This window comes from Macaca fascicularis, chromosome 13, assembly GCF_037993035.2.
Source record: "Macaca fascicularis isolate 582-1 chromosome 13, T2T-MFA8v1.1".
Taxonomy (NCBI): Eukaryota; Metazoa; Chordata; class Mammalia; order Primates; family Cercopithecidae; genus Macaca; species Macaca fascicularis.
In genome coordinates, this window is record NC_088387.1 from 59,635,226 (window position 1) to 59,696,421 (window position 61,196).

General features: G+C 43.9%; 1 pseudogene; it reads right to left on the bottom strand.

Annotated features, from left to right (window-relative positions):
- Nucleotides 1-26,658: 26,658 nt before the first annotated feature.
- LOC123568540 (small nucleolar RNA U13) lies at nt 26,659-26,751 on the bottom strand (annotated as a pseudogene).
- Between the last annotated feature and the right edge of the window lie 34,445 nt (nt 26,752-61,196).

Genomic DNA, 61,196 nt, shown 5'->3' on the forward strand with positions numbered 1-61,196 from the left:
CAGAGAGCGGGAATACAGCTGCTCCTCTTGCTCCAGACCCCGAACTCTGTTCACAATTGTCGAGAAAGCTCCAGACCACTAACATGATGGTATGGGTAAGAACCTGGGTGACAGCTCTGTGGCCTGAGTGTCTGGACAGGGCAGAGAAGGATCCTGGGAGACCTCATTCCCCCTGGGTGGGTTCCTGGCATTCCTGTCATGGGCTTGAGCCAGAAAAAGTGACCATTGAAAGAGCCTCCACCTCAGACACAGGCTAGGGCAGATGGTCAGTTCAGCAACCCACCCTCCCTGGGTTCTGGGCTTCCCCCAGTACACCAGCTGGGGACAAGCAGGGTCTGAACAAAACAAGAGGAGGTCCCTGATGGTGGAACTTCTCACGGGGAGCTGAAGTAGGGCTGCTGCTGTGGTGGGGCTCACACGGAGGAGGCAAGAAGCCTTCTGCCTTGGCAAATGTAATCGCCAGGTAGCAGGGATTCTGGTAGGTGGCAGGCAGCTTGGGGCCTTCAGAGAAAGCTGGAGAGCCCCGGACAACAGCCAGGAGAAATCTGGGAATGTAGAGGAGACAGCAGTCCTTAAAGGACCCCAGATTGGGCAACAGGAGCTGAAGTTTCAAAGTGACTGAAAGTTTCTCTACCTCTTCAGTGGGAAGAGCCTAGAAGACTGCTTTGCTGACTTTGGCACTCAGACAGAACCTCCTGGATAAGAGGCAGGGAAAATACCTCTTACATAACCTCAACTTTTCGAAAGCCAGAGCATGCCACTGATACATAAGGAGATTGCTTTGATCTGAGAGTGCTCCAGAGCTAGTCTTCTTCTCACTAGGGATGAATGGAAAAACACAGTTTTTCCTCTGCTCTCATGCCACAAGCATGAGCACAGAAAACCTGGGTGACCAGATGTGTGGGGATTTCTCTCCACCAATAAGCAGGCAAGCAAGCAATTCCACATCTAATGCCAGCTGTTCAATTCTGGCACGATTTACCTGGAGATAGTGTCAGATCCCACAGGTTGAGGGTTCATCCTCACAAGACTGCCCCCCAACTTCCAAGCCCTGTTATTATAATCGCCTGACAGGTTCCTCCCACCCACTGCACAGACAAAACCAATTCACTGAGACCATGGTCCTGCAGTAAAGAAATAGCTTAATTAATGCAAGGCCAGACACAGGAAACAACTGGTGTTATCACTCTAATCAGTCTCCCTGAGGGCTCGAAGGTTAGGGTTTGTCAAAGATAGTTTGGTGGCCAGAGAACTAGAGAATGGGTGCTGCTGATTGGTTGGGGATGCAATCATAGGGGTGTGGAAAACGGTTCTTGTGCCCTGAGTCATGAGTTACAAGTCTCAGTGGGGTCAGTTGGTTTCCAGAATGTGAAAGTCTGAAAAAGATCTCAAAAGACCAATCTTAGGTTCTACTATAAGAGCAACTGAGGAAGTTGCAAACCCTGTGACCTCTGGCCACATGACTCCTGAGCAGCAAAGGATTATAGAAACTATGGCTATATTTTAGCAGAATTCAGTCCTCTCCCATAATCCTAATTAGTCTTGCCAAGGCAGTTTCAGTCCCCAAACAAGGAGGGGATATGTTTTAGGAAGGGACTATTATCATCCTTGCTTCCAAATTAAACTATAAACTAACTTTCTCCCATGGTTAGCTCAGCCTATGCCCAGGAATGAGTGAAGACAGCCAGCCTATGAGGCCAGAAGCAAGATGGAGTCAGCCATGTTAGATTTCTCTCATTGTCACCATCTTTGTAAAGGTGATTCATTATTTTGCCTGTGCTTCTTGCCAACTGGCTGTTGATCCAGGTTCCCATGCCCCTCTCCTTGGGTTCAATTAATTTGCTAGAGTGGCTCACAGAACTCAAGGAAACACATTTACTGGTTTTTTATAAAGCTGATTACAAAGGATACAAATGAAGAGATACATAAGTTGAGGTATGGAGTGTGGAGCTTCCGTGCCCTCTCGGTGTTCACCACCCTCCCAGAACCTCCTCATGCTCAGCTGTCCAGAAGCTCTCTGAACAAGAACCTTTCAGGTTATTATGGAGGCTTCATTACACAGGCACGATTAAGCCATTGGCCTTTGTTGCCTAACCCAACATTTAGCCCCTCTCTCCTCCAAATGAAGAGATGCATAAGGTGAGGAATTGTGGGGAGGGCTGAAAGTTCCATCCCTCTAATCCTGCCTTGGTCTTTTTGGTGACCAGCCCCCATCCTGAAGTTAGGTAGGGGCTGCCAGCCGTGGGTCAACTCATGAGCAAACAAAAAGACTTTGGAGTTCCCAAGGATTTTAGGAGTTGTATGTTAGGAGGCTGGAATAAGACTCTCTCCAGATAGATAGATAGATAGATAGATAGATAGATAGATAGATAGATAGATAGATAGAGAGATATATAATTTTTTTTTTTTTTTGAGACAGAGTCTCACTCTGTCGCCCAGGCTGGAGTGCAGTGGCTGGATCTCAGCTCACTGCAAGCTCCACCTCCCGGGTTCACGCTATTCTCCTGCCTCAGCCTCCCGAGTAGCTGGGACTACAGGCGCCCGCCACCTTGCCCGGCTATTTTTTTGTATTTTTTAGTAGAGACGGGGTTTCACTGTGTTAGCCAGGATGGTCTCGATCTCCTGACCTCATGGTCCACCCGTCTCGGCTTCCCAAAGTGCTGGGATTACAGGCTTGAGCCACCGCACCTGGCCGATATAATTTTTTTTAGATGGAGTCTTGCTCTGTCACCCAGGCTGGAGTGTAGTGGCACAATCTCAGCTCACTGCACCCCTCTGCGTCCCAGGTTCAAGCGATTCTCCTGCCTCAGCCTCCCGAGTAGCTGAGACTACAGGCACCTACCACCACGCCTGGCTCATTTTTGTATTTTTAGTAGAGATGGTGGGGTTCACCATGTTGGCCAGGCTGGTCTCAAACTCCTGGCCTCAAGTGATCCACCTGCCTCAGCTTCCCAAAGTGCTGGGATTACAGGCATGAGCCACTACACCCGGCCCAAATATATATTTTACAATATTATACTAGGCCTCTTCTCTTCATTAGAGAGGCTCCCCTACCCTGAGCACCTAGGGACCAGGCCTGTGCTGGTCCTTCATGCTCCCTACCACAGCCTCCTGAGGTGGGAATTAGCACCCTGGGACAACTGGAACTCCAAGATTAAGTAAACCCAAACCATTTGTCTCCACCTTGTCTTTCTGCCAATGATCTTTTGGACTCACATGTAAGTTGCCCCATGTCCCTGTTAAAAGTAATTTTGAAGCCAATCACAAAAGGCCACATATAGCATGATTCCATGTGTATGAAATGTCCAAAACAGGCAAATAGATAGAGACAAAAAGTAGATGAGTTGTTGCCTATAGCTGGGGGATGGTTGAGGGATGGGTGACCTAAAGGGTACAGGGTTTCTTTTTGAAGTGATGAAAATGTTCTAAAATTGATTATGAAGATGAATAGGCAACTTTGTGACTGTACTAAAAAACACTGAATTGTGTACTTTAGAGGGGTGAATTGTAAATTATATGTCAATAAGGCTGTTAGAAGAAAAACCCATGATTCTGGCAGATTTTGACCCATAAGATGATGTGCATTTGCCATATTACATGTGGATATACGTGGTGTCTCTGTGTCCACGCAGGTGGGAAAGGCCTCAGAGACCCATCTGGGATCTCCCCTGCCCACTCCAGCTGTGAGCATGGAAGGGAAATGAGCTATTGGGTTGTCAAGAATGTGACAGGAAGGAATCAGCAGAGGCTCTAGGTGGAGGAAGGAAGCCTTGCACCACACCTTGCACCGCAGCCCAGATTTAGGCTCCCAGAGCTATAGGCTCACACTGGGCTGGTAGTGAAATGGTGGTGCTGTGAGGCCTCCATTTCCGTAGAGAAGTCAACAGAAGATCTCTTAAAGTTGTACCTCCTCCTCTCTCAGGAGGGTGCCAGGGCCTCTGGGCGGTCTCCCTAGAGGTAAGTGCGCCTTAAGATATTAATTACCTTTGCTGTGTGGGCATGGGATGGCCACAGCTCTTGGGCTGGTAAGCTCAGGCCACTAGCAACCTATCCAGGGCTTTGAATTTTCTACAGTAAGCCATGTAATGCTGAGAGGTGAAAATGGATGGCTGACATGGTTGCCTTGCCCAGTGGTTCTCAAAGGGTGTTCCTAGGACCAGCAATATCAGCATCACTTGGGAACTGTTCAGGAATACAAATGCTCAAGCCATCCCAGACCTATCGAATTGGAAACTCCAGGGGTAGGGCCCAGGAATCTGTGTTTTAACAAGCCATCCAGGGGAGTCCGATGGACCTGAAAGTTTGAGAACCATGATACAGAATTTGAGGTCCCTGAGGCAGAGGGACACATGCTGGTTCTGGATTGCATCCCCAGCACTAGCAATGTCTGCTATAAGAGGCAGTCATGAAGATTTTGTCGAATAAGTGAACGAATGAATGGTTTAGCTTATTTGTCAAGGACTACTTCTCTCTAACCAGCTACCAACAAGAACATTTGCAAGCTGATAAAAAGAGAAGGGTGTGGGTATATCTGATCATTCACTCCAGCTTCTTGTTGGCTCCGTTTAATCTCTGAATTATTAAGCAGGACTCATGGCCCATTTCACGTTTTCTTTCTAGAGATGAGGCCCTGGCTCTTTGACAATTTGTTTTTTTCTAACCTCCAGAAACAAAAGCACTTTCCATTTGATTTCAGAATCAAGTTCTCCCACTATGTCATTCTGACCCTGGAAGGAAAAGGAGGATGCAGCTAGAAGGATGTTTTTGCATGTTCAAGTTCAAATGTACTCAAATTATTAAACATCTGGCTCTCAGGAGAACCAAGAAATACAGGCCAAGCACTTCTTAGAAATCCTGGGGAATGGACAGGTTACGCATAGCAAATAATAGGCCCATTTCCCATTCAGTCAGCCAGTGGCCAGAGGCTGGGTGGAGCTTGGTGCCTTCTCTCCTTGGTTTTGGATTATGGGCTGACTTTCAGATTCTCTGAAACTGCCACCTCCCTCAAATTCCCCAAAGCCAGGATTCCTTTGGGCTCACACCTCCCAAAACCAGCTGCTCTGTCACCCAATGCGGTGCCCTTTCTCCTGTAACCACATACATTCTAGCTGGTGAGAGACTGGCACCAGACAGACTGGGCACAGTGCCAGGACATTGAGGCGTCCTCTGTTTCAGGAGCTCCTGGCTCCCTGCCACTAGCCCCATCCCTCACGAGGTCACCACACTCAACTGACAGGCACTAATCACCCTCTGAGCCATCTCACCCACAATGGACATCCATCACCCTTTGTCCTTTAGAACCAGACTCCTGCAGCAGTCTAATAGAACAACCAGGCTAAGAAACTAACTGCCCCAGGCTGGGCGCTCTGGCTCACACCTGTAATCCCAGCACTTTTGGGAGGCTGAGGCGGGCAGATTGCTTGAGCTCAGGAGTTCGAGACCAGCATGGTCAGCATGGCAAAGCTGGGCACGGCAATATGTGCCTGTAGTCCCAGCTACTTGGGGGACTGAGGTAGGAGGACCGCTGGAGCCCCAGAAGGTGAGGCTGCAGTGAGCTGAGATTGCACCACTGCCTGGGTGACAAAGTGAGGCCCAACAACAACAACAAAAAAGAAAAAGTAACTGTCCCTTGTTTTCTGGGCTGTAGGCTCACAATGAAAAAAATGAACTATCCCTCTCCTCCTATTGGATAGCCAGGCCTCAAGTCCTAGGGCCTCAAGTCCCCTGACCAGAGAGGTGAAGGCTTTATTTTTACGAAGTGAATAAAGATCTGGTGGGATGGCTTGGAAGGAAGCTAGAGAGGGAAGCAGCTGAAGTGGAGGGAAGGATGAGGTGCGTGAGCCATCGGCCCTCTGCAGGCCTCATGACTCAGGGATCTGCACCCCAGGAGTGACACGTCCTGAAGGTCAGCGACTGTGGCACCAGAGGCAGTAGCCTGAGAACCTCTGCAAAGAAGTGTCCTAGCTTGGTTTGAAAGAGGAGGAGCCATGAGCATGAATGAGATCACAAGGGCTGTGGACAAATGGCATGAGGAGAAGCAGCCAATGCTGGACTGGAGACGGGGGCTCTTCCCTAAGACAGTGTAAGCCTGGGCATCACATGCACGCCTTGGGCCGAGTGGATGGAGAGGAGGGAGGAAATCCTAAACAATGACAGAGACTGATTTCCCACTAACCCTAGTGGGGGAGCAGATTAATTTGATTTGTCATTCCTCACACTTTGGGATTCTGAAGAATATTTCACCTCTCCAGTAGATTGTAAACTCCTAGAGACAAGGGACAGGTCTTTCACTTTTTACAGAATACCCCCTCCCTGGCACTTAACAGTGACAGGCACATCGTGGGCGATGGATTGACTCGGAGTGTATTATCATTTCTACATGGTAATTTTCTTCTCCTCATTCTCCTCCTCCTCTTCTACCGTTCATCTTCTTGCTATTCCTATCCCTACTCCTCTTCCTCTTCTACTTCTATTGCTTTTTAAATTAACTTTTTCAGGTATAATTTGCATACAATGGAATGTATCTTTTTACTGTGCAGTTCTATTACTTTTTAGACACTCACTCCATCACAGAACCCCCATCACAATCAAGTTAGAGAACATTTCCATCACCCACTGAGTTCCCTTGACTGTCTCCTTGCAGTCAATTCCTTCTCCCACCCCAAGCCTCTGGCAATTTCATATCAATAGACTCACACAGCATGTACTCTTTTCTGTATGGCTTTCTTTGCTTAGCATGAGGTTTTTGAGAAGTATCTATGTTCCTGCATGCATCAGCAGTTTGTTCATTTTTATTATTGAGTAGTAGCCCCTGTATTGAAACTGCCTTTGCAAAGACTATGACAGTGAGAGAAATATAACACAGCTGATTCCATCTTGCTTTTAGCCTTGCAGGTTGGCATCTTTGCTCATTCCTGTGCACAGGCCAAACTAACCGTGGGAGGAATTTAGTTTACAGTTTAACTTGGAAACAAAGATGATAATAGTCCCTCCCTACAACTAACCTCTGCCCCCTTGCTCAGGGACCAAAAACCAATGAAAAGCCATGAGATTAGGATTATGGGAGGAGACATGAACTCTGCTAAAATATAGGTATAATCCCTTCCCTCCCCTTCCCCTTCCTCTTCCCCGCCTCCACCTCTCCCTTTCACTCCCCTTCCCTTCCCTTCCTTTCTTTTTTGAAACCAGATGTCACTCTGTCACCCAGGCTGGAGTGCAGTGGTGCCATCACAACTCACTGCAGCCTCAACCTCCCAGACTTAAGCGATCCTCCTATCTCAGCCTCCTGAGTAGCTGGGAATACAGGTGTGCACCACCACACCCAGCTAATTTTTGTATTTTATGTAGAGGTGGCATCCCATCATGTTGCCCAGGTTGGTCTTGAACTCCTGTGCTCAAGCAATCCTCCCACCTCAGCCTCCCAGACTGCTGGGATTACAGGCATGAGCCATTGTGCCCAGCTATAGGTATAGTTTCTATAACTCCTTACTGCTCAGGAGTCACATGGCCAGAAGTCACAAGATTTGTGACTTCTTCATTTGCTCCAATAGATAACATCACTATTGTAGAACCTAAGATTGGTCTTCTGAGATGTTTTTCAGACTTTTCCATTCCGGAACCCAACTGATCCCACCTGGACTTGTGACTCATGACTCAACTGGTCCTGTGGCCCCCCACCCAGAGGCAGACTCAGTGCACAAGGACTGTTTTCCATACCCCTATGATAACATCCTCAACCAATCAGCAGCACTCATTCCCTAGTCCCTCACCCACCAAACTATTCTTTAAAAACCCTAACTTCTAAGCCCTTGGGGAGACTGATTTGAGAGATAACACCAGTCCTTCCACTAGGTGGTCTTGCATTAATTAAATCCTTTCTCTACTACAATACTATGGTCTCAGTGAATTGGTTTTGTCTGTGCAGTGGGCAGGAAGAACTTGTCAGGCAATTACAGTATGACTATACCATGGTTTGTTTATTCATTCCTCTGTTGATAGACATTTGGGTCATTTTCAGATTGGGGCCACTATAAATAATGCCATGAACATTCATGCATAAGTCTTTTCATGGGCATATGTTTCATTTCTCTTGGGTAAATACCTAGAAGTGCTAGGTTCCATGGTAAGTATATATTTAACTTAACTTTCTGAGAAACTGCCAAACTATTTTCCAAAGTGGTTATACATTTTGCATTTCTACCAGCAATGTATGAGGGTTCCAGTTGTTCCACATCCTTACCAGCAAGATTGACAGTTGGTTCTGTCAATCTTTTAATTTTAGTCATTCTAGTGGTTAGGTAGTGGTATTGTATTGTGGTTTTAATGTGCTTTCTTCTAATAAATAATGATGTTGAGCACCTTTTAGTATGTTTATTGATATATTTTCTTTTGAGATGGAGTTTCACTCTCGTTACCCAGGCTGGAGTATAGTTGTGCAATCTCAGCTCACTGCAACCTCTGCCTCCCAGGCTCAACCGATTCTCTTGCCTCAGCCTCCTGAGTAGCTGGAATTACAGGCATGCACCACTATGCTCGGCTAATTTTTGTATTTTTAGTAGAGATGGACTTTCGCCATGTTGGATAGGCTGGTCTCAAACTCCTGATCTCAGGTGATCCAGCCACCTCAGCCTCCCAAAGTGCTGGGATTACAGGCATGAGCCACCACACCCGGCCTTAAGTATTCATATATTTTATTTTGTGAAGTCTGGTCAAATCTTTTGCACACATACATACATACAAAACACACACATTTAAATGAAACAAGGTCTCACTATATTGCTGAAGCTGAACTTGAACTACTGGGCTCAAGCAATCCTCCCAACTCAGCCTCCCAAGTAGCTGGGACTATCGGCATGTACCACCATACCTGGCTCTATCCTGGTTCTTTTATTTGTTCTTACACAAGCAACTCTTGCTGTTGCATTCAAATAAGAAATGCAGAAAAACAGGCCGGGTGCGGTGGCTCAAGCCTGTAATTCCAGCACTTTGGGAGGCCGAGACGGGCGGATCACGAGGTCAGGAGATCGAGACCATCCTGGCTAACACGGTGAAACTCCATCTCTACTAAAAAATACAAAAAAAAAATAGCCTGGCGAGGTGGCGGGCGCCTGTAGTCCCAGCTACTCGGGAGGCTGAGGCAGGAGAATGGCATAAACCCGGGAGGTGGAGCTTGCAGTGAGCTGAGATACAGCCACTGCACTCTAGCCTGGGCGACAGAGCGAGACTCTGTCTCGAAAAAAAAAAAAAAAAGAAATGCAGAAAAACAAAATGGAAACAATCAAAATCCTACCAACTGACCAACTGGCAAAGGATTTTGACATTTCTCCAAAGAAGATAAATGACCAATAAGGATATGAGAAGATGCTCATTGTCAGTCATGAGGGAAATGCAAATCAAAATGACAGTGAGATGTCACGTTACATCTTCCATTAACAGGGTTGCTATTATAAAAATACAGAAAATGGTAAGTGTTGGCAATGACGGAACACTTGTAAAATGGTACAATGTAAAATGGTACAACTACTGTGGAGAACAGTTTGAGGATTAGACAAAAAATTAAACACAGAATTACTATATGATCCTGCAATTCCACTCCTAAGTATAAACCCAAAAGAACTGAAATATATGTTCACATAAAAATTGTATTCAAATGTTTATGGGAGCATTATTCATGATAGCCAAAAAGTACACACAACTCAAATGTCCATCATCTGATGAATGACTAAACAAAAATATGGCAATGTAACATTATTTGGCAATAGAAAGGAATAAAGTACTAACATGCTACAATGTGGATGAGCCTTGAAGACATTATGCTAAAAGAACTCAGACATGAAAGGTCACATATTGTATGATTCCATTTACATGAAGTGTCCAGAATAGGCAAATCTATAGAGACAGTATGTAGGTTAGTGGTTTCCAAGGATTTGGGAGAGAAGTGACTACTAATGGATATGGGGTTTCTTTTTCAGGTTATGAAAATGTTCTTTCATGATGAAAATGGAATGAGATAGTGATGATCGTTGCACAACTCTGTGAATATACTAAAAACCACTGAATTGTATACATTAAAGTGGTGAAGTTTATGTTATGTATCAACTAAAAGCACATCCTATCCACTGACCAATCATAAGCAATTAATACGAAGATAGACATTGTCTTCCATGTTGCTATAACAGAATATGACAGACTGGGTAATTTATAATGAACAGAAATTTATTGGCTCACAGTTCTGGAGGCTGGGAAATCCACGATTGAAGGGCTGGCATCTGGTGAGAGTTTTCTTGCTGCATCATCCCATAGTGGAAGGTGAGAGAGTTAGAAAGAGACAAAAAGGGATTGAACTCATCCTTCTATAGGGAATCCACTCCAATAATAATGAACCTACTCCTGTGGTAATAGCATAAATCCATTCATGAGGACAGAACCTTCATGACCTAAACACCTTTTGAAGATCCCACCCTTCGACACCTCTACATTAGGGATTAAATTTCTAACACATGAACTTTGGGGGATACATTCAAACCATAGCAGATATATTTCCAGGTCCATATTAAACAAATATGTACTTTTAGGTATATACTATTCATATTATTTGTTAGCCTGCATTGTCACATTTTTTGAATATCAACCCATGTCAATAAATACATATCTATATCATCTACATTTATGGCTATATTATTCAGTTATATAGTTAAAGCAATTATTTAGCCAATTTATCATTGTTAGATGTTTAGGCTATTTCTAATTTTCTGGTATTAATCAACAGCACCCTTGAATATTCCTTTTGGTTTACTTTTCTAATTATTCCCTTAAGATACGTTTCAAGAAAGAAGACTGCTGGATTTTTAAGATATTAAGAAATTGTCAAATTGGCCCCCAGAAGTATGTGTGATTTACCTGCCCACTCAGAAGAGTGAGGGAATGCAAGCCCCCAAATCATCTTCAACACTGGACATTTTAACTCATTTTCATCTTTGCTTCTTTATAGGTGGAAAAGTGGAACCACATTCCTGTTTGACTTGACAGCTTTTCCTGCCTGCCTTTTTCTTCCTCACCAAGATAATTGGCTGCCGTGTTGTCCCACTTTGTTTTCAAGAGCCCCCAGCCTTCCTGAGCCACCTTCTCTTTGAAGGGAGATCTGTATTTACCAAACATCTGTGTATTTATTGAATATCTGATTTATTTTATTGTATATTGAATACTTCTATATTTATTTTAAATGATTAAATATCTGTATTGTTGTACCCTAATTTACTCTTCACAATACCCTAGGAGGTAGGTATGATACCCCTTGTACAGATAAGAAAACTGTCTCAGAGATTGTTGAAGCTATAAGTGGCAGAACCAGAGTTGAAATCCAAGGCTGCCTCATTCTAAAGTCCCCACTCTTTCCATTCAGACATGGGATCATGGCTATGGCTATTTATCTTTTTCCTGACCTTTTTTGAAATCATCCTTCCTAAAGTCTAGTGTGTAGTGACTATAAACATTTCACATGTTTTTCCCTAGATATTACACATGAGCTCACTCCTCCTTCTCAGCCAGAATTCAGTTTCAAGCAACAATTCCCTTGATGCTCCCAACATCTAAGAGGGCATTGAGACCCCAAACACAGATGTCCAGTCCCTGAAGCAAGTCCATCCAGACAAGTGAGCTTTGCCTCCCAAGACAACCTGGATGACTGTCATTGGAAACCAGCTTTAGCCAAGTGCACAATCAGAGTTGAAGGTGTCATAGAAACTGAGCACACAGAATCCACAGAAAAACAATGAGATTTCTTTTAACAGTGAGTTTTCATCTAAATGGTGCCCAAAAAATGTTGGTTTTTCTGGCGCAGTTGACAATCTTCCAGAGCAACTCAATTCAAGATCAATGTGTGTGTAGTAAGAATTTGGCTCCTAAGACTAGAATTCTTGCAAGTGAAATGAGAGCTGTGATGGCTGGTTTTCAAAGCTATTGCAGAGTAGAGGACTGAGCAGTTATAAGAGAGGTAGATTCTGGTGTGATGAACAATGTGTTCTCCTATCACAGGTTAACTTGATCTTCCAACAACATGTTAAGCCAACCTGTGTAGGTATTTTAGTCCTACTTTGTAGGTTAAGAAATTGAGGGTTAGGCCGGGCGTGGTGGCTCATGCCTGTAATCCCAGTACTTTGAGAGGCCAAGGCGGGCAGATCACCTGAGGTCAAGAGTTCAAGACCAGCCTGGCCAACATGATGAAATCCCATCTTTACTAAAAATACAAAACTAGCCAGGCATAGTGGTGTGCTCCTATAGTCCCAGCCACTTTGGAGGCTGAGGCAGGAAACTCGCTTGAGCCTAGGAGGCAGAAGTTGCAATGAGCCAAGATCGCACCATTGCACTCCAGTCTGGGCAACAAGAGTAAAACTCCTCTGTCTCAAAAAGAAAAGAAAAGAGAAGGGAAGGGAGGGGAGGGGAGGGGAGGGGAGGGGAAGGGAGGGGAAGGGAGGGGAAGGGAAGGGAAGGGAAGGGAAGGGAAGAGAAATTGAGAGTTAAAGCTAAAAGTGGCTTGAGATCTCCCTGCTAGTAAGAAGTAGAGCCCAGTTAAAAGTAGCCTGAAGACCAGACGTAGTGGCTTACACCTATAATCCCAACACTTTGGGAGGCTGAGGCAGGTGGATCATGAGGTCAGGAGATCAAGAGCATCCTGGTTAACAAGGTGAAACCCCATCTCTACTAAAAATACAAAAAATTAGCCAGGCATGGTGGCGGGTGCCTGTAATCCCAGCTACTTGGGAGGCTGAGACAGGAGAATGGTGTGAACCCGGGAGGCGGAGCTTGCAGTGAGCTGAGATCGTGCCACTGCACTCCAGCCTAGGTGACAGAGCGAGACTCCGTCTCAGAAAAAAAAAAAGAAACAAAAACTAGCTTGAAATCTCCCTGCTAGTAAGAAGTAGAGCCCAGATCTCAGATCTTCCACCAACCTGGGCCTTGGCTATAGTCTCCAAGCCTGTTCTCTTCATTAACTCACTTCCTGGCCCTGGGGCCTTTAAGTTTGGAACCCTCTTCTACGTGGTCTCTTCTTAGCACATTTCACCTTGTTCTGATTATCTATTGCTGCAGAATAAACCACCCCAAGCTTAGCAACATAAAACAATCATTTTATTATGCTCCCAGATTCTGCAAGTTTGGCATTTGAACAGGGCACTCTTGGGTATCTTTTCCCTGCACCATAGTGCCTGGGGCCTCAGCTAGAAAGATGCAAACAGGTAGGGGCGAATCCAAAGGCTGGGTGCTGAAATCATCAAGAACTGCACTGTCTAGTACAGTAGCCACTAGTCACATGTGGCTATTTAAATGTGAGTTAAAGTTAAATACTATTTAAAATTTAGTTACTAGGTGGCACTGATCACATTTTAAGGCTTGCTAGTCACATGCGTCTACCATATTGGACAGTACAGACACTAAACATTTCCATCACTGTAAAAAGTTCTTTTGGAAAGCCTGCTCTGGAGGTTTCCTCACTCAAATGCCTGGCGCCTGGGCTGGCATAACTCGAAGGCTGGACTCAGCTGAGATGAGATCTTTGACTGGTTTCGGCTTCTCATACCATGGCTGCTAGAGAGAGTGTCCTAAGAGAAGCATCAGGAGAGTGAGAGTTCTAACAGATCAAAGCGGAAGCTCAAGGCTTCTTGTAATCCACCCTGGAGTCATGTGCATCCCTTCTGCACATTCTATTGGTTACATGCCAGTAGGATTGCCAGATAAAATACAAATATTGCATGAGTATATTAGGCTGTACTTGCATTCCTACAAAGAAATACAAAGAAAAGAGGTTTAACTGGCTTATGGTTCTGCAAGCTTTATAGGAAACATGGTGCCAGTATCTGCTCAGCATCTGAGGAGGCCTCAGGAAGCTTTTACTCATGGTAGAAGACGAAGCAGGAGCAGACACTTCACATGGTAAAAGCAGGAGCAAGAGAGAGTGGGAGGGGAGGTGCCACACACTTTTAAATGATCAGATGTGTCAAGAACTCACTCAGTATCTTGAAAATAGTACCAAGCCATGAGGGATTCATCCTCATGACCCAAATACCTCCCGTAAGGCCCCACCTCCAGCATTGCAGACTACAATTCATCATGAGATTTGAGCAGGAACAGACATCCAAAATATATCATTCTACCCCAGCCCCTCCCAAATCTTGTGTCCTCACATTGTAAAATACAATCATGCCTTCCCAATAGTTCCTCAAAGTCTTAACTCATTCTAGCACTAACTCAAAAGTCCAAAGTCCAAATTCTCATCTGAGAAAAGGCAAGTCCCTTCCATCTATGAACCTGTAAAATTAAAAACAAGTTATTTACTTCTAAGATACAATGGGGGCATAGGTATTGTGTAAATGCTCCCTTTCCAAAAGGGAGAAATCAGTCAAAAGAAAGTGGCTACAGGGCCCATGAGAGTCCAAAACCTAGCAGGGCAGTCATTAAATCTTAAGGCTCCAAAATAATCTCCTTTGACTCCATGTCCTGCATCCAAGGCACACTGGTGCAAAGGTTGGGCCCTCAAGGTCTTGGGCAGCTCCACCTCTGTGGCTTTACAGGGTCCAGCCCCTGAGGCTGCTCTAACAGGTTGTTGAGAGCCTGCAGCTTTTCCAGGTACAAGGTGCAAGCTGCTGGTGGATCTACCATTCTTGGATCTGGAGGGCAGTGGCCCCCTTCTCACAACTCCACTAAGCAGTGCCCCAATGGAGACTGTGTGGGGGCTCTAACCCCACACTGCCCTAGTAGATGTTCTCTGTGGGGCTCTGCCACTGCAGTAGGCTTCTGACTGGACAACCGGGCTTTTCCATACCTCCTCTGAAATCTAGGTAGAGGGTGCCAAACCTCATTCACTCTTGCACTCTGTGCACCCGTAGGCTTAACACCATGTGGAAGCCACCAAGGCTTATACAGACTTGTATTCTCCAAAGTGGCGGCATGAGAAGTATCTGGGGCCCTTTGAGCCAAGGCTGGAACTAGAGCAGCCAGGATGTGGAGAGGAGTGTCCCAAGGCTGCACAGAACAGCAGGGCCCTGGGCCTGGCCCTCAAAACCATTTAGTCCTCCTAGGCCTCAGGGCCTGTGATGGGAGGGGCTGCCTGAAGGTCTCTGAAATGCCTTCAAGGCCTTTTTCCCATTGTCTTGGCTATTAGCACTTGGCTCTTTTTCAGTCACGCACATCTCTCTAGCAAGTGGTTGCTCCACAGCCTGCTTGAATTCCCCTCCGGAAAAAGCATTTTCTTTCTCTGCCACATGATCAGGCTGCAAATTTTCTAAATTTTTATGTTCTGCCTCCCTTTTAAATATAGGTTCCAACTTTAAGTCATTTACTTGCTCCTACATTGGAGTGTAGCATAGGCTGTTAGAAGCCACCAGGCTATCTCTCGAATGCTTTGCTCCTTAGAAATTTCTTCCGCCAGATACCCTAAATCATCTCTCTTTAATTCAGACTTCCACACATTCCTAGGGCATGAAGAGAATGCAGCCAAAGTCTTTGCTAAGGCATAACCTTTGCTTCAATTCTCAATAAGTTCCTCATTTCCATCTAAGACCTTGTCAGCCTGGATTTCACTGCCCATATCACTATCAGCATTCTGGTCACAACCATTTAACCAGTCCCTAAGAAGTTCCAAACTTTTCCTTATCTTCCTGTCTTCTTCTAAGTCCTCCAAATTCTTCCAACCTCTGCCTGTTACCCAGCTCCAAAGCTGCTTTCACATTTTCAGGTATCTTTATTGCAATGCACCACTCCCAGTACCAATTGTCTGTATTAGGCCGTTCTTGCATTACTATAAAGAAATACCTGAGGCTGGGTTACTTATAAGGAAAAACGGTTTGATTGGCTCAGGGTTCTGAGGTTTTACAGGAATCATAGTTCTGGTATCTGCTTCTGGGGAGGCCTCTGGAAACTTTATTCATGGCACAAGATGAAGCAGGAGCAGGTACTTCACATGGTAAAAGCAGGAGCAAGAGAAAGTTGGGGGGAAGTGCCACACACTTTTAAATGACCAGATCTCTTGAGAACTCACTATCACAAAGACAGCACCAACAAATGAGGGATCTGCCCCCGTGACCCAAATACCTCCCACTAGGCCCCACCTCCAGCATTGTAGATTACAATTCAACATGAGACTCGGGTGGGAACAAACATCCAAACTATATTAATGAGACATATAACAAATGTCATTTGTTGTTCATCTGAAATTCAAATTCAGCTGGGCATCTTGCATTTTCATTTACTAAATCTGGTAACCTCACATGGGAGTCACTAAAGCCAGCCAGATTCAATGGGAGAATTCAATCCACCTCTTGATGAGGGAATGACAAGGTCACATTGCAGAAAGGCATGGGGGATGGGAGACATTGTGGCCATCTTTGGAAAATATAATCTGCCACATGTTGCCAAAGAGGTCCTCATAGAGTTAAGGTTAAAGACTTTCATGGCTCTCCATTACCTAAAAGATGACATTTAAGTTTCACGGCCTGAAGAAATAGAATTGCAAGAAAAGATCTGCTTTTATGTTTTTCCTTCACTTTGAGCTTTGGGAACTGTCCTCAGATAATAGCTCTAAATCCTATTGCCAATAGGCATTTGTCTCTGCCAACTCAGTAACCAAAATTAATTAATTACACATTAAGAAAAACAGCCTGTAATTCCAGCACTTTGGGAAGCCAAGGTGGGCAGATCACTTGAGGTCAGCAGTTCAAGACCAGCCTGGCCAACATGGTGAAACCCCGTCTCTAACAAAAATACAAAAATTAGCCAGCCACAATGGCGGGTACCTGTAATCCCAGCTACTCAGGAGGCTGAGGCAGGAGAATCACTGGAACCTGGCAGGCGAAGGTTTCAATGAGCCGAGATTACACCCCTACACTACAGCCCGGGCAACAGAGCGAGACTCAGTCTCAAAAAACAAACAAAAAACAAAAAAAACCAGATACTCCACAGCACCATCATAGACAATGTTTCTTCTAAAGTAAGGCCTCCTGAAGTGACAGTGTAATGGGGACACTGAATAGTCAGGGAACTTATGCTAGGGGCAAAAGGCTTCCCATCTGTGGGTCCCAAAGGTCTAGCTTAGCAAGAGAGACTCCTGTGCACAGCTCCCTATAATCCAACACAAGGACACACTGAAGGAATTAGCAATGTTTTGTGAAGACAGAGATTAATCCCTCTCACCAACACTGAGCATGTGTATACTTTATACAATAGTTGAAGTTATCAGCTTATTTGGAGATACAGGTGTTTATTAGCAGAATTTTCATGCTGCTAATAAAGATATACTTCCAGTTCATAGGCCTTCAAACTTAGACTGGGACTTGAATCATCAGCCTCCCACTTCTTAGTCCTTCGGACTCTGACCAGTCTACATACCATCCGCCACACTCCACCCTCTACCCTGTTCTTAGGTCTTTGGATTAGAACTGGGACTTATACTATTGGCTTCCCTGGTTCTCAGGCCTTTGGGCTTGGACTGGAACTATATCACCAACTCTCCTGGTCTCTGAGACAGGAAAAACCAAATTGCTTTTCCTACCCTCACACAATCACCACTCAATACAGTACTTCACTTCTAGTCACCAAAATGTGTGTCATCAGCAAATTCTCCATCAGGCACCAACTGGGTATATACAATTTAACTCAATTCTGACATTATCCACCTGGAGCTAGTGTCAGATACCACAGGTTAAGGGCTCAGTCTCACAAGAAGTCCCAGAAGAGTGCCCCCACTTCAGATGCCAGTCACAAGTTCTCCAGGTTGTGACTATACATCTAACCAACCAGCCATAAATTGGGAGTTTTCATTAATCCCTCCTCAGGTTCAATCAATTTGTTAGCATGGCTTACAAAACTCAGGGAAACTACTTACGTTTACCCATTTATTATTTATTATAAAGGACCTTAAAAAGGATACAGAAGAACAACCAAAGAGATGTGTAGGGTGAGGTATGCGGGAAGGGGCATGGAGCTTCTGTGTCCTTGTCAGCACGCCACCCTCTGCTACCTCCATGTGTCCAGCAACCGGGAAGCTCTCTGAATCCCATAGTTCAGGGATTTTTATAGCAGCTTTACCACATGATTGATTATTGACTCAGTCTCCAGTCCTTCTCCCCTTCCCAGAGGATAGGGGTTGAAGCTGAAAGTTCCAAACTTCTAATCACGGCTTGGTCTTCTGGTGACCAGCTACCATCCAGAAGCCCACCAAGAGTTACCTCATTAGAACAAAAGATCCTCCCATCACCCAGGAATTCCAAGGGATTGGGGGCTCTGTACCAGGAGCCAGGGACAGAAAACAAATATGTATTTCCTATTTTACCACAATGTCACAATCTACAGCTTACATATGGCAGATTATGGGACTTCTCAGCCTCCATGATCACTCAAACCAATCCGTCACAATATATATCTTTCTATACATCCATATATATCATATTCATTCAGGCCATGCGTGGCGGCTCACACATGTAGTCCTAGCACTTTGAGAGGCTGAGACGGGCACATCACTTAAGGTCAGGGTTCAAGACCAGCCTGGCCAACATGTTAAAACCCCCATTTCTACTAAAAATACAAAAACTAGCCGGGCATGGTGGTGAGCGCCTATGATCCCAGCTACTCGGGAGGCTGAGGCAGGAGAATTGCTTGAACCTGGGAGGTGGAGGTTGCAGTGAGCCGAGATCATGCTACTGCACTCCAACCTGGGCGACAGAGCGAGACTCTATCTCAAAAAGAAATAAATTAATTAACATATATATCATATCGGTTCTGTTTCTTTGGAGAACCCTGACTAATACACACACACACACACACACACACACACACACACACACACACGCATTGATTTATTTTCTCCGTGTATTCTATATTCCCTTTAATTAGCAATGAGCATACATTACTTTTATAATAAGAAACACATGAACATTATTTCAAAACAGAAAAAAAAGCAACAGACTACTTTTTTTTTTTTAAAGACAGGGTCTCACTCTGTCACACAGGCTGAAGTCCAATGGCACCATCTCTGACTGCTGCAAGCTCTGCCTCTGAAGTAGCTGGTACTACAGACACAAGCTATCACACCTAGCTAATTTTTGTAGAGACAGAGTTTAACCAAGTTGGCCAGGCTGGTCTCAAGCTCCTGGGCTCAAGCTATCCACCTGCCTTGGCCTCCTAAAGTGCTGGGATTATAGGTGTGAGCCACCGTGTCCTGCTGAACAACAGACTATTGATGGAATTCCAAATTAAAGAGAACACAAACTCAAGAGGTATGAGTGCCAGTCATAGCTGATTACTTACCTAGTTGCCATTTCTTCTTTCTTGTAGGCAAAAACCTGATTTGATTCAGGGTCAGTATGCACAACTGAAAAAGATTAATCATAATTAGTCCAAAGCTCATCCTCATTGTCAGTAATTGGTTGGTCTAAGGGTAGTCACATGACTTAATTCCAGCTAGTAAAACACAAGTGGGGCCAGGCGCGGTGGCTCACGCCTGTAATCCTAGCACTCTGGAAGGCCGAGGCAGGCGGATTGCCTGAGCTCAGGAGTTCGAAACCAGCCTGGGCAACACAGTGAAACCCTGTCTCTATTAAAATACAAAACATGAGCCAGGCATGGTGGCGTGCACCTGTAGTCCCAGCTACTCAGGAGACTGAGGCAGAAGAGTTGCTTGAACCTGGGAGGTGGAGGTTGCAGTGAGCCAAGATCGCACCACTGCACTCCGGCCTGGGCCACAGAGCGAGACTCTGTCTCTAAAACAAAAAACAAACAAACAAAAAAACACAAGTAGACACCTACTCATGGCTGTTAGGGAAGATTCTACTCATTCGTTAAAAATAAGAAAGAATCACAAGAGGAAAAGGTCCACTATATCCTCCTCCTTAACCGTCTTGTTAGTGTGCTGTCATATGAAGGCATTACTCAGTGCTACAGCAGCCATCTGATGACCACCGGGGAGATTTGCCAACATGCTAAGATGGCAGAAAGAAAAGTGAGAAGGCTCTTGGTCGACCTCCAGTGACACTATTGAGCCACCTAATTAACCCCAAAACTGCCCACTACTAACCAGACTTGTTAAACAAAATAACTGTGTGTGTTTGTTTGTCTGTTTTGAGACATGGTCTCACTCTGTTGCCCAAGTTGTGGTGTGATCACGGCTCACTGCAACCTCAACCTCCTGGGCTCAAGCAATCCTCCTGCCTCAGGCTCCTGAGTAGCTGGGACCATGGGCACATGCCACCATGTATGGCTAAGTTTTTTCATTTTTTATAGAGACAAGGTCTCACTTTGTTGCTCAGGCTGGTCTCAAACTCCTGGACTCAAGCAATCCTCCTGCTTCAGCCTCCCAAAGTGCTGGGATTACAGGTATGAGCCACCATGCCCAGCCCAATAACTGTATATTGTTGAAGCTATTGTAGTTGATATTATATTACCTGCTGCCAAATACATCCCCCAAAATATTCACTATCAGGAGACAAGGTTACTAACCAAGAGTTAAGGACATATTCAGATGGTTGAAGGCACAAGAAGAGTGAGGCATACTGAGTGGAACAGGATAGAGATGATATTCAACATATTTAACAGCTGGTCCCTCATGGGCACAAAATATTCTGAAAGGGGACCAGCCCAGTCAGAATGGACCCCAGTTATAAATGATGCGTCCATGCCAATGTGTCCTAGCTGAATATCAGCCCTAGGGTAGTTACAAAAGACAAAACAGGAGGCTCAATTGACCCTATGTTTGGGGATAAATTTTCTTGGACCAGATTCCACCTACAATGTGTCTCTTTCGAAAGTCCTGCCTCTGCCTTCTGAAGCCATGCCTCTATCAGCTTTACGCAGATCCGTGGCTGGCCCACTGCAAAAGACAGTGCCTGGAAGTTGATAGCTTACACCCTGAACTGATATTAATGTTTTTGCTCTGGTGGTAGTGGTTTTGAACTTTCTTTTTAAATTGAAAGAGTAATACATTATCTTGGTATAAAAATACAAACTTTAAAGAGAAGCATAAAATAAAAAGTAAGTCTCCCTTCTGTCCTGGTACTCCTAGCCTCACTCCCCAGAGTTACCTTATTAATAATTTGTTGCATACACTTGCATAAATTTTCTGTATTTACACAAACATATATATGTGTATATTTTTTTAACACACACACAGCAGCCTACTTAGACATGTTTATGTATTTTGCTATTCCTATTCACTATTTCTTTCGTTTTTTCTTTTTTTGAGATGGAGTCTCGCTCTGTCGCCCAGGCTGGAGTACAGTGGCGCAATCTCAGCTCACTGCAAGCTCTGCCCCCCGGGTTCACGCCATTCTCCTGCCTCAGCCTCCAGAGTAGCTGGGACTACACCCGGCTCATTTTTTGTATTTTTTAGTAAAGATGGGGTTTCACTGTGTTAACCAGTATGGTCTCGATCTCCTGACCTCGTGATCCACCTGCCTCGGCCTCCCAAAGTGCTGGAATTACAGGTGTGAGCCACCACACCTGGCCCCTATTCACTATTTCTTAGAACTTATTCCATATCTGCATATAAATCCACTTCTTTTTATTTATAACTGCATAGTATTTTACTGCATAGATGTAACATAATTTATTTAATGAGTCCTCTATTGATGAACATTTAGGGTGTTCGCTACTATAAACAATGCTGCAATAAACACTATCAATTAGTGTTTTAGAATGAAAATAACAGAACACCCAACTATAAGTAAACCATAAGGATTATTATCTTACATAACAAGAGATCTACAGCTAGATGGTCCCAGGATGAGTTAATTTAGTGGTCCAACAATGTCATTAAGGGACCGAGTGTTTTCCATATTTCCTTTGCCATCTTCAGAGTGTTTGATTTTTTGCCCTGGGTTTGGAAGTAAGATGGCATGTACTGTTCCAGTCATCCCATCACGGTTCAGCTCTGTTCAAAGGCAAGAAATCAATTTCTCCTTGTATATTTCTTTTTCTCAGGGAGGAAAACTTTTCCTAGAAGCCCTGCCACAGACTTCCCTTCACAAATCATTAGCTAGAACATACCCATCCATAAACCAATCACTGTTAAAGAGGGAAATAATTACTCTACTTGGCTTAGGCCAGTTAAGATTAATCCCCTGGAGCTGGGAAAGAACATGCTTCTCCTGATCACAGTGCATCCTGATACTTGAAGAAACTCAAGGTCCTATTGGCCAGAAGAAAGGATGAAATGTCTCTTGGGTAGCAACCAAGAGGGTCTTCTACAAATACCATCTCTGTATATATTTATAAGCATATGCATAGGACAAAGTCCTTGAAATAGATTTGCTGGATCAAAAGAGTATGTTCATTTTAAATGTTGATAGGCATCAATGGATGAATGGTGTATTAGGTGTACATATTAGATGAACATAGCAGTATGAAATGGTGTATTTCATATGGCTATGAAGAAATACCTGGGACTGGGTAATTTATAAAGAGAAAGAGGTTTGGCTGGGCACAGTGGCTCATGCCTGTAATCCCAGCACTTTGGGAGGCCAAGGTGGGCAGATCACCTGAGGTCAGGAGTTGGAGACCAGCCTGACCAACATGGAGAAAGCTTCTCTCTACTAAAAATACAAAATTAGCTGGGTGTGGTGGTGCATGCCTGTAATCCCAGCTACTCAGGAGGCTAAGGCAGGAGAATCACTTGAACTTGGGAGGCAAAGGTTGCGGTGAGCTGAGATCGAGCCATCATACTCCAGCCTGGGCAACAAGAGGGAAACTCCATCTCAAAACAAAAACAAAACAAAAAAAAAGAGGTTCCCAACATGGCTGGGGAGGCCTCACAATCATGGCAGAAGGTGAAGGAGGAGCAAAGACACGTCTTACATGGTGGCAGGCAAGAGAACATGTGCAGGGGAAATGCTCTTTATAAAACCATCAGATCTTGCAAGACTTATTCACTATCACAAGAACAGCATGGGAAAAATCCGCCCCCATGATTCAATTGCCTCCTACTGGGTCCCTTCCACAACATGTGGGGATCATGGGAGCTACAATTCAAGGTGAGATTTGGGTGGGGACACAGCCAAACCATATCAAATGGATAAACAAAATGTGGTATATACATAAAAGGGAATATTCAGCCTTAAAAAGAAGTGAAATTCAGACACATGCAAACATAGACAGACTGAAGATATTATACCAAGTGAAATAAGCCAGATACAAAAGGACAAATATTGTAAATTTCCACTTACATGAGTAGAATAGTTAAGTTCAAAGAGACAGAAAGTAGAATCGTGACTGCCAGTGGTTATGGGAAGAAGAAATTGAGAAGATGAAAAAGTCCTAGAGATGGATGATGGTAATAATAGCACAACAATGTGAATGTGCATAATACTATTGAACCATTTGCTTAAAATGGTGAAAATGATAAATTTTAAGTTATGTATAAATTTACCATGATTAAAAAAATAATGTTGCTAGATATTGCAAAAATGTCCCAAAGAGATTTTAACATTCAACTCTCACCCCTAGTGGATAGGGCAGTGCCTGGGTTCCCTATAATGTTTTGACTCCAGTGCAAACTCAAGGGTCCCCAATTGGTGACACAAAAGGTATTGTTGGATATAAGAGACCAGTAGTCCCTTTATTAGATCAGTAGCAGAAAAATCTGGTTTTAGAAGTAAAAGAAGACTCTCCAGGAGGGGAGGGATGAGCAGGCAGTTTTCTTTTTTATTTCTTGAGTTTCAACCATGTCTCTTTCCCTTTATTACTTCTACCCCATCATAGTGGCTCCAAGACTGTGCTGCTCCCCTCTAGCTCTGTGACTTAAGTGAGGACAATAATCTAGTCTTTTGCTTTCCCTTAAGAAAAATCATCCAAAAATTGGAAATTCAGCACAAAGATTACCACATGCTCTTTCAAAGCCACATGACTGACTATTGTGTAACAACCTTCCTAAGACTCATCTGATTTTCTAAGGGATATAACTTTATTTGACCTACTTATTATTTTTTTTAATAGAGACAAGGTCTTGCTTTGTTACCGAAGCTGAAGCACAGTGGCAAAATCATAGCTCACTGCAGTCTTGGACCCCTGGGCTCAAGTGATCCTCCCACCTTGGCCTCCCAAAGTGTTGGGATTACATGTAGGCATGAGCCACCATGCCTGGCCTCTTGACTTACTATTTACAGTTGATGAGACTAGGTTCTGAAAAGCTAGATTTAATCTATAAAATATTGATAAGTTTTGCAAAGTTTTTTTTTCTGGTGGAGAGGTAAATGATTTCTCTCTGGTAGAAAAGATAAGCCCAAAGGTTAGTTATTGCTCTGTCAGGACCTGTTTTATATCTGACTCTGCTATCTTTCTGCATTCTTCTTTTCACCGACTACATATAACCTTTGAACTGGTGTTGCCATCTTGCCGGTGTCCTCATGAGTGAGCTAAACACATCTTTGACAAGGGCTTACTTATGTTACATTCTTAACTATTTGAAAATTATATTTGACATCCATAACACAGTTGTAGCAGGCTTTCAAAAATGACTCTGCTAAATATGAAAGAATGGGAATAAACAGAAGAAATGTTAAAAGTATAAAAACAACCATCTCATCCTTCCAGCTGCCCACTCACACCCTCAGACATCTCTAAAGTTAGACCATGAAGCAGATCAGAATTTGCTTTGAAGCCATTTTGAAATCTGGGGTTTGACTTTTCCCCAGAGGATGGGCAGGACTGTCAAGGATAGCTGTGGGCATGTCCTCCCTCTTCTGGATCCCCCCTACTGCCCCCCAAACCCCCACCCCATCCCCTACTTGGATGGGACTTGGTCTCTTCCAGTGCCCAAGAGTACAACCTCACCCTTACTCTTCCACGTGACTCAGATGACAGTTGGGAAATCCTCAGCCTTAGCAAGTTGCCCTTTCTGTTAACCTTTGCATCTAAATAGCTCAAGCTGTGCATTCCTGGGGTTTTGTTCTGGTGTGAGCTCCCATTCCCATTTCCTATTCCCATTGAATTCCTGTGCCTTGCACTGACTGTTCCCTTCTCTTGGGCCTATCACTGGACCCCAGATCCCTCTTGATTTCTTGGAGCCATAACTTGCCCAAAGCAATTGTATGCAGCAGATCTCTATAAAGCTTTGGAGAGACGTTCTTTAGAGCACTGCACAGCCACCATTTTCACACTGACTGCTAGAATCCAGAAGCATCCCTGCCGTTTTGGATGTTTTGCTGGCTCTCCCTTCTCAGGCCTTCTCAGGCTACCTGCACATTAAGTCAGCTCCTCTACCTCCCTTCCTCTAAACCAAGTTTGTCCAACCCGTGGCCCAGGATGGCTTTGAATGTGGCCCAACACAAATTCGTAAACTTTCTTTTTTTTTTCTTCAAGAACCGAACAGTAGTGAAAATGTACATAAACTTTCTTAAAACATTATGTGATTTTTTGAGATTTTTTTTTAAGTTCATCAGCATCATTAGCGTTAGTGTATTTTATATGTGGCCCAAGGCAATTCTTCTTCTTCCAGTGTGGCCCAGAGAAGCCAAAAGATTGGACACCCCTGCAAACCTTTCCACAGTCCCTCCCTTCTCTTCCCTCACCCTCTTTCCAGAGCTGTCTCCAGGAATTCAATATTCGTCCCACCTTACTGGGCAGGACAATTCCAATTATCTCCCAAAGGTCTCACATCCAAATACCCTCTTTCTGCAACCCATTCTGCCCCAAAGCTGAGTCTCACCATCAGCAGCCCTAAGGGCTAGCAAAGTATTTTTCTAAACTAAGAACCATTTCCCCTCAACGTAAGACATTTATCTTAGTAAGAAGCAAAATGTTCTCCCATCACACATGAGATAACAATACAAATATATGGCAAAATGGAGGAAGAGAAGAAGATTTTTTTTTTTAAGTGTCACATAGCTCCCTGGGAAACTGGCTTTAATTTACCATATTTATACTCTCTCTCAGAGCCCCAAAAAGAACTGGATTAAGAGTTTCCCATGGCCAGACACAGTGGCTTGCACCTATAACCCCAGCACTTTGGGAGGCCAAGGCAAGCGGATCACCTGAAGTCAGGAGTTTGAGACCAGCCTGGCCAACATGGTGAAACTCCATCTCCACTAAAAACACAAAAATTAGCTGGGCGTGGTGGCACCCACCTGTAATCCCAGCTACTCGGGTGGCTGAGGCATGAGAATTGCTTGAACCCAGGAGGTGGAGGTTGCAGTGAGCTGAGATCACACCACTGCACTCCAGCCTGGGTGACAGAGTGAGGCCGTCTCCGGAAAAAAAAAAAAAAAAAAAAAAAAAAAAAAAAATTTCCCTCTAGGAAAGACGAGGTTTTCCCAAAGGCAAAGCAAACCTTTTTGAGACAGGTAATCTGTGTCCTAGTCCACTCAAGTAGTCTAAGGGCTCTTAGCTGGGGACCCTCGGGAGACGCTGTCAGAAGCTACTGCAGTATTCAGTCCTGAAGCAGCTGCACGAAACTTGCTGAGGCAGCAAAATGCCCCTGCAGTGGGTGTCAATTCATCATCCCCACTTTTCAGCCGGCAAAGAAATCCAGAAACAGTTAAGCTGCACGTTGCAATTTCTTAAAATAGAACTTCCCAGTTTTGAGTTTCATCAAGCCTTCCACTGGTTTTACAGTATTATGCATATGTCCTTCCCTCTCACATTGTTTCTCCTTTTAATTATTTTTTTCTTCCTCTTTTTTTTCTTTTTCACGCCGATGCCATAACAAGATTTGAGGGACGCACAGCTCACCCAGGAATGCGAAAACCCAGGCATGATGCTTATGAACTACAGAAGGATCACATTGTCCCAATGTTCACACTACTTTTAGGAGATTGCCCTCCGCATGGAAAAGCTAGCCTAAGAAAGCTCTGTTAACTTTGTTGCTGACTTTGATAACGGAGGCCACCAGACTGTAATTAGTCCACTTGGGTGGTTGTAACAGAATACTATAGGCTGAGTGTTTAAACAGGAATTTATTTCTCATAGCTCTGGAGGCTGGAAGTCTAAGATCAAGGTGCCAGCAAGTAGGTTTCATTCTGAAGCCTCTTCTCTTGGCGCACAGGCAGCCATCATCTTGCTGTGGGCTCACATGACCTCTTTGTGGTAGGACAGCAAACTCTCTGGTGTCTCTTCTTATAAAGACGCCAGTCTCATTATGAAGGCCCCACCGTCATGAGCTCATCTAGCCCTAATTATCTCCAAAAGAAAATACTACCGTATTGGGGGTTAGAGCTTCAACACGTGAATTTGGGGTGGGGGGTACAATTCAGTCCACAGCATAGGGTCTGTTTCCCAGTCTCAGCCTTTCAGTCAGTATCTTCAATTTCCAATCACATGATGTGAATTGACAACCAAGACCACAAGTTACGATTTAAACTCTGCAAAGTTTCCCTCTTACATTCCATTACTAGAAACAAGGAGGCATTTTACAAACTATTACCCTGGATTTTTGCAGTCCTCTTAAAATACTTTACCAGAATAGTAGATAGTACCATTCTTTTGTATTTTGAAGTTTCTGCAGCATGGTCTTCTAAAGAAAAAGAGCTTCGGGCCAGGCACAGTGATTTATGCCTATAATCCCAGCACTTTGGGAGACCAAGGCGGGCAGATCACCTGAGGTCAGGAGTTCGAGACCAGCCTGGCCAACAGGGTGAAACCCCATCTCTACTGAAAATACAAAAAAAAAAATTAGCAGGTGGGCCAGGTGTGGTGGCTCACGCCTGTAATTCCTGCACTTTGGGAGGCTGAGGCGGGCAGATCATGAGGTCAGGAGTTCAAGATCAGCCTGCCCATCATAGTGAAACCCGTCTCTACTAAAAATACAAAAAATTAGCCAGGCATGGTGGCAGGGGCCCGTAATCCCAGCTACTCAGGAGGCTGAGGCAGGAGAATTGCTTGAACTCAGGAGGCAGAGGTTGCAGTGAGCCAAGATCGCGCCACTGCACTCCAGCCCAGGCGACAGTGCAAGACTCCATCTCAAAAAAAAAAAAAAAATTAGCCAGCCATGGTGGCGGGTGCCCATAATCCCAGTTAATCAGGAGGCTGACGCAGGAGAATCACTTGAACCCAGGAGGCAGAGGTTGCAGTGAGCCAAGATAGTGCCATTGCACTCCAGCCTGGGCAACAGGAGCAAAAACTCGGTCTCAAAAAAAAAAAAAAAAAAAAAAAGAGCTTCATACTAGATTAAGGATGAAGATGACAGTAATTTCCTCTTTGTCACGATCTAAAAACATCACAAAATGCTACGTGTTAAAATACATTAAAAATACACGACTTTCTTTCCACCCTTTGATATTTTCATTTATGAGCTATGATTCATAAGAATGCTCTGTCACTAGAAAAGCACAAAAATCAAATTCACTATGGCATGTTTATGATTACTACTAGAAGAATATATGGCGTTGATTCTCTAGGTGATTCTTATTCCTTTGGTCTTTTTCTTCTTTCCTCTTCCCTGTGTTGTTACAGTGTTGATTGTACAATTATTTACAGAACAATAGTAAATAATGTCAGCTAACATTTGGTGAATTCTTAACATGTGCCAGCCACTTGCCAAGTGTTTTACATTCCCTCTCTCTTTTAATCCTCACGAAAGCCTCATGAGGTAGCTATTATTATCCATGAAACACAAAAAATATTAAATGTTAAGTACATATAATTGTCTCTCTGCTCTTCACTTTCTAAGAAGGTAGATTCCTTGGAGGGTTCTTTATTTTACTTGATGGGGTGCTGCTGGGGACAGGAAGTGGAAAAGTGAAGAGAGAGAGAGAAGGCTAAATTAGAATAAAGAGATGGAGACCCAGAAGGGCTGGAGGAGGTGGGCAGATGAAGGGGTGGAAGAGGAGAGTAAGGAGATAGTGAAGGCAAAGATGAGGAGCTGGGAGGAACCTGGCAAGGACTGGCAGGCTCAAGAGGAGGGGAAGGTGTCATGGTCACAACAGAGGGGAGGTGGATTTGGGGAAATAGTGGGATATTTGGAGAGGATTTTTCAAAGTTCTGGTACATGAAGTATCACTTACTCTTTCTTCCGTATCTCCAGGAAAATCTCAGCATTGAATCTGCCATATTTTATCTAATCCAAGCTGTGAATGACCGTAAGATAGAATCGATGGCAAGATACATCATTGTTGGTCATGGTAGTACATGCCTGTAGTGCCATTACTTGGGAGGCCGAGAGAGGATGATCTCACAAAGCCCAGGAGCTCTGGGATATAGTGTGCTATGCTGATTGGATGTCCGCATTAAGTTTGGCATCAGTATGGTCATCTCTTAGGAGCAGAGGACCACCAGGGTGTCTAAGGAGAGGTGAACCCAGATTGGAAACAGAGCAGGTCAAAATTTTCATGCTAATCAGTAGTGGGATGATGCCTGTGAATAAACAGGCACCCCAGCCTGGAAAACTCATCTCTTAAAAAAAAAAAAAAAGAAAGAAAAAAATACACATCACATTTTAGGAAGGAAGAAAGGTATGAAGGAAGAGAATTACCAATTACAAGTGCCCATCAGTTCAAAATGTGTCCCAATTTCAAAGAAATACAATATATTATACTTTAATCCTTTCACAGTCAGATTTATATCTTTTTGTTTTGTTTTTTAATGTGTCGTTATCTGGCAAGGCCAGATCTGAGCTACCCAGGAAGGGTCTGTTATACTTCAGTTACACCCATTTTACAGAGGAGAAAAAGGCGAGCTGCACGTGCCTTTTCCACGTGTGAGTGCTGGGCCCTAGAGGCTGCAAATGCTTGGTTTTACTCCTCAGCGGCCTCCACTCTGAGCTCAGCCATCCAGCTGAAAAAGACAATAGGAAGCTACCTTTCTAACTAAATCTGGTATCCTTATTCAATCCTGTGGCAAATTCCTGTGATTTTGTGTTACCTTTGGCATCTTTTATTTTATTGTATTTTATTTTTGAGATGGGGTCTGGCTCTGTCACCCAGGCTGAAGTGCGGTGTGCTCCAACCGCCACCTCCCAGGTTCAAGCCATCCTCTCACCTTAGCCTCTCCAGTAGCTGGGACCACAGGCACACACAACCAGGCCCAGCTAATTTTTTGTATTTTTTGTAGAGACGGGGTTTCATCATGTTGCCTAGGCTGGTCCTGAACTCCTGCCTTCAAGTGATCCACCCACCTCGGTCTCCCCATGTGTTGAGCCTGGCTTTGACATCCATTTTTAATCTTCCTCTAACACATCCAAACTCCTTGAAAAAGCTCAAATTCTCTCTCTGGGCTTTGAGATGTAAATTTGCTATCCTGTTTCCTCTAAAACTCAATAAAGGCTCTCTTTATGTGGGACAGATAAGCTTTAACATGTTCTATTTACAAGACACAGTTTGAATCCAACTATCTTTTTAAACTAGTGAATGTTATGTGTCTCTTGGCTACAGTTTTCAAAATCAAAGCTATAGGGCTGGTATGGTGGCTCACGCCTGTAATCCCAGCACTTTGGGAGGCCAAGAGGGGAGGACCAATTGAGGTCAGGAGTTCAAGACCAGCGTGGCCAACATGGTGAAACCCCATCTCTACTAAAAACACAAAAATTAGCTGGGCATGGTAGTGGGCGCCTGTAGTCCCAGCTACTTGGGAGGCTGAGGCATGAGAATCACTTGAACCTGGGAGGTGGAGGTTGCAGAGAGCCAAGATCATGCCACTGCCCTCCAGCCTAGGTGACAGAGCAAGACTCTGTCTCACAAACTCCATTTCACACCAAACAACAACAACAACAAAAATCAAACTATAAAGGCTTTATGTTTGTGTTTTTATGTATATATGTGTACGTATCTGTTTCTATATTGTCTACATGGTACCAAGTTGACTTGTAAATAAATGAATGCTCATAAATTACGTAAATAAAACAAAATGCTTTTCAAGTTCATATGACTTTTTAGTAATCTTTGGTGAATAAAAATAATATTGGTTTAAGTATATGTAATTGAAGCTACTAGAAATAAGAGAAAGCAATCCTGTATACTAAGTATATGAAAAAACCCAAGATGTTTTTGGTGAGAAAAGAGTTATAAAAAGGCATAAGGACATGTGTTTTTGTTTTTAAAAAAATACTTTTGTCTAGTTTTGCGGTTAAAAGTTTGTTTTTTCTTTCTTTCTTTCTTTCTTTCTTTTCTTTTTCTTTTCCTTTTTTTGAGACAGGGTCTTAACTCTGTTACCCAGGCTGCAGTCCAGTGACACGTTCTCAGCTCACTGCAACCTCTGCCTCCTGACCTCAAGTGATCCTCCCACCTCAGCCTCCCAAGTAGCTGGGACTACAGGCGCACATCACCACACCTGGCTAATATTTGTATTTTTTGTAGAGACAGGATATCATCATGTTGCCCAGGCTGATCTTGAACTCCTGGGCTCCAGTGATCCCCCTGCCTTGGCTTCCCAAAGTGCTGGGATTATAGGCGTGAGCCACTGTGCCCGTCCTATTTCAAAATTTTAGTGATATACATAAAATTGAGTGAATATAGAAAGTTGGGAAAAGAAAGAATATAAAAAATTTCATACCAGGTTAGGTTATAAAAGGCTTATGGAAATCTTGTGTGGTCAAAGCTAATTAAAAATAGATTTATAATTTATTTTTAATTAATTATAAAGTTCATAAAGATGAGCTTATAAAGTTTTATTAAATTTAGCTTTAGTATCAATACACTGAAACATGGGTAAATTTTGGTTTTCTCTTTGAACAAAATTTGTGTGTACTACTAATAAAAGATAGTAAGCCGGGCATGGTGTCTCATGCCTATAATCCCTGCACTTTAGGAGGCCAAGGCAGATGGATCACCTGAGGTCAGGAGTTCAAGAACAGCCTGGCCAACAAAAACCCTGTCTCTACTAAAAATGCAAAAATGAGCTGGGCGCAGTGGCAAGTGCCTATAATCCCAGCTACTTGGGAGGCTGAGGCAGGAGGATCGCTTGATCCTAGGAGGCAGAGGTTGCAGTGAGCCGAGATTGCACCACTGCACTCCAGCCTGGGCAATAGAGTAAGACTCGGTCTCAAAAAAAAAAAAAAGAAAGAAAAAAAAAAGGAAGGAGAGAAACAGACTCTGTGTACTTTGTTAGATCTTTTAATTATTTGAATATTTGTCTCCTCTCCATCAAAAAGTAAAGATTTTTGCTTTTTAAAATCTTTTATAAATAAATTATAACTTTGGCTAAATGACTATTGTTTTACAGTGGCCTGTGATCCTATTGTGATTACGTGTTTTAAACCTTTTAAACATTTCCTATTTTGATCAAGTGTTTTCAACCTTTTACACATTTCACAAGCTTCCTCAAATCAAACTTTGTATTTGAAACTAAGTGTTTTCAACCTCAAACTAACTTTGGGATGTTCAAAGGGACCCCTGAAGCATCCAAAAGAGAGGTCATAAGCAGGCCTATTGGTACGTTAAATTACATGGGAAGCACTGTCAAATAAACGATGATGTTCAGCCTTTTTTTTTTTTGAGTTATATTTGTAAGAACATGTCATTAATGTGCTCCAAATTTGTATGCAAATCCTAAAAATCTGACATGCTATCAACTCATCATTATGGCGATTATGTAAAATTGTTGTAGACCACAGAAAATAACTAAGTTTTAAAAATCAATTGTTTATTTAAGTATGGCCATTTTAAGTCCTGTTGTCCACAGTTAATTGCTTTACTTTGATACTTTTTTTCCTGAAAGCTCTTTGCAAATCCTAGATGTTGTATCTTCGAGGAGGTTTATGGAAAGGATGGAAAGAACTCTGACAAATACAGGTTTCTGACAACATTGAGATCATACCATTGGACTAGGCAAAAAGTTTCAAAACACTAAAAAACAAAACAAAACTAGAAAACCTGGACTCATAAAACCGCCCACCTAACATCAAGCAGAACGAGAACTAATTAGATGGGACTGAACTGGTAGAAGACTGAAATGATTTTTTACGACATTTTTTTGTTTGTCATATTGCTGATTTTTATGTTTTGTTTTCCAGAATTAAGAAAACTTTTTTTTCTTATTTCAGGATATTTATAGCTTACAGCAATTGATTGTTTTCCAGAATTAAGAAAACTTTTTTCTTCTTATTTCAGGATATTTATAGCTTACAGCAATTGAGTAAAGTGTACTTTCATAATAGATTTAAAACATTTACCTCTCTACCTAATCTCTCTAGAATTTGGAAACTATTTGTGAGTATTCTTATTTTATGACAGTATAGTTATTTGCATAAGTTCAGTAAGATTGTTTTCATCTGCCACAAAACACAATTGGAAAAACTGGTTATTTTACCAAGGCTTTAACTAGAATATCATATTTTGAGACATGACTAGACTGCTTTGAGGGACTGAGGTTGACTTGTATGGAGCCAATAAAAAGCCCCTTGGAAAGACTGGCCTGGTACCTTGTCTACACAGTACTCTAATAAGGTTCCTAACCTTGAAGTAAGTAAAGAATGTCACTTTCTGACAGGCCTAGGAACCTCAAGTTATTTGGGGGACCTCAGGAAGAGTGAAATTCACTCAATTTGTATTGGTCTTACAGTCTTTGGCGTAACTCCTAAGCCTCAAGTGGCTTTTAAAAGACTAATTTGACGTTTCTTATGAAGTTTCAGCAAAGCCAACTTAACAACAGTCTATATGATGAATCACTATCATTATTGCATTTTATGCACATAACCAGGCCAAGTAAATAACACTAAACTTATTTTACAAGCAAATTAGTCTTGCTATAAATATCTTTGGTAAAAATTAGAAAATGGCGAGAGAAAGTTCACGTTTCAGAACAAAACTATAGTGCACTAGATTCTAGCCCTGTCCATTTGTTTTTGAGGGGTTTGTTGTTGTTGTTGTTATCTGGGCTGAATCCAGAATTTTAGTTTTCTCCAGTATCTGGCTGCAGCTCTCCAGACTAATCTTTCCAATTGTTCTCCCATCCTTCTGACTTGGAATCACTAGAAATTAAAATCATCTTTTCCCTAATGGCATACAAGCTGAAACTAGTCAGCCTGGCTTTGAAGAAAAATCATCACAACAGCTTATATTTGGACAAATGTTGCATACGCAAACTGCAAACCAGAAAAATCTGTGAGATTGCCGCTAATCTTTGTGACGGACTGCCCTCCAAACTCTGGAAAAACTAGTTTATAGACTACTCCAGACATTAACCTTTGTTCTTCTTTTTCCACAGAAATGCCTCTTATTAATGACCTGTTTGGCTTCATCATATAGAGGCATAGCTTTGACAACCCATCTGCAACGCCATCTTCTAGAATGATACACCATAGCTTAATTGGACTGGCCTATTCCCTGAAATGTGAGACTGGTTTAATTGCGTGTGGGAGAAAGTGCTTAGGTTTGTTCTTTTCTATGTGCTTATTCTCATCCTAATCTGTGTTATTTTCTCCCTTTGCAAATTCCTTGCCACTCAATTACTAACCTGATTTCTCTCTCCATAACTACCAATCCTATTTTAATAGGTAAAACTTCCTGAAAATAAAGTTTCAAATGGGAGACTAAAAGAAACCAAACATATTTCCATATTTCACCCCAAAATATATTTCTTTTTTTTTTTTTTTTTTTTTTTGAGACGGAGTCTCGCCCTGTGGCCCAGGCTGGAGTGTAATGATGCAATCTCGGCTCACTGCAACCTCCACCTCCCAGGTTCAAGTGACTCCTGCCTCAGCCTCCTGAGTAGCTGGGATTATAGGCGTGCGCCACCATGCCTGACTAATTTTTTGTATCTTTAGTAGAGACGGGGTTTCACCATGTTGGGCAGACTGGTGACTCCTGACCTTGCCATCTGCCTGCCTCAGCCTCCCAAAGTGACTGGATTACAGGCATGAGCCACCGTGCCTGGCCCCAAAATATACTTCTTTGACGTATTTTGAGATGGCTATTCAGAGGACCTGCAGAAAGCAATAGCCCTGAAAAGCTGCCTTTTGTAGGAGAGATTTGCATTTATAGAGAAAAATCTAGGTTAGTGAAATGAGCAGTCATGCTTCCTCTGAGTGCCTCCACCCATCCTTTGTCCAGATCTAGAAAAGATTATGTCCACCACAGACTACCATCTATCCTTTCTGAGGGCAGCTCCGAGACTATATTAGTCCATTTTCATACTGCTATAAAGAACTGCCTGAGACTGGGTAATTTATAAAGAAAAGAGGTTTAATTGCCTCACAGTTCCACATGTCTCGGGAGGCCTCAGGAAACTTATAATCATGGCAGAAGGTGAAGGAGAAGCAAAGACTTTCTTCACATGGTGGCAGGAAAGAGACCAAGCAAGAGCAGGGAAAAGTGCCTTATAAAACCAACAGATCTCATGAGAACTCACTCACTGTCATGAGAACGGCATAAGGGAAAATGCCCCCATGATCCAATCACCTCCCACCTTGTTCCTCCCTCGACATGTGGGGATTATGGGGATAAACTATTCAAGATGAGATTTGGGTAGGGACACAGAGTTAAACCACATCAGAGACGACCTGAGATACTTCCATCTGCATAATGAGACAGCCTTTGCTTGACATTCCTCTTCCATAACCTGTGCTGTCACCTCCCACAGAGCCCAGGGAAACTTGGTCCCAGGCCACTGGTCTTTGGACTCATTCATTTTTCCTGAAAATCATTTACTGCCCCTCAGAAGAATTGTCTCCCCACTCACTTATGAAGAAGGGTACACAAGCTTCTGTACCCTACTGGGTTATTGGATAATCATTCTCTCCTGTGATTCCTTGGTGCTATGCATGTTAAAAAAAATTTTAATATGCCCTTTCTCCTGTTAATCTGCTTTTTGTCAGCTGATTTTCTGCGAATCTTCAGAGAGTGAAGGATAAGTTTTGCCTTGGCCCCTACAAGAACAATCCTTCAACTATTTTTGTAATTTATGATGTTGACTTTTTGAAGAATTCAAGCCATTTGTCTTCTAAAATGTCACATTGTCTCTATGTGTGTCTGTGAGTGTGTTTATGCCTTTTGTTTTGTTTTGTTTTGTTTTGGACGGAGTCTTACTCTGTCACACAGGCTGGAGTGCAGGGGTACGATCTCGGCTCACTGCAACCTCCGCCTCCCAGGTTTAAGTGATTCTCCTGCCTCAGCTTCACTAGTAGCTGGGATTACAGGCATGCACCACCACACCGGGCTAATTTTTAGTAGAGATGGGGTTTCACCATGTTGGCCAGGCTGGTCTTGAACTCCTAGCCCCAGGTGATCTACCCGCCTTGGCCTCAGCCAAAGTGCTGGGATTACAGGCGTGAGCCACAGCACCCGGCTTGTTTTGTTTCTTAACGCATCATTAATCATTAAGGCCAAATCTGAGCAGCCTAGGAAAGCTCTGTTATATCTGAGTACACACATTTTACAGAAGAGAAAACTGAGTCTCAGAGAAGCTAAGTTACTTACCTCTGGGCTCACAGCTAATATATGGAGAGCCAAGATTCTAACCTAAGTAAGCTTGATTCAGCTTGTGTGTGTGTGATGCAATTTACTTTGTTCCTTTATCACCTGTGCTTCCTATTAAATTGAGGTTGGGGCTGGGCATGGTGGCTCGTGCCTGTAGTCCCAGTTACTTGGGAGGCTGAGGTGGGGAGGCTTGAGTCTGGGAAGATCATTAGTGCCATGATTGTGCTACTGCACTCCAGCCTGGGCAACAGAGTGAGACCTTGTCTGAAAAATATAATAATGAATAAATAAAATAAATAAATAAATAAAGGTTGGATGATTCAGGTTAAGCCATTTTGGTAAAATGATTTCATAGGTGATGCTTTATACTTCCTAGGGCATACCATGTCATGTCAGGTGTCCCACTCTTAGTGACCTACATTTGATTGCATGGTTAAAGTTCTGATCACCAGATACCTCCCTTTGCAATTAACAGGTAACTCATGGAGTGACATGTTGGCACCATGCAAATATCCTGTTCTGCCTTGTTCATTTTTGCAGCCCTCAGTTCCCAGCAGAGGCCATACCCAGTAGACCAATGACTTCTACCTTGGCAAACTATGATTGAGCACAAGCACCCAAACCTCACCAAGATACTTCCTCTAATGAATTATTCTGGAGAAATGGAGGCCCTGCAGGCCTGAGAGAAGGCAGGAGAGATCCCTGGAGCAGGTGCTGAGGGCTAACACAGCTTCTCCTGCCAATGCCTCAGGCTAAGTTCCCAGACACACTCTAAGTGCTTGGAAGGAGCTGCCTCCTTTTAGAGATTGCTGGGGGAGGCTACCCACAGCTTGGTAAAGCCAGAAAAACAAAAATTTAAAAAGCTGTCATTTCAAAGCTGGGAACAGTTTTCTGTTTTGCAATAAACCAAAGACTCAATCTCCCTTTGTACTTGGAAAAAAACCTGCCTGGTTCATTAATTTTATGCAAATATTAAGCAGGATATGTTTGAGCTAAATTGCTTTCTATAATAATGTAATAGGGTGCCTATGCTTTGCAGAGTCACATCTCTTCAGAATTTGTTTCCTTAGGCAGTGATTTTTGTTTTGGGTGTGTGTGGGTGTTGGGGGTGGGGGTTGTGCGTGTTGCCTAAATATGGTTTGAAAATTCTCTGTGCTTGAAAACTCATGCAAGTTCTGGTAGAGATGGACAACAGGGGCGCCTGTACATAGTCTCACTGGTATCACAGGGGCATCATATCTGGAAGCTTTTTCAAACTAAGTGAAAGAATCCAAGCAGACTGGTTCCTGAGTTATCTGAGTCCAAACCCTGGGCATTCCCAGAACCCCTGAAGGGACATACCCAGTGGTGGCTTAAGGCCATCTTAGCTGGCTACTGAAGTGAAATGTGACCTCATTGTGATACCAGTTGGATGTAGCATACAAAGTGTTGTTACATCACGATGCCTGCATAACGCTCCTGCTCTGAGAAAGCAGTGTGAGTGCTGACAGTCTGGACACGGAGGTAAAAGACACAGAAAGAGGGGCATCCCCGTCCCCGGCTCTTCCCTGGCAGCTTTGAGAGAGATGATGAGAGGGGATATGTTAAGACCAGATCCTTTCCAATTTTAAACAGGCTAAGACTCTTCTTTGGCCAGGCCTGGAGGGTGGCTATCTACGCAGTGTCATTAAAAATGGACCAGTGCAAGTTCTGTCACCTGCTGACCTGGATCCATCATTCATGGGTCAGAAATGGGCCACACTGAAGTGGATCTCTTCACTGGGATGAACATGTTATCCAAAGTTTTTTGATTCCTTAAATTCCTAAATACTGTAAACCTCTTGGCAATAAAGTTTGGGAACAGCCCACCATTCTCCACTTATTATTATTATTATTATTTTTTAGACGGAGTCTCGCTGTGTCACCCACGCTGGAGTGCAATGGCTCAATCTCGGCTCACTGCAACCTCCACCTCCCGGGTTCAAGTGATTCTCCTGCCTCAGCCTCCTGAGTAGCTGGGACTATAGGCACGCACCACCATGCCCAGATAATTTTTGTATTTTTAGTAGAGACAGGGTTTGACCATTTTTGCCAGCATGGTTTCGATCTCCCGACCTCGTGATCCATCCATCTTGGCCTCCCAAAGTGCTGGGATTACAGGTGTGAGCCACCACACCCGGCCCCACTTATCTCAAACTAACCGTAAGCCCCTTCCCAAGTCACCAGGGGCAATGCAACCTGAGGATGTGCCCTCTTTGCAGTCTTGAGTCGCATTGGGACAGATTATCCGTGGAGAGTGGAGAGCGGGCAGGTGTGATTAAAGCGCAGGGCCTGGTCTGCCAAGGTGGCTCACAGCTATAATCCCAATGCTTTGGGAGGCAGAGGTGGATGGATCGCTTGAACAGAGCAGTTTAAAACCAGCCTGGACAACACAGAAATATCCCATCTTTACAAAAATAAAAAAATTAGCCAGACATGGTGTCACATGCCTATAGACAGTCCCAGCTACTCAGGAGGCTGAGGTGGGAGGTCAGCTTGAGTCCAGGAGTTTGAGGCAGCAGTGAGCCATGATTGTGCCACTGGACTCCAGCCTGGGTGACAGAGTGAGTCCCTGTTTCGGGGGCAGAAAAATGCACAGGGCCTAAGACCTCAAAATCTTAAGCCCCACCTCCACCCCATTGACTCCATCCACAAATGTTTACTTCTCCAAATACCCAAATAATCAGTGAGTGCTGCGCCTTCAAATTGATCCTGATTTCATCATAGATGCCAAGCATTCTTCATGATTGAAGTTTGAGATTGTGCACATTTTCTAGTTTTGTAGAAGACTGGGTTTTCTACATATTTTCCTCAAAATTTTTTTGTTTGATTTTGGAGTGAGATCAAAATAACTTTTTAGAGACTTTTAGTCGTCTTTTTCTCCATCTTCAGTTGTTTTGTTCAATTGTTTCCAATTCTTGCCCTTTTGTGAAAAGCTTTTGAAATGACTAATTGTCTTCCAATTGATCTTTAATTGCCTCCCACCAATTTAGATAAAAAGTATTCTCATTGTCATTAATTTTCTAAGTACTTTGTAACTGTAGTTTTGATTATCTATTTAACCCAAAAGTTATTTAAACGTTGTTTTTAGTTTTCTAAGAGAGTAGGGGTGGGTTTTGTTTTTTGTTTTGTTTTGGTTTTTGGCTATTCTACTGGTTGTTCTCTTTTAACTTTATTGTATCATGGTGTAATGGAGTCCCTGTAATTTGTTGTTGTAATTTGTTTCAGTTTTCTTGATAGCTTGATGATACAATCAAGCAATTCAGATTTCTTTCTTTCTTTCTTTCTTTCTTTTTTTTTTTTTTTTTTGAGACGGAGTCTCGCTCTGTTGCTCAGGCTGGAGTGCAGTGGCGCAGTCTCAGCTCACTGCAAGCTCTGCCTCCCGGGTTCACGCTATTCTCCTGCCTCAGCCTCCCGAGTAGCTGGGACTATAGGCGCCCGCCACCACACCCGGCTAATTTTTTGTATAGTTAGTAGAGACGGGTTTTCACCGTGTTAGTAAGGATGGTCTCGATCTCCTGACCTCATGATCTGCCCACCTCGGCCTCCCAAAGTGCTGGGATTTCAGGCGTGAGCCACTGTGCCCGGCAAGACTCCTCATCTCTAAAAAGCAAACCAAAAAAGCCTTTTCCAATAATTGTATACATTCTTCTTTGATACTAAACTTCTAAGTGCAAGTGGTAGTTTCTTAAAAGTTATTTGCAATGGGGAATCTGAAACCTAACAATGAATATTTTGTACACTGTTATCGTGAAATCTATAGGTCTCGCTCTGCTGCCCAGGACAGAGTACAGTACTGCAATCACGGCTCACTGCAGGCTCCAACTCCTGGGCTCACGTGATCCCTCTGCCTCAGCCTCCCAAACAGCTGGGACAACAGGTACTTGCCACCACGACTGGCTAATTTTTCAAATTTTTGTAGAGATGGGCAGGGCAGGGCAGAGATCTCCTTGTTACCCAGGCTGATCTGAAACTCCTAGCCTCAAGCAATCCTCCTGCCTCAGCCTTCCAGAGAGCTGGGATTACAGGCGGTGATTCCTCCCCAGGCCTGTTTGTTTGTATGTTGATTTCCCCATAGTGTGATTGTAAATTTGTGAATATATATTTCTATCATTTTGCTTTATCTTGAATATACGTTGTTAGAAACCTAAGTGTTTATGGAAATTTGTTATCATCTTCATGGATAGTATTTTTTACCAATATACAACATCCCTCTTTGTTAATTGTATGTTTTTGCCTTGAGATTATTTATCTGATAGTAATATTGCTATACTTTCACATTCACCTGCTATGTTTTTCTCTTTTAATTAAAATTTTATTCTTATGAAAGTAATACATATACATAGTTTTGCTTTGTTTTTAAGTATAGTAATAATACTATAAGACCTCCAACAAAAAACAGCAGGACCTGCCCTATCACTCTCTACCAACCAACCCCATTCTCAGAGGCAACCACCCAAATGTTTGTATTTATTCTACATACCTAAATAACATGCATATACCTTCACTGACTATATATACTTCAGTTTTTCTCCTTGGAACCGACTTCTTCATAATGCTTGTTGTCTCATTAGTGAGCTAAATGACAAATAATATTGAGCATCTCTTCTTGTGCTTATGTGCCATCCATATATCCTGTTTGGTGAGGGGTCTATTCAGATTTTTACATTATTTACTTATTTATAAGATGGAGTCTCGCTCTGTCTCTCAGGCTGGAGTGCAGTGGTGTAATCTTGAACCTGGTGAACCTCCCAGGTTCAAGAGATTCTTCTGCCTCCACCTCCTGTGTAGCTGTAACTACAGGTACGTGCAACCATGCCCAGCTAATTTTTGTATTTTCAGTAGAGACAAGGTTTCACCATGTTGGCAAGGCTGGTCTTGAACTGCTGACCTCAGGTGATCCACCCGCCTAGGCCTCCCAAAGTGCTGGGATTACAAGCATAAGCCACCGTGCACAGCCTAAATTTTTCCCATTTTAAGTTTGGGTATTTTATTTTCTTGTTGTTGAGCTTTGAGAGTTCATTATATATTCTAGATACAAGTCCTTTATTAGAAATATGGCTTGCAGGCTGGGCATGGTGGTTCATGCCTGTAATCCCAGCACTTTGGGAGGCCAAGGTGAGCGGATCACCTGAGGTCAGGAGTTCGAGACCAGCCTGACCAACATGAAGAAACCCCATCTCTGCTAAAAATACAAAATTAGCCAGGTGTGGTGGCACATGCCTGTAATCCCAGCTACTCAGGACATACCTCCTTTTGGGCTTTTTATTTATTTATTTTAGGACAGGGTCTCACTCTGTCCCCCAGGCTGGAGTGCAATGGCACCATCACAGTTCACTGCACCCTCCATCTCTTGGGCTCAAGAGATGGAGGCTGCGGTGAGCCGAGATTGCGCCATTGCACTCCAGCCTGGGCAACAAGAGCGAAATTCCATTTCAAAAAAAAAAAAGAAAGAAAGAAAAGAAATATGGTTTGCAAAGATTGTGTCTCAGTCTGTAGCTTGTCTTTGTTCTTTTAATAGCGTGTCAAAGAGCCAAAGTGTTTCCTTTTTGTTGTTTTCTGAGGTTCATTGAAAATTACTGACATGAAGCTGATTGATAAATAGGAGAAAAGGCACACAAATTTATTTAGCATGTATACACAGGAGCCTTCAGAATGAAGATCCAAAGATACAGGAGAAAATGTTCATTTTAATATTTAGGTTCAACAAAGTGTAGACAGCTGTGAGGAAGTATGATTGGACAAAAAGAATATGATCTAATGCTAATAGGCTGAGTTAGGGAAACCCAGTAGCGCCTGTCTGTCTACATTCTTCTTGGCCTCTCTGAGCATGCATTCCTTCCTCTCTGGGATGGGGCGGGGGGCGGTCTTATGAGCTATAGTCAAACAAGGTAGGCCAGATAGTTTCTTTATGACCAGCTTTTACACAGAAAGGTGGATGGAAAATGAGAGTATATTTTTAGGTTTTATGAGTAGCTTTGGGGAGAAGAGGTTCTGGTTTCTACCACCTGCTTTAGGGAAGAGATTTCTAGTTTCTATGGCTAGCCCCAGGAGAGAATGGGACTGAGAGATAAGAGGGAAGAAGAAGGTCAGAGAAAAACTTTTGCTTCTGAGGCTGCTGCTGAGGTCTACACTTTGGGGTATTGTTTTCTGAGCCCCAACAGATGAAATTCAATTTATCAATTTACTCTTTGATAGATTGTTCTTTTTGTACTGTTTCTAAGAAATCTTTGTCTAACTCGAGGTCAAAAAGGTTTTCTTCTATGTTTTCTTCTAGAAGTTGATTCATAATCTTGGGTTTTACATTGACGTCTATGATTCATTTTGAGTTAATTTTGATACATGGTGCAATGTATGGGTTGAAGTTCATTTTTTCTGCCTTATGAATATCCAATTGTTCCAGCACCATTTGTTGAAAAGATGATGCTTTCTCTACTGAATTGCCTTTGTATCTTCATTGAAAATCCATTTCCAGTCTCTCTGTTCTATTCCATTGATCTATTTTCTTTCTTAACATCGGTATCACACTGTCTTGATTATTGCAGTTGCATAAGAAGTCAACATTGAAAATAGTATTCAGCCATAACAAAGAATGAGATCCTGTCATTTGCGGCAACATGGATGGAACTGGAGATCATTATGTTAAGTGACATAAGCCAAGCACAGTAAGGCAAATATCGAATGTTCTCACTCATACTTGGAAGCTAAAAAAGTGGATCTCATGGAGACAGCAGACTGATGGTGACCAGAGGCTGAGAGGATGGGAAGGGAGGGATGAAGGGAGATTGATTGATGGGTACAAAAATACAGTTAGATAGAAGGAATAAGATCTAGTGCTCAATAGTTCCCTAGGGTGATTATAGTTAACAATAATGTATATTTCAAGATAGCTAGAATAATGAATATTCTCAACTTAAAGAAAAGATACATGTTTGAGGTGATGGATATCTCAAATGCCCCATCTGATCACTACACATTGTATGCATGTAACAAAATGACGTGTACCCCCCAAATATATACAACTATTATATATCAATTTTTAAAAATATATATTTAGTATTTTTATTTCATCTTTTCAAGGATCATATATTTTCATGTCATTCTTTTTTTTTTTTTTTTGCTTTTTATTATTACATACCAATTTTTTAAAAAATAAGTCTTGAAATTGGGTAGTGTTAGTCCTTCAATTTTGTTCTTCTCTTCTAAAATGGTTCTTACTATTCTAGGTCATTTGAATTTCCATGTAAATTTTAGATTCAGTTTGTAATTGTCTGCAAAAAAAGCCTCTTGGGATTGTATTCATAATTGCACTGAATCTATGGATCAATTTGATCTTTCCATTCATTTAGGTCATTTAAAATTTGGCTCATCAGGTCAGGCGCGGTGGCTCTTTCCTGTAATCCCAGCACTTCAGGAGGTGAAGGCAGGCAGATCACTTGAGGTCGGGAGTTTAAGACCAGCCTGGCCAATATGGTAAAACCACATCTCTACCAAAAATACAAAAATTAGCCAGGTGTGGTGGCAGGTGCCTGTAATCCCAGCTACTCAGGAGGCTGAGGCAGGAGAAGCACTTGAACCTGGGAGGCAGAGGTTGCAGTGAGCCGAGATCATGCCACTGCACTGCAGCCTGGATGACAGTGAGACTCTCTCTCCAAAAAATAAACATAAAAAATAAAATAAAATAAAATTTTGCTCATCAGTGTTGTGTAGTTTTCAATGTACAGGTCTTCTTATATCTTTTGATAAATATATCCATAAGTATTTTTTTGATGTTGCTATTAGTGGCATATTTTTAAATTTTTATTTATTTCCAACGGCTCATTGTTCATACCCAGAAAAGCAATTTATTTTTGTTTTTGTTTTTTACTGAGAAGGAGTCTCACTCTGTCATCAGGCTGGAGTGCAGTGGCACCATCTTGGCTTACTGCAACCTCCACCTCCCAGGTTCAAGCAATTCTCCTGACTCAGCCTCCCGAGTAGCTGGGACTACAGGCACATGCTGCCACGCCTGGTTACTTTTTTTTTTTTTTTTTTTTAGTAGAGACAGGGTTTCACCACATTGCCCAGGCTGGTCTCGAACTCCTGGGCTCAGGCAATCCGCCTGCCTTGGCCTCCCAAAGTGCTAGGATTACAGGCGTGAACCACCATGCCCAGCCAGTTTATTTTAATATATTAGTCTTGTATCTTGTAATGTTGCTAAACTCATTCATTAGTTCTAGTAGTGTTTTGTTTTGTTTATTTATTTATTTATTTATTTATTTTTTGAGACAAAGTCTCGCTCTGTCGCCCAGGCTGGAGTACAGTGGCACGATCTCAGCTCACTGCAACCTCCGCCTCCCAGGTTCAAACGATTCTCCTGCCTCAGCCTCCTGAGTAGCTGGGAGTACAGGTGTGTGCCAACACGCCCGGCTAATTTTTATGTTTTTAGTAGAGAAGGGGTTTCACCATGTTGGTTAGGCTAGTCTCGAACTCCTGACCTCGTGATCTGCCCACTTCGGCCTCCCAAAGTGCGGGGATTACAGGGGTGAGCCACTGCACCTGGCCCAGTTCTAGTAGCTTTTAATAGATTTGTCAGCTTTCTGTATAGATGCTCATGTTGTCTGCAAATAGTTTTACTTTTTTCTTTCTTTCATTGTTTTTTTTGAGACAAGGTCTTGCTCTGTCACCCTGGCTGAAATGCAGTGGTGTGAACACAGCTCACTGTAGCCTCAACCTCCTGGGCTCAAGTGATCCTCTTGCCTCAGCTTCCTGAGTAGCTTGGACCACAGGTGCACAACACCAGCCTGACTAACTTTTTAATTTTTTGTAAAGACAAGTTCTCACCATGTTGCCTGGGCTGGTCTCAAACTCCTGGGCTCAATTGATCCTCCCGCCTTGGCCTCCCAAAGTTCTGGGATTACAGGAATAAGCTACCACACCCAGCCTACTTTTTCTTTTATCAGATGGCTATCTTTTGTTTCTTTTTCTTGCCTAACCCCACTAGCTGGAAACCTCAATACAATGTTGCCTAGAAGAGGTGAGATCTCACATCCTTGTTTTATTCCCAAGCATAGGAGGAAATCATCAGTCTATCACCATTAGGTATAATTTTGGCTGCGGGTTTTTCATACACGTCCTTTACCAGTCAGGTTGAGGATGTTCCTTTCTAGTTATTCTTTGCCAAAAGAGTGAATGCTGGATTTTTGTCAATGTGTTTTCTGTATCGATTGAGGTTATCATCTAGGTTTTCTGTTTTGTTAAAATGACTATATTGATTCAGTTATTTTTATTTTTTTCAGACATGAGGCCTTGCTGTGTTGCCCAGGTTGGAGCGCAGTGGCTATTCTACGGCACGATTACAGTGCACTGCAGCCAGAAAACTCCCGGCCTCAAGCCATCCTTCCACCTCAGCCTCCCAAGTAGCTAGGACCAGAGGTGCACACCACCACACCCAGCTTGATTCTTTTTTTTTAATTTGGAAAAATTTCTGGAAGATTGATTCATTTTTGAATGTTGAACCAGCCTGGTAACACTAGGATAAATCCCCTCCTTATTTATGATTGAATTCACTTTGCTAAAATTTTGTTTAAATTTGTTGGTCATTATGAGTATTGGTCTGTAGTTTTGTTATAATGTCTTTATCTGACTTTAATATGAGAGTAATGCTGGTCTCATAAAATGAGTTGGAAAATGTACCCTTCTCTTCAATTTTATGGAATAATGTATGTGAAATTGGTATTATTTCTTCTATAAATGTTTGGTAGAATTCATGAGTGAAGCCACGTGGGCCTAGATCTGTCTTATTGGGAAGGTTTTTAACTACACATTCAACTTCTTTAGCAGATGTAGAACTATTCAGGTAATCTACTTCTTGAGAGAACTTTGGTAGTTTGTGTCTTTCAAGGAATTTGTCCATTTTGTCTGGGTTGTCAAACTTATTGGCATAAAGTTGTTCACAATTGTGTAGGGGAAACTCTATCCGTGCTTTCTTTTGCTCTCACACCATGACAGTCATCAACACAGAAGCCTTCGGTGACCAAATGTGTGGGGGCTTTCCTCCACACACCAAGCAGCAGACACCAGCCAGGTGTCCTCTAATCTAGTTCTGACACCATCTACCTGGAGATAGTGTCAGATCCCACAGGTTGGGGGTTCCCACACTCTCAGACACCAGTCATAAATCCAGGCCTCTGGAACTTCTGACTGGCTTCAAGTCAGGGTTCCAGTGACCCCCTCTTTGGGTTTGACTAATTTGCTGGAGTGGCCCACAAAACTCAGGGAAACATACTTAGTTTACCAGTTTATTATATAAAGCATAAGGCACAGGATACAGATGAAGAAACACGTAGGTTGAGGTATGGGGAAAGGGGTGTGGAGCTTCCATGCCCTCCCTGGGTGCCACTGTGCAGGAACCTCCACATGTTCAGCGATCTGGAAGCTCCCTGAACCCTGTCCTCTCGGTTTGTAATGGAAGCATTCCTTCCCCCAGAGTACAGGGTGCAAGTTCATATAGGAGGGTCTTAAGACCCATAAGGAGAGAGTCCTGCCTTGGAGCAGGTGAAGAGGGCAGGTCAGAGGCCTGTCCCTGAGGCCTAATACACCCAACAAAAGACTGTAACAAGGGGTATGGGAGTTATGTGCCAGAAACTGTGGAGGAAAACCAATATACATCATAACACCACAATAATGTTCCTTATGTTCCTGTTAATATTTGCAGAATGTCTAAGGAAGTCACCTCTCTCATTCCTGATTGATAATTTGAGTCTTCAAATGAGTCTTTTTTTAAAAAATAATCTGGTAGTAAGTTTATCAATTTTATTGATCTTCTCAAATAACCAGCTTTTGGTTTCATTCATTTTCTCTATTATTTTTCTGTTTTCTGTTCCACTGATTTCTGCTTTGATCTTCATTATTTCCTTTCTTTTGCTTAGTTTGGTTTAATTTGGTCTATTTTTTTCTAGTTTCTTAAGGTGTAAGCTGAGGCCATTGATTTGAGACCTCCATTTTTTTCTCGTATGGACACTTAATGCTATACATTCTCCCCAAATGGCTGTTTTAACGATACCTCCAACATTCTGATATGTTGTGTTTTCATTTTCATTCAGTTCAAAGAAGACTTTGTAATGTCCCTTTGATTTCTTCTTGACTCATGGCTTATTTAGAAGTGTGTTATTTAGTTTATAAGCATTTGAGGATTTCCCAGAAGTCTATTATTGATTTCCAATTTAATTTCATTGTGGCCAGAGAAGATACTTAACATGATTCTAATCTTGTAAAGTTTATTGAAACTTGGTTTATGATTCAGAATATGATCTATCTTGGTAAACTTTCCATGGGCACGCACTTGAAAATGTGTGTTCTGTTCTTGGGTGGCCTATTTTAGGCCATGCTGGTTGATAATGTTGAAATCTTCTATATCCTTAATGATTTTTCTATTTTCACGCTCTACCATTAATTGAAACAGAGGTATTGAAATCTCCAGCCATAATTGGAAGGTTCTTTATTTCTCCTTACCATTCTATCAGTTTTTGCTTCATGTGTTTTGAAGATCTATGTGCATAAACATTTAGGATTTTTATGTCTTCCGGGTGAATTGACCCCCTTGTCATTGTGAAATGCACTATCCCTGTGAAATCAACTTTGTCTAATATTAATCTAGCCACTCCAGCTTTCTCTGACTTTTTCCATCCTTTTTACTTTTACCTTTTTTTTTTCTTTTTCTTTGAGATGTAGCTTCAGTCTTGTTGCCCAGGCTGGAGTGCAATGGTGCGACCTCAGCTCACCGCAACCTCCACCTCCTAGGTTCAAGCGCTTCTCCTGCCTCAGCCTCCCAAGTAGCTGGGATTACAGGCACCCACCACCATGCCCAATTTTTTTTTTTTTTTTTTTTGTATTTTTAGTAGAGATGGGGTTTCACCATGTTGGCCAGGCTGGTCTCGAACTCCTGACCTCAAGTGATCCACCCACCTTGGCCTCTCAAAGTGCTGGGATTACAGGCATGAACCACTGAGCCCAGGCTACCTTATGTGTTCTTTTGTTTTTTTTTTTGTTTTTTGAGATAGAGTCTCGCTCTGTCATCCAGGCTTGAGTGCAATGGCACAATCTTCACTCACTGCAACCTCCTCCTCCCAGGTTCAAGTGATTCTTCTGCCCCAGCCTCCTGAGTAGCTGGGGTTACAGGCACCGGCCACCATGCCTGGCTAATTTTCGCATTTTTGTAGAGACGGGGTTTCACCATTTGGCCAGGCTGGTCTTGAACTCCTGACCTAAGGTGATCTGCCCGCCTTGGCCTCCCAAAGTGCTGGGATCACAGGCGTGAGCCACCGCACCCAGCCTACCTTATGTGTTCTTATATTTAAGCGCACCTCATGAAGGCAGCATGTAGTTGGGTCGGGCTTTGATATCCAATCTGATATTGTCTGCCTTTAATTGGGAGTGTGAGACTATTTTTATTTAATGTGATTACTGATATAATTACGATTAAGTCTGTCATCTTGAAATTTGTTTTTTATTGGTCGTACATGTTTTCTGTTTCTCTTTTCTTCTTTTTCAGCCTACTTATAGATTAATGGAGCATATTTTATGATTCGATTTTATCTTCTTTATTGGCTTATTAGCTCTAATTCTTTGTTTCTTTAATGGTTGCTTTAGGGTTTATAGTATACATCCAACTTATCAGAGTCAACTTCCAAATGGTATTATACAATTTCACATATCATCTAAGAACTTACGATATGTTCCTGTTAATATTAGCAGAACATCTAAGGCACAGGGTCTGTGAGACCAGGCTCCATCCTGCCCCAGTGTCAAGTCCGACCACCAGGTACTAGTCCCTCCTGTGGGGCCTTAACTGCTCCCCTCAGCATCTAGGTGCTGAAAGGGGAGACTTCAGGTACCACGGAATCCACCTGCCTGCCCAGGCAGTGTTGCCAACAGAAGGTTGACTATGAGAAAGGTGTTTCTCTCAATTAAGCGAAGTCTCTCTGAATGTGACTTCCACCACAGTTCCGGCTCCGACGTCTTCTGAATTCACACAGGACTCCCCTACGTCCCCCCCAGCCTGGCCGCCTTTCTGATGAAGGACACCTTGGGTCATGTGTCCCCTCTGCCTCTCTCCTCAAAGTGAATGAAAATCAGAAAAAAGCAAAACAAAACAAAACCCAATGAGCTCTCCTAAGGACATAAAACACAGCTGGAATGAGAGGTAGAAAAGCAGAAAGAAGGAACTGTGACTCCTGCATCAGGGAATTTCCCCACCATTACTCAGAGGGGACTGGAGTAGATCCAGGCTGTGTGGACCCTAAAGCATACGCAGTTTTGTTCCTCTTTTTAAAATTTACTTATTTATTTATTTATTTAGACGGAGTTTCGCTCTTGTTGCCAGGCTAGAGTGCAATGGCGCTCTCGACTTAGAGGGTATTGGAATAAATCCAGGCTGTGTGGACCCTAAAGCTTATGCAATTTTGTTGCTTTTTATTTATTTATTTATTTATCTATTTATTTATCTATTGATTTATTTATTTTAGACAGAGTTTCGCTCTTGTTGCCCAGGCTGGAGTGCAATGGCGCTCTCAGCTTACTGCAACCTCCGCCTCCTGGGTTCAAGCAATTCTCCTGCCTCAGCCTCCCAGGTAGCTGGGATTACAGGCTTGTGCCACCATGCCCAGCCAATTTTTGTATTTTTAGTAGAGATGGGGTTTCACCATGTTGGCCAGGCTGGTCTTGAACTCCTGATCTTGTGATCTGCCACCTCGGCCTCCCAAAGTGCTGGGATTACAGGTGTAAGCCACTGCACCCGGCCTACAAAATATTTTCATAAACTACGACACACCTCTATAATATTTTTTCAGACCAGAGGGTAGGGTCTGCACACTGATTGCCACTTCACATAACAATCTAATGATATGATTTTCTACAGAGAGAACAGAAGGGATAATTCAATCTTTCCTCTAGCATGTTTGATCAAAATTTGCTTTTCATTGACAGTTTGGAAAAGTCTATTTCAGCTTCACAATGCATTATTGGTAATGCCATGTATATTGTTAGGAGTTTTGCAAATTTGAGGAAAATGTAACGGCAGAGGCAAATAGGAGTTGGAAGACTGGACAAGAGGCAACTCCCTCGAGGTAAGTGAGCACCCGTGGCTGCTTATCCCAGGTTGTCACTGCAGGGGCAGTCTGGGCCCAGGCGAGGGGCCAGGATGGACAGACATAAAGGATGTAATAAAGAGTTAGCAACTGTGTGGAACAACACTTCCCTGCTCTTCCTGCCTCCCCTCTCTGGAGACCTTTTGATTGTCACTCTGATTTTTTTTCCTACGACAAATGTTACTGGGTTCATTTATCCATTCATTCAACTACTATCTATTGGACACTTATTACGAACAAGGTGTGGAGGTGAACGCAACAGGGAACAGCCCTGCCTTTGCAGAACTTGTCACATAAACACTGGAAGAGAATGAAGATTACATTTATATTGTCAGTTGATTTGATGAGTACAAAATCTTATCAGAAACACTGTGGGAATCTGAAACTATTATCTATTCACTCACATACTTCTTCAACAACTACATTCTACAACTACTTCTTTTTTTTAAGACATGCGGTCTCACTCAGTGACCCAGGCTGCAGGCTGCAGTGCAGTGGTGCCATCAGAGCTCATTGCAGCCTCAAACTCCTGGTCTCAAGTCATCTTTCAGACAGGGCGCGGTCGCTCGCACGTCTAATCCCAGCACTTTGGGAGGCCGAGGCAGGCAGATCACCTGAGGTCAGGAGTTCAAGACCAGCCTCGCCAATATGGTGAAAATCCTTCTCTACTTAAAATACAAAAAAAGTTAGCCAAGAGTGGTGGTGCACATCTGTAATCCCAGCTACTTGGGAGGCTGAGGCACGCGAATCACTTGAACCTGGGAGGCAGAGCTTGCAGTGAGCCGAGATCGCACCACTGCACTCCAGCCTGGGTGACAGAGCAAGACTCAAAAAAAAAAAAAAAGAAAAGAAAAAGAGCAAGTCTCAAAAAAAAAACATCTTTCCTCCTCATTCAGCCTCCTGAGTAGCTGGGACTACAGGCAAAAGCCACTGTGCCCAGCTTACAACTGGGCAAGGCACAGAGGTGAACATGAGAGACAACACGCCCCTGCCTTGCAGAACTTTTAGTGAGTGGGAGACAATGTATAAAGTAATACACCCTTTGAGTGCAGTAGCAGGACAGGAGGCACTGGGACTCGGGAGTGAGTAGGCAGGTCTCTACCTTGTGTGAGCACCTAATCCGATGGCATGACATGTGAGGAAGGGGAGTGACTGTGCCCAGTAAATTACAGTCCTTCACCCCAGACTGCACCCTGGATTCCAAGCAACCAGCTCACAAGCAGGAGGGGACTCATGGAATCATGAATCAGTGATAAAATTTCAGTATCAGCAGAGTCCCTAGGCCTTTATTCATCATCAGAATTGTGAAGGACACTTCAGGGACGGTCCACCCTCACCCTGGGCATGGGTAGGGGAGAGGAGGACATTAAAAGGAGACTTCTGGTAGGCATCATATGAAGGTCCTCTCTGTTACTGATATTGGAGGGGCAGTCTGAAATTGCAGTGAGCTGAGAACACACCACTGCACTCCAGCCTGGGCGACAAAGCAAGACTCCTTCTCAAAAAAAAAAAAAAAAAAATTTTTCACTGAACCTAAAAAAAAAATTTAGGCAGGGCCTCAATTCCAAATCTTATAATAACCAGAACAAACCGAACAGACTGCCCCTCCAATATCAGTAACGGACAGGACCTTCATATGTTATCACTGTTATCTCTCACCCAGGAGTCTTCGGACCCACACTGAACACAGAACAGCTGGAGAAAGGGGTTCCCTGCTTCCTAAGTCTTTCCACTTAGATTTTTGGCCTAAGGTAGGTACATCAAGTTTCTTCCCCAGCTGCCTACTGGAAGCAAATATCACAGTCTTAAAATTGGGCATTTCAGGGCAGGAATCTGGAGGCACCTGCAGCTGGGCTCACCCTAGAACTCAGGGAAGGAAGCAGGCCTTCTTGGTATCAGTCAGGACCGACTCCAGTCAGCTTAAGCAAAAAAGAAAAGGCTCACGTGGCTGGGAAGGCCGGGATGGAGGCAGCTGAAAGGGGCTCATGGGCGCTGGCGCCACTCCTGGCCCCTCCTCCTTCCACATGTGTTGCCCTCACTCTCACTGTGGCAATGGGAGGCTTCCTTTGGGTAGTTAGGGAGAGGGCCAGGCAACTCCACCATGCCCATGTAGCGACACCAGAGGAAGAAGAGCTTCCTTCTCCCAGTCCCTGGGAGGGTTCCAACAGGCCCTGCTTATCACCCCACAGCCCCGGGGCACAGCCCAGAAAAAGGAGGATGGAAGGACAGGCAACAACAGGAGCTACCATAGTCCTCTGCATGGCAGCTATTTTCAAACATGGGAAACTTCTCCTCTCTGCATAAAAATAGAGCTCAAATGATCCAAAGTTGGAGAGGAGTCTGGAAGGCTGAGATTGCTGCCAACAACAGCCATTCTGCAGATAGAGTTCTGTGTGCCACACCAGGGCATGAGCGCCCCGGAAAGCAACTGGAAGCAGGTGGGCCTGGAACACACTGGCATCTCCCAACCCCCACTGAGGAAGGAGGGAACCCCTGCTCTCATCTACCGCGGGTACTAAGGTTGCTTTAACTGGTACCGCCTTGCCCATCGCGGGCAGGGGAGGCCTCCCACAGTAGGCCTGATGCTCCCTCTGCCCCCGCCCTGGGTCTCCTGCCCCTGGAGATTGCTCAGCACAGCAACCCAACTGCTCCTTGGAGAAAACTCCACCACCTCCCCCAGGAGGAGTTTCACCTCTGGCTCATTTCTGCCTCTAGGCCTCAGCCAGGTGGGTTGCTCCTCCGACCTGTCCCTCCAGGACGCGTTCTGGTCCAGGGATGTGGGCCAGGTGGGGTCCCCCGCAAGGTCACCTCGGAAGTAGGCACAACTTGCAAAGACAGAGGCATCTGTTGTGTTAGCACAGCTTTGTCCCTTACCTTTGAGTAATAGTGGGCTCCTCCTCCACCCGACCCCATACGCTGATGAGAAGCACGGAGCTCTTCTGGGCCCTGCTTAAGGCCACAGACATTTTGAGTAAGACAGTCAATCCTCGTGTAAGGAAGCGACCGGCCGGAGGAGGAGCAGCCCAAGAGGCAGAGGACAATGACAGAGAGAGTCAAAGGACTGAACAGCAGAGGAGGGAGGCTGGGACAGAACTGGCATTTGTACAATTTACATATACAAATGTCCCCCAAGATATTTTTTAACATATACAAATGTCCCCCAAGATATTTTTTAACTACAAAGAGAAAGACAATACCTTACTGTGGAGGAACCCAGTGCACAAGGTTAATAGGACCAGGAATAGGACACAGTGACATCACGAGCCCCCAGTGTGAGGCCTCGAGACAGACAAAACATCATGTCTGTGGTATTCTTGCCAAAAATATATAACCTCATTCTAATCACGCAAAACACCATACAAGCCCAAATGGAAGGACATTCTACAAATAACCAGTACTCATCAGAAGTGTTAAAGTCATGAAAGACAAGGAAAGATTGAGAAACAGATGGGAGGAGACCAAGGAAAAATAACCAAATGCCATGTAGGGCCTTAAATAGCATCTGGGAACAGAAAGTGGGCATCTTAGCTGGGCATGGCGGTGTACACCTGTAGGATCACTTGAGCCCAGGAAGTCAAGGGTGCAGCGAGCCGTGATCACACCACTGCACTCACCCTGGGTGACAGAGTAAGACCCTATCTCAAATAAAAGAAAGAACAAAAAAGAAAATGGACATTAGTGAAAAACATTGGTAAAATTCAAGTCAGGTTTGCAGTGCAGATAGTAGAATAATAGCAATGTTGATTTCATTGTTCTTGGTTGGTCTAATGTTGATTTTGATAATTACGATATGGTTGTGTAAGATGTTAACATTGGGAATACTTCGGTAGAGGCATATGGGTACTCTGCATACTTTTTTTTGAGACTTCGTCTCGCTCTTGTCCCCCAGGCTTCAGTGCAATGGCATGATCTCAGCTCGCTGCAACCTCTGCCTCCTGGATTTGAGTGATTCTCTTGCCTCAGCCTCCTGAGCAGCTGGGATTACAGGCACGCACCACCACACCTGGCTAATTTTTGTATTTTTAGGAGACACAGGGTTTCACCATGTTGGCCAGACTGGTCTTGAACCCCTGACCTCGTGATTCGCCCACCTCGGCCTCCCAAAGTGCTGGGATTACAGGCATGAGCCACTGCGCCTGGCCTCTGCATACTATTTTTAGAACTTCTCAGTAAGTCAAAATTAATTCAAAACTGAAATGTTTACTTTTTAATTTAAAGCTTTCTAAGTGAGGCTGGGCACGGTGGCTCTTGCCTGTAATCCCAACACTTTGGGAGGCTGAGGCGGGAGGATCACTTGAGGTCAGGAGTTCCAGACCAGTCTGGCCAATATGGAGAAACCCTGTCTCTACTATAAATACAAAAAATTAGCTGGTTGTGGTGGCGGACACCTGTAATTCCAGCTACTTGGGAGGCTGAAGCAGGAGAATCACTTGAATCCAGGAAACAGAGGTTGCAGTGAGCCAAGATCGTGCCACTGCACTCCCCTAGCTGGGGCAGCAGAGTGAGACTCTGTCTCAAAAAATAAAATAAAATAAAATAAAATAAAATAGCTTTCTAAGTGAAAGTTTCACCCAACACATCAATGTTATCTCAGAAAAGTAATTTATTGGGTTGGTCTACCAACAATGAACCACGTCAAAACCTGGGATAATGCAGAGAGTATTTCTAATTATCTGCCATAATAAACATCTGCCACAGCTGGGGTTTTTTGACTGCCATGGCAGCCCCTATTTGTTGAGCAGGTACTCAGTTGCAGGGACAAGTGCTAAACACTCAGTAAGATAAGCATCTCTCCAACTTCTGGAGGCAGGACCAGCGAGACAGGCTGCCCCCAACAATGAAATGCTCTCCCCCGGCCTCCAGAGCCTGCCTCGGTGGGGTGGTTTTGCATCTTCTGTTTGTCTTGTTCTACAAGACAGTGAGTGGGAAAGTTCCCCAGCTTTCTTGACAGTCCATCACAACCCCTCCTTCTTCATTCCTTCCATGGTGACTCACTTTTACAGACTTTTGCAATTAAATAAAGGCATTTCCCACCAACTTTAAGCCCAACAACTTTATCTTCAGTGTCTATCACTCATTTCTCATATCCCACAAGAGGAAAGATTCATGTGATATTGTTGCTATTTAAGACATTTGAGCTTGTCCACATTCAAGTTTTTGTCTTTGTTTTTCTGAGGTTTTCCCTGGGTTCTCCCACCTCCCCAGCTAGGAAAACAGCAGCTGGCAGCTGCTGCTGAGGCAGTCACAGCTCTGGCCTCCTGGTTGACTGCAACTCGGAAGCAGGTAGGTCTGTTCTCAGTTTCCAATAGCTGAAATGACAAGGCAGGACCCAGGCTGGGTCCCTGTGCAGCGCCTTGGCACCTGTTGCCTGATTCCCGAATCTCCGCCCAGTTAGGTTTCCTGCAAGCTTTTCCCCACTGCAGTCTTCATGTTGTGTCAATAAAAGTCTACATTTTCATTCCCCTCTCTCCATGCCAGACTATAAATTATCCACTGATGAGTTAACACCTCATTACTACGCCACATTTTGCAATGAGATGGGAAAAGTAGAAAAAGGTACTCTGACCCCAGTTGCCTCGAACCCTTGAACGAGAGGAGGAAGAGCCCCAGAGGATCACTGAGTCAAAAGGACGTGAGAGCTGGGACTTTCTCTAGTGTCCAGGGAGGTCTTGGGTAGAGCCAAACTGAGCCTGGAAGGGCCTGGCTGCTTCCTACCCACCCACCCCGGGAATTTTGACAGCTGAAGGGATGCCACCTGGGCATGGTTGAGTGTCTGTGGACAAGCCCCAGGGGCCCCTTCCCAAGGCCACCTTCCCACTACTGAGCTCGGCAGAAGGGGCAAAGGAGGAGGATAGGGCAGAGGGAGACAGCTCTGTCTCAGGTCCTTTCCGCTCTGTTCCCGTAGACAAGGGGCAGGGGCCTCACCCCAAGGCAGTCAGAGGAGGGGAAGCTTCTACATTTGAGTGCAGGAATGTGGGGGCGCTGACTCTGACCACAGGGCAGATATCGACAAGGACAAGCAAAATAGAATGTACTCTGATCCTAATGACGATGGAGGCACCGACCTTACTCACGTTCTTGCCTTGATATGAGGGACATTCTTACCTCCGTCACACTCCTGGGCAACCCAGAGCCACTTGGAAGGGAACTGAGGGCCTGTCCCAGAGCTAAAAGCACTTAAAAGGATCAGGAGCCAAGCAACAGTCCTTTTATTTTTTATTTTTTGCAATAGAGACGCATTCTCACTAAGTCACCAGGGCTGGCCTGAAACTCCTGGCCTTAAAGCAATCCTCTTGCCTCAGCCTCCCGAAGTGCTGGGATGACAGGCATAAGCCACCACACCCAGTTGACAATCCTTTTAACTCTGTGGAAAATACACCTTAGAAAACATAAAACGGAACCCCTTCCATTTCTACAAAACAGATCTCCCTCAGGCCTGGGGCCTCCGAAAAAGACCCATTTCCCCAGGAAGGGGATGGGGCAGGAGACTTGCTGGGTTTGAAGCTGAGAAGTGTACACAAATGGGCAAAGGGACCCTGGGAGTCTGTGCTGGCTTCAAGGACAGGGAGACTTGCACATCCAGGGAGACACTGAGGGCAGGTGCTGGAGAGGCAGAACTGTTTGAAAGGGAGGGTGGATTGGACTCCAGTGAAAGAGAAGGGCGAGGGCACCGACGCTGGGAATGGGTGAGCGAGGAGTAAACCTGGAAGGGTTCTCTTGGTATGAACGGCCAACAGCCCCTTCACGGAGCTAGACTCAAGAGTGGGCTTGACTCAGAAAGGAACGAGAGGCGGAAATATTTCGGGGAGAGCGCCCACAGAGATAACCCTGAGGACTGAGCGGGGAGGCCAAGGAAGGAGCCCAGGCAGAGGCTGTGGGGGCAGTGTGGGAGGCTCAGGCCCAGCACTTAGCAGCCAAAGGAAGCTTTCAGGCAGAAATTCCAGAACCTGGGCAATGGATGCCATATCCACAGCAGGAAGGAGAATTTCCAGGTGTGGAGATCAATGTGGTAAAGGCCTCAGGTCAGGGAAGACAGGAAAAAATGCTGGGGAGTCAAGCATGGGGGTGCGCGCCTGGAGTCCCAGCTACTCAGGAGACTGAGACGGGAGGGTCACTTGAGCTCAGGAGGTTGAGGCTGCAGTGAGCTAGGATTGCATCACCGCACTCCAGCCTGGGTGACAGAGACCCTATCTTTAAAAATTATAAATAGGCCAGACACGGTGGCTCATATCTGTAATCCCAGCACTTTGGCAAGCCAAGGCAGGTGGATCACTGGAGGCCAGGAGTTCGAGACCAGCCTGGCCAACATAGCGAAACCCCATCTCTACTAAAAATACCAAAAAAAAAAAAAAAATTAGCCAGGCATGGTGTGGTGGCGCACACCTGTGGTCCCAGCTACTCGGGAGACTGAGGCACAAGGATCACTTAAACCCAGGAGGCGGACGTTGCAGTGAGCCTAGATGGCACCATTGCACACCAGCCTGGGCAATAAAGTGAGACTTTGTCTCAAAACAAAAAATTAAATTAAATTAAAAATACATTTAAAATGCTGGGGGCTCCCAGGTCAGAATAGTGGATGGTCAAAAATGTTTGTCTCTTTCCCTAAATAACAAAGGATATAATAAAGAAGCCCAAGGCAGCACTGGCAGTGAAGACAATACCACCAAGAGAAATAATTCATTTTGTGAAAGATGGGAAACATCCGGCATCGTATTAATGGCCAAACTGGAAAAGGAAACCGCAGCCCAGCACATGACGGGGAGAAGGCTGCGTGGGATGTGGGTTATAGGAAGGCTTCCCTGGAAAGGCTCCCAGCTTGGAGGAGGCAGAAGGGGTGACTAACGGAGGGGCTGGCTTCACCAGCTCTTCCTCCTAGAACTCATATGCACACGCACATGCGCACATGCAAACACACAGGTTAAGTGAGCATGAGCTCAGATGCTTACCTGCTAAGGAATGTTCCCTAAACTGCGGGGGAGGTACAGGGTTCAGGTTGAAGCAGCTGAGTAGAACACCGCGAAACAGACCCGAAGCAAAGGGAAGAAAGGCAGCTCAAACATTTGGGGTCAAGTCTACCTGCCCCCCACCTGCTCAGTGCCTGAAAGGAAGCCACAGTGACCCTCACCCAGCCTTCCAATGTAGGAAGTGGCCTTGTGGGTTAACAGTCCAGAAAAAGAAACACCTCCTAGGAACTTCTACAAATCAGTTCAGCCCTTCATTAAAGGACCAAGCATCACTTAGAATTTGTTCTTCTCCATAAGAATTAGAAGAATTAGGGTGAACAACAACTCACCTAATCCCTGAGATAACTAAGAATTGTTAAAACAAAACAAAACAAAAAAAAAAAACACAACTCTAATTCATTTTCTTATAAACAGTCCTTACATCCATGAAGAACAGGCTCCTATGGAAAGAGAGGCAATCACAGAACAAACTGTTTAGGAAATTTTGTACAGAAAAAAAGATGACCAAAATAAAAAATTTCTAGAGGGCAGGTAGAATCATGACTTAAAACCAAATTGGCTTTGTAGTAGAGTGGAGTGATGGTTGCAGTAGAATTCTACAATCTACTAAGGCCAGACACGGTGGCTCTTGCCTGTGATCCCAGCACTTTGGGAGGCCAAGGCGGGCAGATGACTGGAGGTCAGGAGTTCAAAACCAGCCTGGCCAACATGATGAAACTCCGTCTCTACTGAAAATACAAAAATTAGCCAGACGGGTGACACGTGCCTGTAATCTCAGCTACTTGGGAGGCTGAGCCAGGAGAAGCACTTGAACCCAGGAGGCAGAGTTTGCAGTGAGCTGGGATTGCACCACTGCACTCTAGCCTGGGCAACAGAGCGAGACTCCATCTCAAAAAAAAAATAAATAAATAAAAAATAAAATAGTTCAGGCCGGGTGTGATGACTCATGCCTGTAATCCCAGCACTTTGCTGAGGGCGAGGTGGGTGGAGAACCTGAAGTCAGGAGTTCAAGATCAGCCTGGTCAACATGGCAAAACTCCATCTCTATTAAAAATACAAAAACTAGCTGGGCGCAGTGATGGGCGCCTGTAGTCCCAGCTATTCGGGAGGCTGAGGCAGGAGAATTGCTTCATCCTGGGAGACAGAGGTTGCAGTGAGCTGAGATCGTGCCACTAATTGTGCCCACTCCAGCCTGGGCGACAGAGTGAGACTCCATCTCAAAAAAAAAAGGAGTTCAGCTCCTTCAAGCCTCAGAGAGGCGCATTCTGAGGCACGTATTCTGCACCGTCCTCCAGATTCCCTGTGGGGTTGAGCTCCAATCCCACGGTGGCAGTGGCTTCACACTCCTCATCTGCTGCCTTTCCAAGGGCCACTTCCTGCCGAACTTTGTACCTGCACTTCCCCCAAAAAAATCTACCCGCACTAGAATCCCTGTCTTAAAGTTTGTTTTCTGGAAAAACCCAAACCAAGGATAGGATGATGTTTATTTTGTACTTGAGATTTTTTTTTTAAGAGGTGGTGGAAGTTGGTGCCCAGTAGAAGAGCTAGGAAAGCCAACTTCAGGAAGGGCTGAGGTGATGAGCAGGAAGAGAGGATGTGAGTTGAAGACAGGCTGGGAAAGGGCGAGTCACAGGATGGTAGGCTTCGGATGGTAGGTTTCCAAGGCAGTGAGGTGAGCTCTTACTAGCACTTACAATACAAGTTCTCCATGTGGCTTATTGCCTGAGGAGCATCAGAGGCCCACCCTTCAATCCCACGTGGGGCAGCTGTCGGGAAGCTGGAAACACCTTTGTTCAACTGCCAGGCCCTTGACTTAGAAATAAGCCCTTGGATTACAATCAAATTAAAACTACTCTCGCTGCTTCAGTGCAGTTAATATATCCCCTTTCACCATGAACAGCCAAGAAGAAAGCAACTGGCAAAGCTTAAAAGCCACCAGGGTTGCTTGGGATGAGAATTCATAAATACAGGTCAAAGGGACAGAAGCAGGAAATGTACCTGAACAGGACTCCATCTTTCAATTTAAGGGCTTAAAAAAATACATAAAGACAGGCTGGGCACGGCGGCTCACGCCTGTAATCCCAGCATTTTGGGAGGCCAAGGTGGGCGGATCATGAGGTCAGGAGATCAAGACCATCCTGGCTAACACGGTGAAACCCCGTCTCTACTATTAGCTGGGAATGGTGGCGGGCGCCTGTAATCCCAGCTACTCAGGAGGCTGAGGCAGGAGAATGGCGTGAACCCAGGAGGCGGAGCTTGCAGTGAGCCAAGATTGCACCACTGCACTCCAGTCTGGCCGACAGAGCAAGACTCCGTCTCAAAAAAAAGGAAAAAAAAAAATACATAAAGGCTCATGCTGTATTTCAATTATTCTATGATGTAATATTTAATTAAGATGTCACATTTTAGTATCTCTGTAATTGAGGCACAACTGATAAAAATCATATTGGCAGTGCTTTTAGTAGTATATAGAAAGTTGCACATTTATAACCAATATGGTAATTCATATCATGTGAGCAAACAAGCTTTTTTAGGGCTCTTTAAAGACAAAAGTCCTTCATCCTTGGCCTCTACCTTTCAAGATATGATATTAAAGGCAAAACTTTTTTTTTTAGTGTATTACTTTCAGACCTTCATGAGTCGCAATATTTCAATTTTTCATATTAATGCAAATGAAGTTCAGTTCAAGAAATCTTATTTGGCAAATGTTTCTAGCAATTGGATTTATGTTAAGGAAAATCTAACTTCATAGCCTCAATAGCCCAGCATGT